General features: G+C 45.4%; 1 protein-coding gene across 1 annotated transcript; it reads left to right on the top strand.

Annotated features, from left to right (window-relative positions):
- The first annotated feature begins 24195 nt into the window (after positions 1 to 24195).
- Positions 24196 to 68903, top strand: LOC138268486 (regulator of G-protein signaling 9-binding protein B-like). Its single transcript, XM_069218197.1, has 3 exons — positions 24196 to 24578; positions 42042 to 42351; positions 66277 to 68903. Exons 1-3 carry the CDS (start codon positions 24483 to 24485, stop codon positions 66633 to 66635), a joined length of 765 nt encoding a protein of 254 aa, XP_069074298.1. The 5' UTR covers positions 24196 to 24482; the 3' UTR covers positions 66636 to 68903.
- The last annotated feature ends 3186 nt before the right edge of the window (positions 68904 to 72089 follow it).

Raw genomic sequence — 72089 nt, 5'->3', positions numbered from 1 at the left:
CTACAATAGTTGGAAATATAGTTAATCTCAGTGCTTAATTTGTAAATAAAAAGGTGCTGGTGCCTGAAGCCCTCCTCTTAAAGACGTGGCTGCTGCAAATAAATGTGCTAACACAGAATACTGAGGCAGCTTAATCCTGAATCCATCTCGGGCCTCTTTAATCCATTTAAAGCCACTCCCTTCCCCTTCAGCTCCATCTTGCAGCTTTCTGCTTTCTCCCATTGTGACACTGTTTTGTTTTTCTCCTCCTCCTTTTCCCCCATATGTCTTTTGCTCCGAGTAAATGCTTGAGGCAGAAAAATAAGTGCTGGTGCTCCGCACCGGAAACAACAAGCACAAATTAAGCACTGGTTAATCTATAGTAGCAGGTTTGTTAAATATTTTTACATTTACAATAGTTACAGCATCTATCTATCTTTTTACTTATATATCTATTGATACACAGAGTATGTAGGAAACATCCAAACTACACAGACATAACACAATGGATGTAGTTATATAAACATTATGAATATGTAATCTACTTTAAAGATAGGTGGGTAGAAGACATTGTTAATGATCATACATTGGGAATGTCTTTCCATATGGGGAGAGGTCAAAGGAGATTATACAATGGTGATTATACAATACATTTCTAAGGGAGATTCAAGAGTGGGTAAACGTGGTGCTTGACCAACAGTTCAAGCAAAGAGAAGAGACACTTGGATCCAGCGGCCATTTTGGTTTTACAAGGGCGGCAGTTTAGGTGAGGAGTAGAGCAAATGTGTGCCGAAGGGAAATGGACATTATTCAGGAAAGATTCAGTGGGGATTCATCAGATCTCATGGAATGAATTGATATCCACGTTTGAGACACTTTCACAATAGTACCGTCAGTTATCCCTCTCACCATTTAGCCTTTAGAATGGTTTTCCACAATCCAACTTCTTCTTCTTGTAAAAGTGTGAATAAGATGTTGATGGGTTTGAAGGGGGATTTTTATTATTAAGCCAGTTCCCAACTGTGCAAGGTGCAAATCTAAAATCTTGACACCCATGGAACTGATTTTCTCTTAAGGTTAACATCAAATGGACACAACACTCAAACTACTAGGGTATCCTTTACCAGGGTCAAAAATATATTTATATGGCTATATAAAGCGAAAAACTAGCTGTTGTGTAGCAGAGCGCTGTACTAAATCATCAACTTTTGCCAATACAGAAGGCCCCATAGCAATAAGAAGAATCACAGTCCCACTCAGAATTTTTCTGGAAGGATGGAGCAGAAAGACACACTTTGAGCTTTACAGCATAGCCTTCGCAAGTCTGCAGGGAGGCTCATAGTTTGGCCCTGAACTGGAATGTGTTAGTAAGTTAAATGGAGGCTAGAGATCCATGCCAAGGTGACTTCCCAAGCCTGCTGGAAAAAGTTACAGAACTTCTGATGTGAACAATGAAAATCTCTTTGCACTTTGATTGCACCTGAACTTTGAAAAAGCAAAAATAATGCAGACAGCCCAACACTCGGATGGTATTCTCATTTTTGGAGCCTACAAATACGCTTTTTACATCATCAGGATCCGTCCTGATCACACTAACACTAACACACTTTTCTCAGGCGAGCACTGGTATAACAACGTACTTGCTGGAACGGGTAGAGCGAGAACGGAGACGTTACATCCAGGGCCACTGGAATTATGTGGCAGGAGAGGGCCAAGTTATATGGCAAGGTTGAATAAATTATGAGGCAAGAAAAGTCAAAACATGCAGCATAATGAAGCACATTTTGTACTGGTATTACTTCATTATTTCGTAATTTTTAAAGTTGGACACTATATGGACATTGGGTGCCCTCATTAGTACCAGTTAAACACCCAAATATAGCAATAAACAACAGAAATGTGACCTGTTCAGCTGTGAAAAGGGTCTTCTGTTGCACTGCAAAAGATGTTGCTGTACTGGGGCGTGGCCAAGCCGCCAAACATGGCGGACGTGAGCTTCTAGAGCTCCGCACCGCGTCTGGATAATCCGACTCAATTAGGGGCGAGCGGGGGGGCGTGCCGCTCCCCCGAGACTTGAATCGGAGCCGGGGAGGCTTGAAGACCCGAGCGAGCCGGGAGAAGATCCCCGGCACCCTGCAGAGGTGAAGCGACACTGCGGCCCCAAAGGCCGCACCGGAAGTTGGTGCCCTGGGACGCGGCACTCGAGGAGCGGGGAGCTCCCTAAGAATGAATAGAGGCGGCCTTGAGACCGCGCGGGCCGCACCCAGATCCTGAGCCGCGAGTCAGAGCGGCTGCGGGAGGGAGGCGGCACGCGCCAACGGAGCTCTCGTGACCACGCGGACTCCACCTGGAGGCCGGGAATTGGAACGGGCCTGGGGGACTCGAGGACCCGGGCGCGTCGGGGGTGGACCCCCCGGTGCCCTGCAGCGACGAAGTGACACTGCGACCCCGAGTGGTGCCCTGGGCCCTGGGACGTGGCACTCGAGGAGCGGGGAGCTCCCTAAGAAGAAGAAGTCAAAACGGCCTTGCGACCGCGCATGCCGCACCCAGACCCTGAACCACGAGACAAAGCGGCCTGCGGGTGAGAGGTGGCTCGCACCGAAGGAACAGACGTGACCGCGCAGACTACGCTTGGAGGCTAGAAATCAGAACAAGGTGGCCGAGAAGGAGGGGGCGACCGGAGTGGCCTGGGCGCCGTGCCTGGATCGAAACCCCTCCGGGTCGTTCCCCGCTGACCACAGACTGCACGTGAGAGTCAGATGCAAGCCGAGGCAACCAGAGAAGATAAGCGCCCTACAACAATACCACCATATAGCACCCACATCGGAGGACCAAGCCATGAGGCAGACCAAGCCAAAAAGTGAAGTCAAGCAATGCAGCCTTGGTTAAAATTTAGGTCTGAACCCCACCAGAGAACCCCCCCTGGAGACCAGTGAGCCTGACCTGGAAAGAGGAGGCAACTCCCACCTGACAACAAGTAAGAAAAACACCGGGCGGCTTACGCAAGTCCCATATCCGGACTGGGTGTGGATTGAGGAGGTGCCCCTGACCCCACTGTGAACCGGGGAGGATGAGTGACCACTTCCCTTGCAACTAGCCACCGCCTCGAATAAAAGAAGGTTCCCCCCCAGCACCCAGGGATCCAAGTGGAGAGGCAGAGGGAGCACGCCGGAGTGATAGAAAAGCAGGACCTCCTGCAAACCCACAGGAGTCGTTTGACCTCCACTCATATTGACACTAAATGCATCTGCCTTATTGAGAACACACAACAACACAAAACACCAATAGCAAATAATTAGGTGCAAGGTGATCGAGCAGAGAGAACCACCTAACCGGGCTGCTCGTGCTGTCACAAGGGAGCTGTTGTCTACCACTGGACAAGCGGGCCCGGCCGTACACCTCGAGCGTCTGGTGAATTGGGGACTTCACTAAAGATCGCAGTGCAAACTAACAGCCAGGAACGCGCAGAGTCTTACATTGGAGGTGTCACAAGCTGCGATTCTCTGCTTGGTAAGCCACCAGAGGAGAAGCATACCACGGACCAAAGGTGAGCATTGGAGGCATGACTTGGAGCAGAATTGTGCGAACCTGGTGGTGAACTACCTACCCACCCCCCCAACGATCCAGGTGAAACCAAACTAGAACGCGACACATATACAGCAGCCAACAAAACGGTTATCAACGACCTGAGGCCAAGCAGAACTGTCACCCACCCCCCCAAAAAAACTAGACATGGCCGGAACAGGGCGCCTACGCTCGGGAGCAGGAACTGGGAAAACACAAGACTCACTAAACCAAGACAGCCAAAAACTCGATGCAGTACTTGAAGCGGTGGAGCGTATTGGAGACTCACTAGAACGCGCCCGCATGTCATTGGAAGCCAAAATAGATAAAGTGGCGAGCGACCTCGTCCTACTCCACGCGGACCACCGCAAGCTCACAGATAAAACCAAAGAGATTGAGGCCACAGTAAAGAAATAACGCCGCGACTGCCCAATTGAAGACTGGAGTGGAAGACATGCAGGCCAGGGTGACGGCACTAGAACGCTGAGTCGAGGATGCAGAGGGCCGCTCTAGAAGAAACAACATCCGGGTAGTGAATCTACCAGAAGGCATTGAAGACCGAGACCCGGTGACCTACTCGGAGAACTGGCTGCGGGGATTGGTACCGGAAGGCGAACTAACTCCCTTCTTCTCTGTGAAACGCGTGCATCGCATCCCGGCCCGATCAAGACCACCGGGCAGCACTCCGCACCCATTCATCATTCGCCTACTCCACTACGCAGATAGGGACATTATACTGAGAGAGGTGAGAGCCGGCCCGCCTCCCCAAATAGACAACGCGCAGATTTTGCTATTTCCTGACTATACCTTAGCGGTACAAAGAGATAGAGCCTCTTACTTGCCTTTGAAACGCAAGCTACGTTCCCTAGGCCTAACCTACTCTCTGTTATTCCCCGCCAAACTACGTGTTGTGACAGGAGAAAAAACACACTTCTTCTCCACTCCGGACGCAGCATGGGAATGGCTTGAGACATCTGGGCTATCCTCTGGTGGTGCACCAGAATGAGCAGGACCGTCGCCTAGACCCAGGCGCAGCCGCACCAGAAGGGACCGGAGGAGAAACACGACCTGCACTGAATCAACGAAATGCGCTCCAGACCTGGAACAACTAATCCAAGAGAGAAGGGAAACGATCCACACAGCTGCAACGATAAGTGCATCGCCCCTACCTTCGGGATCAGACACAGAACTCTCTCAACCAAATAGTGACCGCCCCCTCACACCGGATCAGCTATTGGAATCAGATCATACGGGAGGGCCCTCTGTGATGCCGGCAACTGCCGGTCGAATTTTTTTAAAGGAACTTAGAACAATGCTTAGAGACCATGTGCAGCAGGAGCCACCAAGCCAACAATATTTGCATAGACGTAATTTGAGAGATGAGATCCAATTGACCTATCCCCTGAACATACACAATGGCCAACAAGCAGCCATATATGCTTCGGGTGACCTGACCCCCGCTCCCGGATGCTAAACCCGGGGGATGAGGAGCCTCCCCCTACGCTCCCCCTATCTTCCTTTTCTCTTATCCGCCACAACCGGACAAGAAAAGGTACACGTCTGAAGCACTCCCCCCGCTTTTTTTTGTGATTTTGGCCTACCCCCAAGCTCCTACCAGTGGAGACATATAATGTACAGGTGTGTGTTAGCACGTTGTCGTTTTTGTTATGTTTGGGCAGTGTCCTGTTGTCTATCTGCTCCAATGGCATTAGTTATGTTTTGGTTCTGCCAGCCGATACTTGCTGATTCCTTTACATTTAGCGGGGAAGGGAAAAATAATGATGAGACCCAACTCGAAGGGACGGGGCAGGGAAATATGTCAGACAATCCAATGTTTCCAGTATGGCCACATACACAACAATCACCTAGAACGTGAGAGGTATTCACACCCCCAAGCGGCGATATGCTATTTACTCCTATCTCAAACGTCACTCGATCCACATAGCACTCCTACAGGAGACACACATAACGAGCCCGAGATCCCCCGACTGCGCCGGCGTTGGAGAGGACAATTATATGCGACAGGACACTCAGCATACGCTAAAGGTCCGCTAATTTGGATTAGGGCTGGTACCCCCTTTAGGGCGGAGGAGCAGGTCGTGGACCCGCAGGGCAGATTTGTGCTAGTTAGGGGAAAACTCGTAGGACATATAGTTGTATTGGGTTCAATATGTGCCCCAAACACAGACCAAACTGCCTTTCTTCACGGTCTTTCTCACCAATTGGTGGGTTGGAGTGTCCTTCCGTGGCTGCTTCGGGGGGACTATAATAGTGTACTCGACGTGGAGCTGGACCGCTCCTACCCCCTGCTGCCTACATCACTGGTGGTAGCGGCCTCAAAGGGCCTGGTAAACTGGATCCAACAATGGAAGCTAGTAGATGTGTGGAGAGAGCGACACAAGACAGACAGGGTTTACTCCTTTTACTCTGCACCACACTCCCTGCACGTACGCCTAGATAGAATACTTTGCACCACGAGATTCGCCCCGGTGGTGGTGAATTCGGAATATCTAGGGCGCACACACTCTGACCACAATCCCCTGATTGCACGACTGTGCTGGGGTTCCCCCCGCTCGGCTATTCCCACATGGAAGTTGAGACTGGAGATGCTGGAAGATGCTGCTTTTCGAGCATCATTAAGCGTTGTAATCCCAGAATTTTTTTAACAAAACAACAGCACGGCCTCGTCGGGTTTGATAGAATGGGACGCATTTAAAGTTTTCATACGAGGGCACTGTCTGGGTACCCAATGCAACCTACACCGCTCTGTTGAACGGGAACTGACCAAAGTAGAGCGGGATCTATTACAACCAGAGAGGGAAGCAATTAACAACCAGCCAGATCATTCGAGACTATCAGTAATACGCGCCGAGCACCTGTCACTACTAGAGCGTCTGCGATGCTTAAATTACACTGCACACTCCGCAAGAACTCATACATCTGCTGATAAGGCAGGCAAGCTCCTAGCCTGGCTGATTCGACAGGACTATGAGAGGAAACCGATATTGGAAATCCTCTCACAAACGGGGGAACTAATATACATGCCCCAGGAGATACAAACTGAGTCCGCGAGACACTACGAGGCACTCTATGCCTCGAGGGCAGCTCTTGGTGGCAACTCCGGCGTAGAATTTCTTGCCGGAGTAGAACTCCCGCACCTAGAGGACGAACAGTCTGAGGCCCTTGAGGCACCCCTTGACCTTGAAGAGATTCGATCTAGTATCCGCGAGCTTGCATCTGGCAAAACACCAGGCCCAGATGGACTCCCAGTTGACTTTTATAAGGCCTTCGCGGTGCAACTGGCGCCCAAATTACTCAAACTTTACGAGACAGCTGAACGAGAAGGCCATCTCTCGGCCACTCAAAGGGAAGCACTACTGGTTTCCCTTCCTAAACCTGGGAGGAACCCGGTAGACATGGGTTCATATAGACCATTGACAATGTTGAACACCGATTATAAAATATTAGCCAAATTACTGGCGACGCGCCTTGTGCCGGCTGTGCCGGGTCTGATACACTCGGACCAAAACGGATTAGTCCCGGCTAGAGACACCTCCCACAACATCAGAAGATTATTCCAAGTTATGCAATATGCGAAACGGGATTGGCCACGAGCGGGCTGCCTCGTTTTAGACCTGGAAAAGGCTTTTGACTCCTTGGAGTGGCCCTATTTGTTCAGAGTCCTTCGACAACTCGGTATAGGTCCATTCTTCTCTCGCCTGACTAAACTACTATACACCAGATCACTTGTCCGAGTGAGGCTGGGGTCTGAGATATCGGAACCGATTAGAGTGTGCAGGGGTACGAGACAGGGTTGCCCCCATTCGCCATTGCTGATCTCACTCGCTATCGAACCCTTGGTAGCGGCCATGCGCAAAGCAGGGTGTAACTGGAGTATTCCGTTAGGAGACGACACTCACATAATCTCACTATATGCCGACGACCTTCTCCTATACTTCCGAGATATCACGCGAGTCCCCCCGAGGCTGGCTCAGTTCTACAGCAATTTGCCCTATCATCTGGCCTGAGAGTCGAGAGTCAATTGGTCTAAATCTTGCCTCTTTCCCTTCGACCCGGGACTCTCTAATCCGGGACTTATTCTTGCCGGAAACCCCGTCCCATGGCAACCCCATACATTCAGATACTTGGGTATCCGAGTATACCACCGTGAGGAAGACATATTTGAGGGCAACCTTGTAAGGGCTGTGTCCTCGGTTAAATCCCAAATGGTCTTCTGGAGGACACTTTGCTGTCAGTGGCAGGCAGGATAGCACTCCTGAAAATGGTAGTCCTGCCCCGACTTCTATACTTCTTCACTAACCTCCCGCACTATATTCTTCCTGGCTTCTTCAGGGCTCTGGAGACAGGATTGAGGGAATTCATTTGGAATGGTGGCCGCTGTAGAGTTGCTTTAAAGAAACTGTACCTACCACCTGATAAGGGCGGACTAGCAGTCCCTAACCTGGAACAATACTACCTAGCGGCTCAACTCCAGTGGATATCCAGATGGCTGGCGGATGTTTAACGTGTAGACACGGCATCAGAGAGCAGACCCTGGTCTCTCCAACAGATACAACATTTATTCCACCCACTCACGCAGACGCGGACCCCACGGCAACTCTTTCTCAGGGTGGCCCACAAATGTTTCCGTCGCTCACTCCGTCTTACACACACGATGGTTCCCTTTGCACCGGCCTTGGCATTATTAGGCACACCAAGAGGCACCAGAGTCACATCAGAATCCGAACTGCGCACATGGCACGAAATAGAAATGTACACACTGGGAGATCTCTATGAAGAATCCCAACTGATCCCCTTTGCCAGGCTTCAGGAGATGGGACTGCCACCAGGTCAATTTTTATTGTACTGCTCCCTGAGAGGGGCAATGAGATCCAAATGGGGAGACATCTCTGTGGCTCCCCCCACTCACTTGCTGATTCAGTACCTACAGGTGTTGGGCCGAGGGCATCACCTGATTAGCTGGCTGGCAGATGCTTTGAGATCCCAGACCGCCCTTGAAAACGAAACACTACGTGTGGCATGGGAAACAGACTCAGGCGATTCGATTGCACTAACGCAATGGAGGTCTGCACTCTCAGGACACCTCAACGTGCCTCGCAATTCCCGATTCCGCTTAATCCAATATTACATAGTGCACAGAGCCTACCTCACGCTAGCTCGCATGAATAGATACTTTGCTCGCCGAGACGCGACTTGCCCCCGATGCCGCAAGATCGGAGCAGATCTGCTGCACATGCTCTGGTCCTGTCCTGCCTTGGGCTCCTACTGGAGAGCAGTGAATGAAAAACTATCTGACTGTATAACACTACGAATACCCTTTACATGGGAAGCTTGTATCCTAGGTTTATTCCCCAGAAGCAAGCAGCACAGAGCAGAAGTATGCTTCGCAGACTTAGGACTCATCGTAGCAAAGCGATTAGTGACCCGCAGATGGAAATCACCAGACCCGCCACCGATACAGGCCTGGAAGCGGTCTCTCGAGGTGTGGGCAGGAGCTGAAGGCACGGCGCTGGCGCGAGAGGAGGTCTTGGGGTTGAGACAGTTTCCATTGTCCGCTAACTGGGAGGGAATGTTGCTGCGGCTGCGTAATGAGGGAATATGCCCATCAGAAGAGGGAGTGGAGTAGTGTGAGTGGACGCCCTCCTGACGAGAAAACGCACTGCACGGGGGAACTGAATATGAAAAGTTGGCCAGATAGACCCCGACACTGGGACTTAAAGTGACAACACCTACTTGGCCTGACGCCCAACCCAGCCCTCCTGTTAATAAGCCGATATGCAACAATGTAACCCCACCCCGACTGGGAAATAGTCATATGAGTATAATCTGTACAAGCATCCATTACCTACAATTGTTAAATGTTAACCTTTTTCCTTTTCCCCTTATATTCAAAGTTAGCATATATATAAAACTCATAACCTCTACCTACCTAACCAAACTGCCCCAATTGAACACTTGTGTTAGAAATAACTTTAAATCAGCAAATGCTGTTACACGACCAGGCTGATGGACATCAGAAACTTTACTGGCTTTTACACCCGCAAACATATAAGGGGCTGACAATGATAAAACCCATCAAACAACAAGTACAACATTGTAAGACAACTGTAGATAACATAATAATTGAAATGTATAACTGACTAACTGCAAATGTATGCTGAATAATATGCTGCAGCAATGCATCTCATATACATCAACAGTTATGTAATGATATAAGAACGCACACCATACTATGTGAAACGGAAACAAATGCAGAAACATGAAGCAATGTAATGATGAAAAATACCAATAAACAGATTTATGAAGAAAAAAAACAGGTGTTGCTGTATTTTTAGAAACTTTTGAACAATTTGAACTATAAACAACACTGTTTTGTAAACATCTGCAGATTATGCAGCAGATGATGGATTACGTGGCAAAAGTGGCACATCTATAACTATGCAAAAATCGCAGCAGCAGCACAATCACATAATTTCAGTGGCCTATCTAGGGGGAATGCATGTTAGATATGCAACAAACTGCCACAGACTGTGAGGCATTTATTTCATTGTTTTGTGTTATTGGCACCCTTGCATCCCGAGGGGCACACATTAGAAATCCACACCATTATGTTTGAGGCTTTATTTAAATCAGTTTTAATACAGTATGCATGTAAAAATGCTATTACAAATATGAGAATGAAACAGTGGTCATAAGTGAGCAGAGTTGTGTTAAAGAAAATCTGCATAGAATTTACGTAGACGACAATTGAAGACTGGACATGTTGATTAATAAATTAACAAAAAGAAAATCAATACCTGTGAGTTACAGATAGAGCCATACATATGGTGCCCTGAATTGTAAGAATAAGCAGCCACACTAAGCAATGACAAGGTACAAATATATAGGGACATATTTAAGATCCCGTAGCGCCACCGGAGCGTAACTTTTCATGATGCTACGGTGACGCTATGCCCTGTGCCGTATTTACAAGGCATAACGCCACCTTCTAAATACAGCCTCTTCACATGCAGCACTTTGTGTGGAAAGGGTGTGCAATGGATGTTGCTGGAGGCGTGCCACAGCAACACACATTGCATTTTGACGCTGCCTCACATTCGCACGTTTTCGTAAACCTGAGGCAGAGCCAAAATCTAACGCCACCCCAGGGGTGGCGTCAGCATGGAGCAACGAGGAGAAATGCTTTCAATTCTCCTCGTTTTTTGCTCTTTCTATGTGTGCTGCATTCTGCACACATAGAAAGAGCAGTTCGCCATGTAAGATTGTTTTTGTGCAGGAAGATGTTCCTTCCTTCACAAAAACAATCCCCCTCTCAACTCAGAAATCCTTGCACTATGGTGCAAGGGTTGATGCGTTGGCACACAGGAGCAAATGTAGCGCAGAGGGAAACAAAGGGGTCCCCGTTTGCTAGAATACTGCGTATTCCCTGCGTTTTGAAAATGAGGGTGCATGACGCTGCCAAATTTGGTGCAGCGCCACGCACTGTCATTTTATATTCAAACTGGCCCATGGTTCTAAATATAGGTTTCATTGAGGCACAAATTACTTCATAAAAACAATAGTAATAAATTTGTGCTGGAGTTTGAGACCATGAAAAGGGAAGAGATCACCTTCAGATTAACAAGAACATAATCTTTTTGGCTGATCAAGCTAACTAAGACTATTTCTGGTGGCAAGTTGTCAAAGAGGGGCTTGAAACATCGTAGATGGGCATTTCCTTAATGCAATATGTTCATCAACAGGAAAAACGGGCTCTGGTGGTTACAGTTATATGAATATGGCTGTACATTTTCATTCATAATCCTCCCTCTTACACTATTTTTAATTATTTTACTTAATGCAATTCTATTCACTTCGTGGGCATGGCATTCCATAACCTTCCAAAGAACCTTGCTGAGAATTTTAGTCCTCACAACTACTGTCATCTTTAAAGGTTTTGAAAGGCAAGGTGGGGCAATATGCTTGCGCCTGATAAAATGTGATAAAAATGCATTGCAAACATTTCTAATGATCAGCAGGCATACAATAAAAATGATAAATACATTCTCACAAACCTTCATTCCTTAACCTCTAAAAAACCTTTTCAAGCAAGACCTTTTAAAGACATTTTCGTCATCATCGGTGTGTAACCCCGTGACGCTTTCTTTAAAGTGGTCAGTCTGTTCATGTATAACTAAGGAGATATTTGGGATAAACATGTAACAATCTGCCCCTACAATTGCACAAACCTCACCCTTGGCAGCCAGGACAAGATCAAGAGCAATTCTGTATTGTTATAGCACAGTTCACCAAGCACCCATCTGGCTAGAGAGTAGCCCTAGAACAATGGCCGAATATTCCAGAATTGCCTCATGGCCAGTTTGAGAAATATCCTGGGACTGTCTTTTAAGCAGACGAGGTGGTTTTATTGCAAACTGTTTGATAGTTCTCTGAACATAAATGGGTCCACAAGATCCAGGCCAGCCTTCAAATAGCCATTGCATGAATCTAGGCAGGGAGTCCTTGGCACTTCACACCAGTGTTTGTGGTAAGCAGGACTCCATAACGGACTTACGAATGGCATTGTAGCATTGACTTCTTCTGATGGATTCAGGTATGGATAGTCACTCTGCAGACATCCTTTGGTCCTGCACATTGGCAGTGCTGTTTGTACCTGAAAATAGAAGCTATTGACACAGCAAATCAGTTGTTTGCGATACTGCAGAGTAAAATCATCATGTAGTTGCAAAACATATAAGCCTGGAGACAATGGAGGGGTGGAAGGAATAATCACTAGCTACCTTATCAATACCTCACGTAGACTCAATTTGGTCTTTTGTGGCTAGGGCAAGGCATTGAGCCACTTTAGCCCTGTTTCAGTACACATCTTAGCTATTTTGTTTTTCAAGGTGTAATTGAACCTATCTCCAGGCCTAAAAGATTCAAGTTGATAAGAACAATGTAAATGTTGTTTGATTCATAAAGGGTTTCACAGTCTCTGAACTACAGATGACATCAAATGGCTAGGTTTGACGCTTCCTATCTGAAGAGAGATCCCAAATCTATAATTATAAAACCTCTAAGCAGCTTTTTTGCTACATTAGTTGCATCAGCTTGGGCAACTTACCAGACCAGAAAGCATGCATACTTGAACCAGAGCATAAACATAAGGACAATAGAGAGACACTTGAATGGAGTCAATCTGAATGTGAATCATGGGGCCCGATGTAAGTAGAGGAAGAACAGGAGATGATTTTAATAACCTTACCAATGTTTTGAGCTGCCAGGTTGCACTGACATGGCAATGCTGTTAGGCTGGGAAGGTTAGCGGAGGGCAAACCAGTAAACACTCACGGCAATGATCATGCTGACCCAGGTTTACTAAGTCTTTTTAATTTTCCTTGTGTCGTGCAAGGTGGCGCAAGGAAAATGCAAAGGCTTCAGTAAGATTTACAAAGCCACGGATGGAACGATTTGTGCCGCCTCGCATGGCTTTGTAAATAAATGTAATACAAACAGGAGCTTGAACTGCGTTATGTTAAATTTCGAGCCAGTAGGCGTTCCATGGGTGGAGCATGGATTTTCTAGTGCATCCACTCATGGATATGATGCAATTCCAGATTTAAAATGGTTTGTGAACCTGGGTTGCATCAAATTGACGCACCTGCCAGAAAATGGCATAACAACAAGAAAACCCTTTTCCCCCTCATTACTTTCTCTTTCAATGTGTGGTAGTCTGCATCACATATTGAAAGAGGTAAATGCCTCTTTTGATTATTTTATGCAAAAAGATATAACTTCCTCCACAAAAACAATCCTGCCCGTAATGCAAGCACCTTTGCAGCAAGGTGAAGGGTCCCTGCGTTGATGCTGGGCAGCACACAGTGTGCAAGCGCTAGAAGGGGGCAAAAATGCACATTATCTTAGTAAAAAAAAGATGCATTTCTGCACTCTCCATTTCATGCATGCAGCGCTGCAACTTTGCTAGCTGCCTTGTGTTGTGTCAAACATTAGTAACCACTCCACCTTTAGGGTCCCTTCACACTCCCTCCGTCCTTTTTACAGCCCTGCTTTAAGCAAGCACTCTTTAAAATATCACCCACATATTCTTATAATTCGACAAGATTGTTCAAAGATGGCATGCACAATTCAGTACTTTGGAATACATAAAGCAGCCCTTTTAGCAGCTTAATCAGGGAGGGCATTTCTCTGGCCACTTTGGGACCTAGTCACAAAAATAAACCTACACATGAGTAAATCTATATATGTAATGCGATTCTCACACTTTTGAGTAAATGTACTACTTTTAGCTATTCACCACTTCTGAATGTAAAGTTACTCAAAAGTGTAAACTTACATAGCCTCACCCCATGAAATAGTGGGAGGAATCAGTAAAAATGTCAAATACACCCATAAAGTTACAACTAGTTGTGACTTTATGAGCATATTCAACATTCCCCGCACTTGGCAGAGACCCCCACTATCGGGGTGGAAATCTCTGAATGGTAAAGGATCGTCAAAGTTTAAAAGTTTATTACACTTTTTTTTTAAATCGATAAAATATTTTAAGCTAAATGTTAATGCTCATTTTGTATATTCATTTTAAATGTAGAATAATGTAATAAGATGATGTTGCATTAATAACTTAATTTTACAATGAAAATGTAATTATTTTGAATATATCACATTTAAAATGAAATTACAAAGTTCAATTAAAAAACCCACCTATGTAAAAATAATATGTTTTTTGTATTTAAAATTAATAAAAGTGGTATATGTAATTATTTAACAGTATTTAATTATTTTCAATAATTTTTATTTTTTATAAATATTAAGGTCACATTATTTTCTACATTTCAAAACTTTTAATAAAATATTGTAATATAAATTAATAATTATGTTTTATTTTTAGATTTTTCTTTAACATTAAATAAAATGTAATTATATTTTTAAACAGTTTAAATAATGTAATATTTTTAACATTAGCTGATGTGGTCTTTTATTTTAACTCCCTATTGCCATTATTTTTATGGAAGGATGTTGTAGTATCTGTGAATGGCAATGGATACTGCTGGACTTAGTAGAGCTCTGAGTCCACTTATGACAGGTTTGGCCCTCTTTGACTGTAGTAAGTATATAAGGGCAGTTTGAGAATAAGAAGGGCTTACTCTATTGTAGGTGGGTGCACATCTCTCCCTAAACACCATCCTTACACTCTTTTGACTGCTCCCTGCACCTACCCCTCTCTTTACTCCTCTTTTAATGCTTAATCTTTTGTAGTAAGTGTTCCCTGTTTTTCCTCCGACCCTCCCACATTTACTAATAAAACATATGTTAATGTGTGCAAAGATCTTTACAGTCCAGGGCAGAGATCTCGACACACAAACGATAGGAAAGGTAGCGGTCAAACAAGGGTATATGAATAGCATTTTGCAGTATGTTACACAATTCCGTTAGTGAATAGGCCCCTTCACCTGAGTGGACTAATGAGCAGCAGATTTTACAATAGCAATTTTATATGGCAACTGAAGAACATAAATTAACCCATTACATGGAAACCATTTAACAGGAACCCCAGTAGAAGCAAAGCCCTCCACATTCAGAGCAGCCCAAACTCTAGGATGAATCCTAAAGCCTACTTTGAATTATTGAATATTGTAAAAGACTTACAGGTAGTCAATGCATGTATGTGAGAGCAAATAATTCAGCAACCTGAGAAGAATAAATATTAAGCAAAGACCAACATTCAGTAATGTCAGACATGGTGCACATGCAATAGCAAGGAGGCAGTCCTGCGATAGCAGCATATGAGGAAAGGAATAATAGTCTATAGGTTTATTTTTATTACTGTGGTACTGAACTAGAGTGCCCAAAGCAAAAACACCTCTCTCATGGCAGTACAGTGTGAAAGGTTTGAATAATTAGGGAGGACTAATGCAGGTGCAAGCATCAACACTCTTTTCACAGACCGAAATGCTTGTTCTGACTTCTTCGACCAGGGCAAAGGTTCAAGAGTGTCTTTCCACACAAAAGCATGCCCAGATGTGCCTCATGAATTAATTTGAAAATTCTTCTCCTCAAATTCTGGGGGTGAATAATTTTGTTGCCCCTGACCATAATTCCATTGGATGCCATTAGTTCACTTTTTTCCCTTCAAAATGAAATGTAGCTTCCCCCCATCCATCACTTTTTGCATAATTTCGTTTGTCCCCTTAAGTGGACAGGAATGCCCAGATGTGGGTCCCATGCTGACTGTGTCATTGGAACCAAGCTATACCCAGCTGATGAGCCCATACCAAGGGTGAAAGAGTCCTGGGTTACTTGTGTTCCAGTTCAGGGAGGACCTGGCTTGGCAGTTCGGGCTGGACTGTTCTCACTGGAGCAGGGTCAAGACTGATTTGCATATTGCTGATCCAAACTAAGGTGGCATGGTGTGGCCCTAAGACATCATAGATAGGCATTTCCTTTACTAATGAGCAGGCAAATATGGCAGCCCTGGTTAGTTACACATTTTCATTTCACAATGTAAAAAGTATCAATGTAGATAGCATTGCATTGTAAGAGATCTCTTTGACATTCTTCGAGGGTTCTCTATTTAGATGTGTGTCGCAAACTTAAACTTTATTTATATTTTCTAGTCCTCAGTCTGTCCGCAGGACAAGGCTAAATTGTGTCTATGTGGCTATGTTTTGTTATTGAGTGATGTCCTTGGCCCAGTTTCTCGGAGAACTGCTCTGCTCCTCTTCAAATCGGAGGCTCCTCTCTTGTTGAAAGAGCTGTGAACTATTGCTACTTCCTCAACCCTATTTCTCATCCCTATACTTAGTTTGATGAGGTGTTTCACCTCTACCCAGGCCCATGTGTCCTCACCAGATCCAATCAAAAAGTTCCTCTTAACCCTTCCCCTCTCTTCCTCCCTCTATACTCCAAGTACCCTTTACCAATATATAGGCAAGGAGCCCAGAAAACAACCTGTTTGTTTCTGTCTGCTTGGGTCCTTCGCTGTTCCGGTCAGGTAAGCCCTGGGAGGCTGGGCCTCTTGGGGTTGTTGCTTCTTTCCCCTGAGTGTGTTTAGCCCTGTTTGGCATTGTGCTGGGTGCCTTGCTGGGGTTTTTGGGGAGAGGACATGGAGGTGCTAGGGGGTCTGCTGTGCTTACCTGTATGCCCTTGGTCCTGCTTCCGCTGCCTGCCATGTGTTGCTTTGTGCTTCGCTTCTCGTGCTTGCTGGGCTTATGCACGCTGTTTTACAGGGGCTATCATTTCTCCATCCCCACATTCCAGTGGCACGGTCTTATGGTGCCCACCCTCTGCTCCCCTGCAGGCTTTTGGGCAGGGGTTTTCCTGCTTCAGCCAGACTGTGTCTGTCTGGCCATTATTTGCTTTTTTATTTCTGTGCTGCCTTACTTCTGGTGTTTCAACACCACAAGGTCAGATTTGCGGCTCCTTGACAACTAGCACGTCGGCATGCTGGCCCATGTTGTTTGCACGCCCTCATGTGTTCGGAGGTCGGCATGGCTGGATTGTGTACACTGTTCCCCCGATCTCCCTGGGTGCGATGCATGGAGTGTTTTTTTCCTATTTTGTGCCTCAGTGGTTGCTTTTACCTTTTCCTGTTAGTTTGTTAAAAAACATAATAAATCCTTATTAAATTTCCTGACCTTTCCCCATGCTGGTTTTTGTTTTTTGCTGTTATACTCAGCTCTCCCTGGCACCTACCATGGGTCTTTCAGAGTATCGTTTCAACTGCTTTTGTCCTCTCTCTGTGATGCTTTTTCGAGGTCTAAGGACTCTGGGGGTATGAGTTATTCTCCCTCCTCACCCACCTCTTCAGTCTCCTCCTTGCAGGTGACCTCTCCTTCCTCTTCCTCTTCCTCTTTCTCTTCCTTTTCCTGGCCTTCTCCTAACTATGATGAACATGCTGACTCGTCTGTGACAGAGACGCTGCCTCGCTCCAAATTTCTTCAAAAGGCAGATCTTTTGGTTCTGTTTCGCTATTTGGGTGACAATCTGAGTAGTCCTATAGACCATGATGTTCCTGGGCCTTGTTCTGGTGTTTTTCAACAGTTCCATTTCTGTCATCCTACTTCTTTGGCTGTTAACAAGGAGGTCTTCTTTTGTGGGAATGGAAGGACCTGGATAAGGCGGACCTCCCTCGGTTTTTGACCCCCCTTTATCCTCTGGCGTGGGGTGATATTGAATTTCCCTCCTCCTTGAAGATTGATTCCCTTCTTTCTCATTTGGCTGGTTGTCCGTCCAATTTGTCTGAGGAAGTTCCCATTTCTGAATTTTTGTGGACTGTAGGGTGGAGGCCTCCTTGTAGATGTCCTTTTCAAGTCCGAACTTGCAACTCTGGGCTGCTATTTATGCAGTATATGCCTCTCAATATTTGGTCAAGGACTCCATTCTCTTACTCTGGCCTTACAGGAGGGCGTTGATACTGTTTCCTTGTTCTTGCAGATGGGGACACAGGCAAAGTTTCTTGCGGATGTGTCCTGTGATGTTTTAAAGGCTTCTGTCATGGCTTCTTCTGTTTCAACCCATCGCAGGAAGGAGTGCTAAGGACTGGAGCTACACGTTGCCTGAAGATCTTTTTGAGGAGATGCAACAAGCCTTGGCAGCTGCAAGAGATGCGGTGCAAGGGGTACTGTCCTGTGTGAGAAGGCAACGGCTTACCTCCACCAAAGTTGGATACTGGCAGAGAGGACCAAGAGGACTACTTTTGACCACCACCTGTGATGCAGGATCCACACAGCTCAAGATGAGGGGAGATCCACGCAGCCGGTCGTTGTTGCAGCAAGTGCCTGCGGATGCAGGGGAGTGTCTCCTTCACTCCAAGGGAGATTCCTTCTTTCTTCTAGTGCAAATGAAGACACACCACCCTCAGTGGATGCACAGTTGGTGGAAATGTTGCAGTTGCTGGCAGGAGCCCTGGAAACAATGTTGCAGATTAGTTCTTCTTCTTGGAGGCAGATGGTCGGGTCCTGGAGGTTCCAGTCACAGTTTTAGAGGCCAGAAGTTGAAGTGGAGGTTGCAGAGGAGTTCTGTTGGAATCTTGCAAGCTGAATCTGAGGAACAACCCAAGAGAGAGACCCTAAATAGCCCTAAAAGGGGGATTGGTCACGTAGACAAGTAAGCACTTATCAGGCCTGGCCACTCAGATGCTCCCAGAGTTCCCTGTCAACCTTGGAAACAAGATGGCAGAACCCAGGCACCCTCTTGAGGAGCTCTGTGCACCACCCCTTGGGTGGTTATGGACAGGGGAGTGGTCACTCCCCATTCCATTGTCCAGTTTCATGCCAGAGCAGGGACTGGGGGTCCCTGAACCGGTGTGGACTGGTTTATGGATGAAGGGTACCAAATGTGCCCTTCAAAGCACACCAGTGGCTTGGGGAGGCTATCCCGCCCAAGCCAGTCACACCTATTTCCAGAGGGAGAGGGTGCTACCTCCCTCTCCCAAAGGAAATCCTTTGTTCTGCCCTCCTGGGCTTGATCGGATCGAGCAGCAGGAGGGCAGAAACCTGTCTGAGGGGTGGCAGCAGCTTGGGCTGCTGGAAAACCCTGTAAGACTGGTGGTAGCAATGCTGGGGGTCCTCTAAGGAGCCCCCAGAGTGCTTGGAATCATACTTCCAATACTTGCAACAGTATTGGGGTATGATTCCAACATGTTTGATGCCAAACATGCCCAGGTTTGGAGTTACCATTACGTAGGTGGACATAGGTAGTGACCTATGTCCAGTACACACGTAAAATGGTGTCCTTGCACTCACGAAGTCCAGGAAAAAGGAACTGGAGTTTGTTGGGGCACCTCTGCTAGTGCGGGGGTGCACTCACACACAGGTACCTGCACCCTGCCCTCTGGGCTGAGAGGGCAGCCATAGGGGTGACTTACAGTGACCTGGTGCAGTGACCTGTAGTGAAAACGGATGCATGCACCCATTTCATGCAGACTGCAATGGCAGGCCTGCAGAACCTTTTGCATGAGCTACTTATGGGTGGCAGAATAACTGCTGCAGGTCATAGGGATCCCCTGGTACCCCAATGCCCTGAGTACCAGGGTACCATGTACTAGGGACTTACATGGGGGGGACCAGTATGCCAAAGGTGTGAGGAAAAAGGTACAGTTATCAAAATTTACAGGAGAGAGCATAACTGCTGGGGTCCTGGTTAGCAGGACCCCAGTGGACACAGTCAAACAAACTGACAACAGGCAGAAAATGGGGGCAACCATGCCAAGAAAGAGGGCACTTTCCTACAACAGATATGGAAGAAATAGTATATTCATTACAAACCTGTGTTGTCAAGCATGTTGCTGCTCACACCCCAAACATCTCATTGAAGAGAAGAAAAAAAACAGAAACAGTCCAGGGTCACCTCTAACAGAAAGTGTCATGCTGAGCATTTATAAAATTCCTTGAAAACACATTACGATTTGATCACTGGTTGTGAATAAGCCAGACAATGGGAAAGTGAGCCAACGGGGAACATAGCTGAAACTAAAAGAGGAAAATACCCCATCCATCTCAACATTCAGCACATGTATTAATGCATTGAAACATGGTGTTCTGGGGTATGCAAAAATTTGTCAATCATTTCACTTAAACTATCCTCGGGTATGTGATCAAGTATCTCATCCTACAGAATGTAAGGATGTTACAAGTCACTGGAGAGTTCCATACTATGTCAGCCCTCTCTAGAGCCCCTATCTCCTTTCCCGGGATAGCCTGTTTTATGACTTTGTTGTTGTGCTGGTGATCTTGGGGCAGTCAGCACATGTCCCATTGTTGACTGTGCCCCTATACCTGGCTGAGAGGATGCCACTAGAGATGAGTATAGGGTCAAGAGCTGAATGGTAAGGAAGCTCTGCCCTACTGCAGACCTGTAAATTGAAGCTGACTTGCTGTTGGTGGTCAGACTCTGCTTTCAGGTTCCTCTGCCAGCAGGAGGCACAGCAAGCGGGAAAATACCTGTTCCAACTGGGTGAAATGCAGGGGTGATGTTGTGTCGCAGGACTTCCTACTCTTGTGAGTGGGGGGGTTACCTCTCAAACATGGAAGGTGATGATGATACAGAACCCACGGCCTCCTCTGTCATGGAAAAGACAGAAGGAGTTTGGTGGGATGGTATGTTCATGAGTGTGGCTTAAAGAAAAAAATGGGTGGGGACCAAATTTTGGAGAAATTGGTAAGTTAAAATCTAATAAACTAGAGAAGCCCAACCCCGGTAAATGGCTGTGGTACAGGGGAGGTGCAAAGTATGTGGAATCCTCTGTTGTTGAAAGCAGACAAGAAAAACAGAGAGGAATGCTCATGACTGTGCCGCAAGGAGGGGAAACTAAATACGTCCTTCAGCTGAAGGGAAAGTTTGACACTACCCCCTCCCCGCCGTCAGGTTGAGGTGGGGCGGAAGGGGTGCTCCTACACTTAATGAGCAGCAGTGATGACAGAAGGTACTGTGATATTGCTATTGGCTGGAGAGAAAGCAATAGGCAACTGCTGACGTCAGAACTCACCTTTAATAACAAAATTACAGCTGAACATTCATTAAGGGGGTCATTCCGACTCCTGCCGGCGGCGGTAACCGCACGCCCGGCGGGAGCCGCCGAATGACCGCGGCGGCCATTCTGGCTTTCCCGCTGGGCTGGCGGGCGACCGCCAGAAGGCCGCCCGCCGGCCCAGCGGGAAAGCGCCTTCAACGAGGAAGCCGGCTCCGAATGGAGCCGGCGGAGTTGAAGGCGTGCGACGGGTGCAGTGGCACCCGTCGCAATTTTCAGTGTCTGCTAGGCAGACACTGAAAATCAATGTGGGACCCTGTTAGGGGGCCCCTGCAGTGCCCATGCGCTTGGCATGGGCACTGCAGGGGCCACCAGGGGCCCCACGACACCCGTTACCGCCATCCTGTTCCTGGCGGTGAAGACCGCCAGGAACAGGATGGCGGTAAGGGGGTCGGAATCCCCATGGCGGCGCTGCAAGCAGCGCCGCCGTGGAGGATTCCCTGGGGCAGCGGGAAACCGGCGGGACACCGCTGGTTTCCCGTTTCTGACCGCGGCGGTACCCATGGAAGCACCGCCAGCCTGTTGGCGGTGCTTCCGCGGTCGTTGGCCCTGGCGGTCGGTGACCGCCAGAGTCAGAATGACCCCCTAAGAGTTTATAATATCATAATTGCGAGAGGCCAGTTCTTTAGGGACTTTGGGACTGAAGGGCAGTTAGGCAATCCTTCTCACAGATATTGGCATTGTCCTTGGAACCACAGGAGCCTAGTCATGCAGCGATACTACAATGTGTCTCCATTTTGGACTTTACATTTCCCCGGGTTAGCACAGTCAAACACTGAAGGATTACTTTTGGAGGCTGGTCTGTTTTAGGATGCTTAGTTCATCTCGCACATGAATCATTGACAATACCTGGTGCAATAAGTGTTGTTCTTTAAGAAAAAGACTGCATTTACATTAAGGAAATATTTTTAGTACTTCGTGATATTTTAGGGCACATATCACTCTTCTGGTCATTTCTGGTTACTCCATAACTAGCATTGAGCCTCTCATGACCTTCACAAATTTAAAGCAACAATGTACTTGGAATGGTAAGTGTGAATACTATACCCAAAGTGCAAATTGAGTTATTGCAACAAAGTCACACATATAAGATATCTTAATTCCTTTTGTAGGTGGAGCAGGCTTACGACCCTTGCAGTAGCTTTGCGGACTGCTTGACTCCATTGCCTTGACACTGTCTTTGCCAGCAAAGGCCTTTCTTTTCTTCCTTGCGTGGTTAGAGGAATCAGCGGTTGCAGTTCTGGAGGATGGTGATCTACAATGTGCCAACGATGCACATGGGCCTTCATGGCCAGTCTGAGCACTGCTCTCAGGGGGGTCCATCAGTGCAACAGTAAAGCCTGATAGCCCTTATGCTGGTGTCAAAGTCACTTACAGATATCACATTGCATTAAGCGCTGGTTTTGAAGTTCCCGCATGCATTCACAGGTACAGCGAGAAGTGTGGATGTTCAATAGCCTGCATGCCAGGGTGGATGTTGCTCACAGATCTTCACAAGCACAGCATTGTAGGTGGAGGAACACTGGCCCTCCTTCTAGAGTCACTCTCAGGGAGTTTTATGTACAGTGACAGTTCTAGACTTACGCGGTCCCATACGATGGGTCGATGCTGCTCACAGAAGCACTGTAGGCTGGGTTGGGCAGCAGTCACAGGCCTCTAATCTTGGTCCTTCTGAACATCACAGGGCAATGCACTCACTGTATTCAGACTCTGATCTAAGCAAATGCATGTTCTGCAGACACTAGACAGTTTATCTTCTTCACTTCAATGTTCTGCGGCAGTGAATTATTTTGTTTACCTGCCACTAAACACTAGACACGTCATGGTCTGGTGGCTTGTATGTCAGAATATAGAGTACAAAAATAGCGTCTATAAACTGGATATTCCAGAAGAACGCCAGTCTGGTAATAAGAATAGTGGTTGAAGTGGGGGCCAGCCAGCACTCATTTTTTTGGGAACCAGAATTTATTTTTCCTCATCAGACTTTGACCCGGAGCAAGAGAGAGAAAAACACAAAAGGAAGAGAAAGTTGGAAAAAAGCGTGACAAAGAAACGGGGATAAAAAAGAACCAGCAAGCATGAGAGAAAAGAAGAACAGTGTGTTTGGTGATGGATTAAAAAGTTACCGGTTGCAGTCAAAACTATGCAGCTGTGGTAATCACATATTTGTTGACATTAGATAGCGCCGGCTGTGGGCTTCTGAGCAACAATTTGGGCCCCAACACTTTTTCTACCATAAATAAAGCACTGTGCATGAACAGTAGTCACCTGTGTTAAAATGAATACACCTCTGTAAGCCTAAAAGCAAATGACAAACACGTCTAGAGTACATGTAATGGGATTTGTCAGACGAGTTTCCTGCTCAAGAGATCGCAACGGATCACGCACAGTCAGAACTCGTGCAGCAGGATGTCATCTGGACAGTGCGACTGGGACTTTTGACCCTGCAGCCACCTATTAGAATAAGGAAGAGCTGCTGTTGAAGTTTCTATCATAACTACAATACTTCTCTTGGGTAAATTATAAACTTGCTTTATTTCGCTAGTTTACGGTCATAATAGAAATAGATGAATGGAATCCACCGTGCCTCTGGCCCTGCCACTGTAGTACATAATAAAAGAACATTCGTTAGTTCAGTGCTTAATTTGTGCCGGTGGTTTCCGGTGCGGAGGCACCGGCACCTATTTTAGAGAGCCGGCACTAATGTTGTTGCCTCAAGCATGTACTGCGAACAAAATCCTTATATGGGAAAGAGGAGGAAGAGAAAGACGAAGAAGCGTCACAAAGGAAGAAAACAGAAAGCTGCAAGAGTGATCTGAAGGGGCAGGAATTGGCTGTAAATGGATTCAAGAGGCCCGGGACGGCGTTAGGAGTACGGTGCCTCAGTATTCCTACCTCGCAAATTTAATGGCAGCAGCCGTGTGTTTCAGAGGAGAGCTTAGGGCACGGGCACGTTTTTATGTACAAATTACGCACTGCTTCGGTGTAAAATGCTCCTCCGAGAAGAGCTTTTGAACTGCATGGATCAGAGCGCTGGATAATTAGATTAAATCGTTTTCTCCACCCTGAGGTTCTGTACTAATCTCTTGGATTAACAGAAGATGTTCACTGTGGGAGCTCTCTTCGCCTCTGTAGTTGTGTTTTTAAATTCTCGTGCTATTTCTTGCACACAGACGGAATATGCTATGTGAGATGTGACAAACAACCTGCATTTTGCATGGCTTTGCTGTCCAGCGCAGAGGAAGAGGAGCCGGGGCTGGACATCCCACCGACGTCCTTTGACATCGAAAAGTGAGGGGGATGCTTGGAGCTTAGAGGCGGACGTGTAACCGGCGCGGGGCGCACGTCTCTGCTCCGCGGACCCCAGAAGGCAACGACGCGGATCGCGATGCCCTTACAAAATGTCCGCGTGGCCAACGAGGGGAGTGTGAACTCCCTGAAAACGCGAGGGGAGTGCAAGGCTCTGGTGGAGGCGCTCAACAAGGTGATTGTCATCTCTGTTCCGACCTTTTGCCCTGACCCCTCCCGCTTTCTGCACCTTATTTATTGTCGTCTATCAGCACCCCCAACAACCTCACCCGTCCCATTTTCCCATAAAAAGATAGACGGTTTGAGGACAAGGACAGAGAGCAGTGCTTTTTTTTTTTTTTTTTTGCAAATATACCATGGCCCTTGAGGCGAGAAAGTCCTTTGACTGCTGTTACAGTAGTAAAATACAGCATTTATCACGGCTCTGGGTCCCGGTGCCACTGCACCTGCTGCACCAGTGGCAACTACGATCCTGCCGTAAAGTCTAGAAGCATTTAATTCCACTGCATCTCTTTCCACCTGCCGGCCGAGAGGCATCCGCCTCCTGCATAGACGCCAGAAATGAGCTAGAAACGAGCCCTGTCTGTAGATCCTGTTTGTAGCCAGACCGCGTTCCTTTCTGTGGAAACTCTTACCCTGCGGCATTTTCGAGGCTGTGTTTTTCATTTTGGTGGGAATAAAATGTGTGTAGCCTCCCTATTCACCATGACCTGACATTTAAACAATGTCCCGGTGCTTACAAACTTCATATTTTGAAGACGGTTGAGGCGGAAAAAATCCCAGCTGCTCATCCAGCCATACAGGAGTGAGATTGGTTGCGTTCAAAGAGCTTCTAGTCACCTCAGCAGTCATGCGAATAGTATTTTCACTAATAAAACAATATTATTCTTATTACAGTGCTATATATTTTTGAAAAATAAGGTGCAAGTTATAGTTTTGTCTGCGATAATGAACAATGTACTAGATGGATACATCACACTGGGAAGCAGATATGGGACCTGATACCAAAAACCACATTTCAGAACTCCATGACAAGATTTTATTTTTTAATATGCCATGCCAAGTCTCAATGTGCCATGCCACAGAAAAAAGGAAAACAGATTTTAAAGGTAAAATCTCTATGTGAAGGCACAATATTTTGCATTGGGCAAGAATAGAATGACAAAAGTATCGAAATCTCCATTGTATATGGTTAAAATGGCAGAGGTAGATAAAACACACACACAAACACCGACACACTCTCTCTCTCTCTCTCACTCACTCTCTTTTCTCTCTGGCCCTTGTCTGTTTCGGACATCTTCTCGAGGCACCAGCAGCAGTCCATAAGCGCTCTTTGCAGCATCTTTGGCACCACGAACCAGGGAACCTGCCCTGACCCACAGTGGCTCCCTCTCCTAGCACACAGGGGTTACCGAATGCAGCACTTCCACTATAGAGCTGTGTTCAGTACATCGTTTATATAATAAACTCATACTGTTTTGGAAGTACAGCTCTGATGCAATGCTGTGTCTAGATATTAGAAGTTATCTCCTGAATGGGCAACACAAATAAGGATATTGTCTACCATGCTCTTAGTCTTGGACAGAGAGTACTGATTATATGTCGTGCAGATGCCAACTAAACAAGCAACTCATTTTATATTTTCCTAATATAAAACCAAGCTGATAAAAGTGTGTAAAAGGTCCTGTCACAGTGCCCTTTCCTCAGGATCTGCACGCTGCTGAACAAAAGGCCCATCTCCCAGCGTCACCAACTCAGAAAGCTATTATAGCACAGAGTTATGATGAAGCCAGGCGGGGAAAGGGAATTAGGGTAGGGAACTGCAGGGAGAGGGATCTGAAAAGAAAAGGTTAGAACAAATATGCATATACTCATTCATAACAGTATAACTCACCAATAGACTCTTGAATAAAGGCGTCTCCGTGGTATCAGATTGAGACCCTTTGTGAATTGGGCGTAGCCCCTTCTTTGAATCATGGAATAAAATCAAACTGCAACCTCTGAACCTAGAGATGGCAAGAGTCTTGGACTATGGACATACTCTGAATGTCAATCATGTAATCACTATACATTCATAAACGTAAACATTTGATCTCAGCCTAGGAATTCTCAAAGACTTAAATATGTATCTCACATATTCTCAAAGACTTAAATATATATCTCACATATTACGCTTCTCAAAAAACAATGAGACTATAACTTGCTTATCTCCGAAACGTTTTCACATTGACTACCTAGGCCTGAAAGTTTTACTCATTGAACTTGAAGCGCTTTGTTCGTTGGATAGAAGCGCCTTGCTTGTTATACATGAATCGCTTTGTTCAATATGCCAGAGAGCGCCTTCACTTGCTTTGTCTGAAGCGCTACGCTCGTTATGCTGAGGGGTGCTTTACTCATGTAGCCTGAAAAGCTTTGATTACCGTGCCAAGGGCGCTTTACTCATGTGGACTGAAGCGCTTTGATTGCCGTGCCAAAGGCGCTTTACTCATGTGGACTGAAGCGATTTGATTGCCGTGCCAAGGGCGCTTTACTCATGTGGACTGAAGCGCTTTGATTACCGTGCCAAGGGCGCTTTACTCATGTGGACTGAAGCGCTTTGATTGCCGTGCCAAGGACACTTTACTCATGTGGACTGAAGAGCTTTGATTGCCGTGCCAAGGGTGCATTACTCATGTGGACTGAAGCGCTTTCATTGCCCTGCCAAGGGTGCTTTACAAGTGGGGCCTGAAGCGCTTTGCTCGTTGTGTTAAGGAGCGCTTTACTCATGTGATCCGAAGAGCTTTGATGGTCGCGCCAAGGCTGCTTTACTCTTTGAACTGAAAGCGCTTTGCTCGTTGTGCTTAGGGGCGCTTTACTCTTTGAACTGAAAATGCTTTGCTCGTTGTGCTAAGGGGCGCTTTACTTCGGGAAGCAACAACCCCCTTCAAGATTGGGCTCATCAAGACCTTACCGCTACGAGTACGACCTACTCGTATCTGAATTCACCATTGAAACAAAGATACTGCGATTTACTGTCAAGCTGCCATGTAGGAAATCTGCTCTTCTTCAGAGGAACCCCCACGAGGTCTGAGTGCATCGAAGTATTCAAAATAGTGAGCAATGTGCTTGGGTGTGGCTGGGCTTTATAGGCCTGCCACACCCCATGATGGCCGCTGCCTCTAGAAACTTGGGAATTGTAGTCCAATCCTAAAATAGCACTGATAAGTGCATCTTGCCCACCAATGTCCTAACCCTGCAGCTACATGAGCTTTACCACAGGGCAGGCGACGCTGATGACCACTTTTAGAACAAGAGGGGATGACAAGTGGTGCGCATGAAGCACTGCAAATATGCACAGCGGAGTTTCAGGCGGGACCTGGACCGCGCACACCCTTATTCCTGATAGGTCCTCACTAAAAAAGCCATGCTAAAAGCAAAGCAGCTAAAACAGTGTAAATGTAAAATATAAAATGAAGCTAAAAACACGGGAACCAGCTTGGGCCCATAAGGTCCCCATGACAATTCTTAGCTCGTTGTTTTTATCCTTACTCCATTTTCTTAAGTAAGAGCATAATATCCCCCTTGTCTCCATAACTCTGATAACCTCAGTTAGCTGCCAGACACCTCTACTATATATGTCAAAAACTTCATTGTTCACCAAGTCCCTTGAATCCCTTTCATGAGTTCTTGAAACTTATGAACCATATCTGCAGCATTTTAATATTTTGCTCCTGTTGCAGTGTCTTGAGTTTGCTATAGACTTGTCAAGAAGCTAGGATGCCTAATATTCTGATAGGGTATCCCATCCGTTTAGGAGTGTTTCTTTAATTTATGATACAGAACCATATTAAACGGATCTCTATGTATTACATTAACTAGCATCTCAGTGATCTGCTCTATGTATGTTTAATCCAGTGCCTGAGAATGTGCAGAAGAAAGGTGCAGCACTACGGAACTTACGTTCCTGACCTCTGCAGTGTACACCCAGGTGTTCATTAGGAGTCTGGCGGTCCTAGGACCGCCAGACTCATGGTGGCGGTCTGAACGGCACCAAAGCAGCGGTCTGGCCTCCACATTATGACCCTGGCAGAACCACCACGGTCTGACTGCGGGCACCGCCAGGTTGCCACCGGTCGACAGCCTGGCCGTGCCAGCGGTCTTAATCCGCCAGGGCAGTGCTGCAAGCAGCGCTGCCCTGGGATTATGACTCCCCTCTCTGCCAGCTTTTGCATGGCGGTCCCAACGCCATGCAAAAGCTGTCGGAGACAGGATGCCAGGGGCCCCCTGGGGGCTCTTGCACTGCCCATGCACTTGGCATGGGCAGTGCAGACCCCCCCATAGAGAGTTCCATCATGCTTTTCACTGCCAGAATCACGAGCCAGCGTCAATGTTGTGGTGAGTTTCCCACTGGTCCAGTAGGAAACTCATAATAGGGCCAGCAGATGGAAAACCAGAGTGGGGGGTTTCCGACCCAAAGAGTTTGGCGGGCGGCCTTTGCTGCCTGCCAAACTCTTAGTGAGGGCCCCAGTGTCTGTTAATTTAAACTAATTCAACAAGCAGCCTATGCCTAATGTGCTGCTATCTCTACCTCACGCTGCAATCATTCAGGTCTGGTCCAACACCACTGATGTAATGTTTTCCCTCTGTACGGACAACACAACCCATTTCATGGACTGTTGGCAGACAGCAGCAGCAAATCCTCATCAATTGCACCTCAAAAAGAACCCTCAAAATTCAGTCCGATATGACCCCGAGTTAGCACATCTGCACCTACACAAGGCCTAGGAAGAGCCATTGTACTAATACCCCACAGTGCTACGTCTGCCTACTTCACTCTCATTTGAGGCCCTTTCTCATACCACCTTGCAGACCATTGAGACTGATAGCCCCTCTGCCCTCGGGGACATCAGAAATGTGATCCCTCACAGGAATAAGAACCTCACAACAGCTGGCATCTCTGAGGTCTCTCGGTAATATGCTTCCTTACAGTGGATCACCACAGATGAGGAGCAGCTACCCAGATCTCAGTGTACCCCCCAAAAAACTCCAGGTTAAAGGACTGACTCCATTTACCCATTAAAAGGAGGGTGATATTATAGAGTGAAGAGGCGCCCCAAATCTCCCAATCCAGAAACTCAGGTGAATTATGCTACGGTGCTCTGCACTGGGGTCTCACCCCCTAACCACCCCTAGAGGTTAAGCTACTTAACCAATGTTATGTAGAATGTGAAGGCACACGTAAAAAACAAACAAGATTCACAATCACAATATAAAGTGTCCCATTGGTATATTTTCAAATTCTAAGTAATGGCTTATAAGTATAGTGTTTAGATTTTACAATAAAGTCCAGATCCAATCTCAAATTGAAATCAGCTGTCCAAATTATATATTCCTTCGATGTGTGTTTCAACTATTTAGTTCATAGTTCCAAACTTTTTTCAGTCCATCATAATTCAAAAATTCCGATTTTATAAAAGTTCCACGAAATCACTCATATATCTTTATATCGAAGTTCTCAAAAGTTCCTTGTTTATCCGTTCCTAATAATTCTCTTACTAATCCGTCATATTTAGTTTAGCCATCTCTCTTACTTGTCCATATGTCCGTCAACACGTGTTTCATCCAGGGAGTATCCCTGGACTTCTTCAGGACCTCCGAAAGTAATATATTCAAGAGTAATAAAACCTAAATCGAACTGAACAATACATTCCATATTAGAATATTAACATTGCAACAATCGATCAACAATCAATAGTGGGAAATGTACACATCTCGTAGTAAAAACTAATAAATACTCACAAATTAAAATATCTACCTTTGATTTAGCTGTAGTTTAAATAATTTAACTGTCAAATCACAAGATTACAAGCAGAATACGTTCAATTCAATGTATTTGAAACAGCCATTTCCTGACCCTCTCTTCATATAATTCAATTCCATCGTTTGTAACCTTCCTAACTGAAAATTTAATTGACCTTAGAGTAATTTATTCAGTACCATGAAATACCTTTTCATGCAAATCTATATCGTCTGCAACACATCATTTCCTTATATCTCAATTTCAAACACATCAGTTGTACTTAGACATCGTTTGTAACCTTCCTAACTAAAAATTTCATTGACCTTTAAATAATTTATTCAGTACCTTGAAATACTTTTTCATGCAAATCTAATTTGAAAATATACCAATGGGACACTTTATACTGTGATTGTGAATCTTGTTTGTTTTTTACGTGTGCCTTCACATTCTACATGACTGACTCTATTTACACTACGAATATCCAGGGGTGGCTCCTCCGCTAAGGCGGAAGAGTGCCACCCCCCAGTTTAAGCAGAAGTGGAGGGAAAAATAAAACCATAATAACAAAGTGTTATTATAGTTTTATTTTTCTGTCTGCCAGGTGTGGGCGGGGTTGGCCTGGTGGAGGAGTGGTTGGTGCACCATAAGTATGCATGTCTGTTTGGCCAGCCATGTTCGGCTGGCCAAACTGACAGGCACACTTTGCATTTCGCCACCTAGCTGTATTGAACAGCTGGGAGGAAAAAGTGCACATGGTGCCACTCCCTCTGTGAGCGCTGAAGCAGGGCACTCACACCAATCATGGCACTGCTGTCATGCTGATGACAGCAGTGTCGTGATTGGAGGGAAGTCTGGAAGCCTGTTTGCTCCTGGGAAGAGGACAGAGGAGACAAACCTGTCTCCGCCCATAGGAAAGAGGTAAGTTGTTTTTTTCTTTTTCTTTTTTTTTATTTCCCCCTAACCTTCTCATCCCCCACCCTGCCACCCCGTTCAGTGGCAGCCGCGGCTGCGAATATCAACAAAGAACTTGGGGCCTCTTGAACAAGGAAGTAGCACTTCAGACAGCAATGAGTCCCAGAAAGGTAATCAACACATTCCAACCTCCAGAATAGCTTTGTTTAACAGGAATTCTCCAGTAGGATCTGCAAAATTCTGATGAACTGATGTCAGCAAGGGGTGAGCTGAATACGAAAGTAGTCACCTATTTGGTTGTCCCTTGGCACATATATCAAGTACACATAATCTAATTAACTTCTGTTCCTTGCATTCATTACTGTGGGAATTGTTTTCTATTTGCAATAATAGTTCAGTCAGGGTTCGGAAGCTATCACTGTGAAAGCAGAAGAATCCATATTGCTAAAACATCCTTAAGCCATGGATGTGGCTGTTATGCGGGCAGTTCACTCGCTAGTTGATATTGTAACTAAACATATGTCAACCTGTATGTCTGGCCTCTAGCATGGATATCAAGTGGTATACAAAGAGGGTGTGTAAAGCAGCAGTTCAAGAAAGGGTGCTTGTCCTTGCGTCTTCACATAGGAAAATGTGTGGTTCTGTAAGTACTCCATATTTCTTGCCAATATATTTAATTCTACTTCTTCAGATCCCAAATGATTGACTTATTGGATACTACAGTGCAGATCAAAAGACAAAATAATAAATTGACATACAGAACTTGATGGATAATACAACAAATTGTCAAGTCCGTCTTCTCTCTCCTGAACTTTAACTCAGCTAATTATTTGCTTCTAAACTCCTGCTTGAAGATAGTCACATACATTTATCACAATCTATGTGGGAAAGAAATTTAATTTGTTACTGAGTTGACTTACAAACATTTTATCCACAGAAGTCAGATCAGTACCTCAGACTGTTCATTTAAAGGTTAATGTCAGTACTTCGGTCTAGCTTGATAGCACAGCTGAATGGTGACCTATTGTTGACAATTCTTTAAAATATACACAGAGTCAACTTTGGCTCAATCCAGAAGAGTAATTCTATCCAGCCTCATACTATTGGCTGTTTCGTGTATTATTCTGCATTCTAAGAAGTGCTTACTTTGCAATGTATGAGAGACAATTTTATCTCAAAAGCCATCAAACATTAAATTATTTATCATACATGCATACTGTTGTAAATTAAATGACTCACTTAAATGTTATTTAAATAAATATATGTATAATTATTAAGAAGTAATGTACTTCTCCCTTTCCAAAGTTAATTCCCTTAGTCATGGTTCGTCCCTTTCTTTTCTCCTCACCCACCATCCTTATGGAATCTACGGGTGTCTAACTTAGAATATTGACAGATGAACTGTCAGTGTGTGATGATTTGACTTGGAGGTGTCAAGAGAAGAAAAAACTTCAACCCATTACCAGTGTGTATCATAAATCTTAATTTTAACACATACTGTACAAACATTTTTGCAGGCTTTTTTAATGTTTAATCGGGACTCAAAATGAAACCAGGCTTTGCCAATGCTTACTTATAGGACACCTAATGCTGGAGGTGAGATCTTGTCTGAGCATTTGTGTAGATGTTGGAAAAGAGGCCTGGAAAGTTACATTGATTAGCCTAGAAAACCCGAGTTGGAAAAATTGTCAAAAGTGGGCTAGAATGTGGGTGCTAGAACTGACTATAAAGGCAGCAAGCACATCACTGCTGCATACACAGACTGTGGCTGTATTTATGTGTCTCATTTGAGTTGTCAACTCCAAATAAAGTCCAGTGTATTTGATTTTCAGAAATGGAGCACAACAAGTTTCCTTTGGTACCTAAGAGATTTCATTTTAAGAATTAATTTTAAATGTTATTGCGAAAAACTGAAATCTAGTAAGATGTGGCTTTTATCTGCAGCATCTTCAAGATTTACCTAAACACAGTTATTGAGTCACATAACTAATATTTGCTGGATCAAATTAAGAAAGATAAGTTTGTCCATAAACGTTTTAAGGCTGAAAATTGCTAGACATACACCTGCCAGGGGTTCCACAAAAGGATACCTAGCAAGCCTAAATTAATTTACTACTGTGGAACTGAATACCCACATCATAAAGTTACTTTTAAAGAGTTGTTTGTCAGGCAAGTTTTAGATGTCCTCAAAATCGTGGATTTCTGAGCATCCACAAACTTCCCTATGGCCCTTTCCCTTCCTGGAAACCGTGAGCGATTTGCTCCTGCAAAGGACTGGAGTAAATACCCTTCCAACATGCGAAGAGGTTCATAACATCCCCATAATCCATAGAGGTATCTTTACCTAATGCATAATTGTACTCCACATACAATACTGCATTTGAGAAATAGTAATGTGTGAAAATGACAGTAGCATGCCTGGATAACTGTTACTGGTTAACCTTTCCAGATGCCAAACTGGCAAAGTTTGAAATTGCAAAGAGCAGTACATTTGCATCCATTCGCATGAGTAATTCTAAAAAAGCGGATGCACTACTGTAGGAAGTTGGCTCTGTATGTGCTATTTCAAAGTAAGGAATAGCATGCACAGAGTCCAAGGGTTCCCCTTAGAGGTAAAATAGTGGTAAAAATAGATAATACTAATGCTCTATTTTGTGGTAGTGTGGTCGAGCAATAGGCTTATCCAAGGAGTAGTGTTAAGCATTTGTTGTACATACACATAGACAATAAATGAGGTACACACACTCAGAGACAAATCCAGCCAATAGGTTTTTATATAGAAAAATATATTTTCTTAGTTTATTTTAAGAACCACAGGTTCAAATTCTACATGTAATATCTCATTCGAAAGGTATTGCAGGTAAGTACGTTAGGAACTTCAAATCATCAAAATTGCATGTATACTTTTCAAGTTATTCACAAATAGCTGTTTTAAAAGTGGACACAGTGCAATTTTCACAGTTCCTAGGGGAGGTAAGTTTTTGTTAGTTTTACCAGGTAAGTAAGACACTTACAGGGTTCAGTTCTTGGTCCAAGGTAGCCCACCGTTGGGGGTTCAGAGCAACCCCAAAGTCACCACACCAGCAGCTCAGGGCCGGTCAGGTGCAGAGTTCAAAGTGGTGCCCAAAACGCATAGGCTAGAATGGAGAGAAGGGGGTGCCCCGGTTCCGGTCTGCTTGCAGGTAAGTACCCGCGTCTTCGGAGGGCAGACCAGGGGGGTTTTGTAGGGCACCGGGGGGGACACAAGTCCACACAGAAATTTCACCCTCAGCAGCGCGGGGGCGGCCGGGTGCAGTGTCGAAACAAGCGTCGGGTTCGCAATGTTAGTCTATGAGAGATCTCGGGATCTCTTCAGCGCTGCAGGCAGGCAAGGGGGGGGTTCCTCGGGGAAACCTCCACTTGGGCAAGGGAGAGGGACTCCTGGGGGTCACTTCTCCAGTGAAAGTCCGGTCCTTCAGGTCCTGGGGGCTGCGGGTGCAGGGTCTCTCCCAGGCGTCGGGACTTTAGGTTCAAAGAGTCGCGGTCAGGGGAAGCCTCGGGATTCCCTCTGCAGGCGGCGCTGTGGGGGCTCAGGGGGGACAGGTTTTGGTACTCACAGTATCAGAGTAGTCCTGGGGTCCCTCCTGAGGTGTTGGATCGCCACCAGCCGAGTCGGGGTCGCCGGGTGCAGTGTTGCAAGTCTCACGCTTCTTGCGGGGAGCTTGCAGGGTTCTTTAAAGCTGCTGGAAACAAAGTTGCAGCTTTTCTTGGAGCAGGTCCGCTGTCCTCGGGAGTTTCTTGTCTTTTCGAAGCAGGGGCAGTCCTCAGAGGATGTCGAGGTCGCTGGTCCCTTCGGAAGGCGTCGCTGGAGCAGGATCTTTGGAAGGCAGGAGACAGGCCGGTGAGTTTCTGGAGCCAAGGCAGTTGTCGTCTTCTGGTCTTCCGCTGCAGGGGTTTTCAGCTGGGCAGTCCTTCTTCTTGTAGTTGCAGGAATCTAAATTCTTAGGTTCAGGGGAGCCCTTAAATACTAAATTTAAGGGCGTGTTTAGGTCTGGGGGGTTAGTAGCCAATGGCTACTAGCCCTGAGGGTGGGTACACCCTCTTTGTGCCTCCTCCCAAGGGGAGGGGGTCACAATCCTAACCCTATTGGGGGAATCCTCCATCTGCAAGATGGAGGATTTCTAAAAGTTAGAGTCACTTCAGCTCAGGACACCTTAGGGGCTGTCCTGACTGGCCAGTGACTCCTCCTTGTTGCTTTCTTTGTTCCCTCCAGCCTTGCCGCCAAAAGTGGGGGCCGTGGCCGGAGGGGGCGGGCAACTCCACTAAGCTGGAGTGCCCTGCTGGGCTGTGACAAAGGGGTGGGCCTTTGAGGCTCACCGCCAGGTGTCACAGCTCCTGCCTGGGGGAGGTGTTAGCATCTCCACCCAGTGCAGGCTTTGTTACTGGCCTCAGAGTGACAAAGGCACTCTCCCCATGGGGCCAGCAACATGTCTCTAGTGTGGCAGGCTGCTGGAACCAGTCAGCCTACACAGCTAGTTGGTTAAGTTTCAGGGGGCACCTCTAAGGTGCCCTCTGTGGTGTATTTTACAATAAAATGTACACTGGCATCAGTGTGCATTTATTGTGCTGAGAAGTTTGATACCAAACTTCCCAGTTTTCAGTGTAGCCATTATGGTGCTGTGGAGTTCGTGTAAAACAGACTCCCAGACCATATACTCTTATGGCTACCCTGCACTTACAATGTCTAAGGTTTTGTTTAGACACTGTAGGGGTACAGTGCTCATGCACTGGTACCCTCACCTATGGTATAGTGCACCCTGCCTTAGGGCTGTAAGGCCTGCTAGAGGGGTGTCTTACCTATACTGCATAGGCAGTGAGAGGCTGACATGGCACCCTGAGGGGAGTGCCATGTCGACTTACTCATTTTGTTCTCACTAGCACACACAGGCTTGTAAGCAGTGTGTCTGTGCTGAGTGAGGGGTCTCTAGGGTGGCATAAGACATGCTGCAGCCCTTAGAGACCTTCCTTGGCATCAGGGCCCTTGGTACTAGAAGTACCAGTTACAAGGGACTTATCTGGATGCCAGGGTGGGCCAATTGTGGATACAATGGTACATTTTAGGTGAAGGAACACTGGTGCTGGGGCCTGGTTAGCAGGGTCCCCGCACACTTCTCAGTCAAGTCAGCATCAGTATCAGGCAAAAAGTGGGGGGTAACTGCAACAGGGAGCCATTTCTTTACACAAGCCCCCCCCAGCCTACAGGCCAGGAGACTCAGCCCAAGCTGGGAGAGTCTTCCTAGTCTGTCAGGCGAGGAAGAGTAGGAGAAATAGGCTGGTTAGTTGCAGGGCCTACTCTGCCTTACATCCTTCTGTTCAGGTCATTCCCTTTGGGGAACTGACCCACTTCCACAGTGATAGGACCTAGTCTGAATTGCCTCTTGTCTGCCTCTTCAATGTCTCCACCCATTCTTTCTATTTTGGTCTTAGAGGTATCCACCTCTGCTAATCTTATCTTAGCCAGGGTCATCCCTAGCTTACCCAAAGAGGTTACCCAGAGCTGGAGTAACCCCACCATGACCAACAGGGTCAGGGGGCCTAACTTGCTATTTGGCATGGGGTCTGACCACCATGCCAAGGATAGTGCAGCCACAAAGGCTAACACCCAGCAGAGGCCACTGACAGCTGTCAGTGCCCAGAACCACACCTTTAGCTCTTCACCTAAAAGGGAAGGGGCTAAGTTACAGGCTTCTTTGGGTTCAGGTTGCCTGTCTGCTGTATTGGAGTGGGGGGTTACCACATCTTGTAGTAAACACCCTTCTTCCACTCTTTCTTCTGTTAGCTGAGGAGCCACCCACTCAGGTTTAACAGTTGCCTGACTAGCCAGGACTTCTTGTGGGCCAGGTTGGACTTTATCAGGGCCATTTTTGGAGTTCTCCCCTACTGGAGCAGAATCTCCTTGGCTTGCTGTAACCGTGGCTAAAGGTTGTCCACCCTTCCTACTCTGTTTTCTTTTCTTCTTCTTCTGGGGCCTGCTTGCATTTACTGCAGAGGCAGGACTCCCAGAATCCTTGGGAGAGGACTGGCACTGGACCAGTTCCTCTCTTGAGCTCTGACTAACCTCTGGGTAGTCATTTCCAAGGAGACAATCAAGGGGGAGGTCTGTACTGACTACTACCCTTCTCCAGCTAAGAGTGCCACCCACTTCTATGGGCACTAAAGCCACAGGCCTCTTAGTGACCCTGTCTAGGCTAACTCTTACCCTGGCAGTCTCACCTGGGATGTACTGGTTTGAGAGCACCAGCCTGTCATGCACAATAGTGTGACTGGCACAAGTGTCTCTCAGGGCAGTGGTTGGGATTCCATTCACCAGTAGGTGGTGGAAGTGTCTACTTCCCTCTGGAATCTCCAACTCACCTGTTGGGCCCTGTTTCCAGTTGAAGGCTATGAAGACCTCCTCATCTGAGGAGTCATCTCCCATGGCTACACTGGTTACCCCAGGAATTTTGTTCTGGGGTTTGTTTTTGGGACAAGAAGTGTCCTTGGTGTGGTGCCCAGACTGTTTACAGTTGTGGCACCATGCCTTAGTGGCATCCCAGTTCTTACCCTGGTACCCACCTTTGTTTTGGGTTGTGTCCTGGGGCCCACCCACCTGTTCTGGTTTTTGGGGGCCTACAGAGGACTCTTTTTCTTTGTTTCTAGTGTTACCCACTTTCTCCTGGGGAGTTTTGGTAACCCCTTTCTTTTGGTCACCCCCAGTGGAAGTTTTGGTTACCCTAGTCTTGACCCAGTGGTCTGCCTTCTTTCCCAATTCTTGGGGAGAAATTGGACCTAGGTCTACCAGATACTGATGCAACTTTTCATTGAAGCAGTTACTTAAAATGTGTTCTTTCATAAACAAATTATAAAGCCCAACATAGTCACACACTTCATTTCCAGTTAACCAACCATCTAGTGTTTTTACTGAGTAGTCTACAAAATCAACCCAGGTCTGGCTCGAGGATTTTTGAGCCCCCCTGAATCTAATTCTATACTCCTCAGTGGAGAATCCAAAGCCCTCAATCAGGGTACCCTTCATGAGGTCATAAGATTCTGCATCTTTTCCAGAGAGTGTGAGGAGTCTATCCCTACACTTTCCAGTGAACATTTCCCAAAGGAGAGCACCCCAGTGAGATCTGTTCACTTTTCTGGTTACACAAGCCCTCTCAAAAGCTGTGAACCATTTGGTGATGTCATCACCATCTTCATATTTTGTTACAATCCCTTTGGGGATTTTTAGGATGTCAGGAGAATCTCTGACCCTATTTAAGTTGCTGCCACCATTGATGGGACCTAGGCCCATCTCTTTTCTTTCCCTTTCTATGGCTAGGATCTGTCTTTCCAAAGCCAATCTTTTGGCCATCCTGGCTAACTGGATGTCCTCTTCACTGGGGCTATCCTCAGTGATTTCAGAGGTGTTGGTCTCTCCTGTGAGGGAACCAGCATCTCTGACTATTATTTTTGGAGTCAGGGTTTGAGGGACCCTGTTCTCCCTAGATAGGACTGGTAGGGGGGAATCTTCCTCCAATTCACTATCATCTTCCTCTGAGTTGCCACCCTCAGAGGGGTTGGCCTTTTCAAACTCTGCCAAAAGCTCCTGGAGCTGTACTTTGGTAGGTTTGGGGCCCATTGCTATTTTCTTTAGTTTACAGAGTGACCTTAGCTCTCTCATCTGTAGATGGAGGTAAGGTGTGGTGTCGAGTTCCACCACAGTCACATCTGTGCTAGACATTTTGCTTCTAAAAGTTGGAATACTTTTTAAGAATCTAAAACTGGTTCTAGAATCTAATTCAAACTTTTACAACTTTTACACTCTAAAAGAAATGCTAAACAGGATCTAACACAAGGCCCTAGCAGGTCTTTTAAGAATTTAGAAAACTTTTCAAATTGCAAAAATCAATTTCTAATGACAATTTTGGAATTTGTCGTGTGATCAGGTATTGGCTGAGTAGTCCAGCAAATGCAAAGTCTTGTACCCCACCGCTGATCCACCAATGTAGGAAGTTGGCTCTGTATGTGCTATTTCAAAGTAAGGAATAGCATGCACAGAGTCCAAGGGTTCCCCTTAGAGGTAAAATAGTGGTAAAAATAGATAATACAAATGCTCTATTTTGTGGTAGTGTGGTCGAGCAATAGGCTTATCCAAGGAGTAGTGTTAAGCATTTGTTGTACATACACATAGACAATAAATGAGGTACACACACTCAGAGACAAATCCAGCCAATAGGTTTTTATATAGAAAAATATCTTTTCTTAGTTTATTTTAAGAACCACAGGTTCAAATTCTACATGTAATATCTCATTCGAAAGGTATTGCAGGTAAGTACGTTAGGAACTTCAAATCATCAAAATTGCATGTATACTTTTCAAGTTATTCACAAATAGCTGTTTTAAAAGTGGACACTTAGTGCAATTTTCACAGTTCCTAGGGGAGGTAAGTTTTTGTTAGTTTTACCAGGTAAGTAAGACACTTACAGGGTTCAGTTCTTGGTCCAAGGTAGCCCACCGTTGGGGGTTCAGAGCAACCCCAAAGTCACCACACCAGCAGCTCAGGGCCGGTCAGGTGCAGAGTTCAAAGTGGTGCCCAAAACGCATAGGCTAGAATGGAGAGAAGGGGGTGCCCCGGTTCCGGTCTGCTTGCAGGTAAGTACCCGCGTCTTCGGAGGGCAGACCAGGGGGGTTTTGTAGGGCACCGGGGGGGACACAAGTCCACACAGAAATTTCACCCTCAGCAGCGCGGGGGCGGCCGGGTGCAGTGTCGAAACAAGCGTCGGGTTCGCAATGTTAGTCTATGAGAGATCTCGGGATCTCTTCAGCGCTGCAGGCAGGCAAGGGGGGGTTCCTCGGGGAAACCTCCACTTGGGCAAGGGAGAGGGACTCCTGGGGGTCACTTCTCCAGTGAAAGTCCGGTCCTTCAGGTCCTGGGGGCTGCGGGTGCAGGGTCTCTCCCAGGCGTCGGGACTTTAGGTTCAAAGAGTCGCGGTCAGGGGAAGCCTCGGGATTCCCTCTGCAGGCGGCGCTGTGGGGGCTCAGGGGGGACAGGTTTTGGTACTCACAGTATCAGAGTAGTCCTGGGGTCCCTCCTGAGGTGTTGGATCGCCACCAGCCGAGTCGGGGTCGCCGGGTGCAGTGTTGCAAGTCTCACGCTTCTTGCGGGGAGCTTGCAGGGTTCTTTAAAGCTGCTGGAAACAAAGTTGCAGCTTTTCTTGGAGCAGGTCCGCTGTCCTCGGGAGTTTCTTGTCTTTTCGAAGCAGGGGCAGTCCTCAGAGGATGTCGAGGTCGCTGGTCCCTTCGGAAGGCGTCGCTGGAGCAGGATCTTTGGAAGGCAGGAGACAGGCCGGTGAGTTTCTGGAGCCAAGGCAGTTGTCGTCTTCTGGTCTTCCGCTGCAGGGGTTTTCAGCTGGGCAGTCCTTCTTCTTGTAGTTGCAGGAATCTAAATTCTTAGGTTCAGGGGAGCCCTTAAATACTAAATTTAAGGGCGTGTTTAGGTCTGGGGGGTTAGTAGCCAATGGCTACTAGCCCTGAGGGTGGGTACACCCTCTTTGTGCCTCCTCCCAAGGGGAGGGGGTCACAATCCTAACCCTATTGGGGGAATCCTCCATCTGCAAGATGGAGGATTTCTAAAAGTTAGAGTCACTTCAGCTCAGGACACCTTAGGGGCTGTCCTGACTGGCCAGTGACTCCTCCTTGTTGCTTTCTTTGTTCCCTCCAGCCTTGCCGCCAAAAGTGGGGGCCGTGGCCGGAGGGGGCGGGCAACTCCACTAAGCTGGAGTGCCCTGCTGGGCTGTGACTAAGGGGTGGGCCTTTGAGGCTCACCGCCAGGTGTCACAGCTCCTGCCTGGGGGAGGTGTTAGCATCTCCACCCAGTGCAGGCTTTGTTACTGGCCTCAGAGTGACAAAGGCACTCTCCCCATGGGGCCAGCAACATGTCTCTAGTGTGGCAGGCTGCTGGAACCAGTCAGCCTACACAGCTAGTTGGTTAAGTTTCAGGGGGCACCTCTAAGGTGCCCTCTGTGGTGTATTTTACAATAAAATGTACACTGGCATCAGTGTGCATTTATTGTGCTGAGAAGTTTGATACCAAACTTCCCAGTTTTCAGTGTAGCCATTATGGTGCTGTGGAGTTCGTGTAAAACAGACTCCCAGACCATATACTCTTATGGCTACCCTGCACTTACAATGTCTAAGGTTTTGTTTAGACACTGTAGGGGTACAGTGCTCATGCACTGGTACCCTCACCTATGGTATAGTGCACCCTGCCTTAGGGCTGTAAGGCCTGCTAGAGGGGTGTCTTACCTATACTGCATAGGCAGTGAGAGGCTGACATGGCACCCTGAGGGGAGTGCCATGTCGACTTACTCATTTTGTTCTCACTAGCACACACAGGCTTGTAAGCAGTGTGTCTGTGCTGAGTGAGGGGTCTCTAGGGTGGCATAAGACATGCTGCAGCCCTTAGAGACCTTCCTTGGCATCAGGGCCCTTGGTACTAGAAGTACCAGTTACAAGGGACTTATCTGGATGCCAGGGTGGGCCAATTGTGGATACAATGGTACATTTTAGGTGAAGGAACACTGGTGCTGGGGCCTGGTTAGCAGGGTCCCCGCACACTTCTCAGTCAAGTCAGCATCAGTATCAGGCAAAAAGTGGGGGGTAACTGCAACAGGGAGCCATTTCTTTACAACTACCAATTTGCTAAATGGCACCCAGAGTATTTATCCAGTTACTGCTTTTTCACGTTCAACATGCAATTTTTCGCTTTAGGAACAACAATCTCAAATAGGTTGCAGTAACCAAGTACTACAGATTTTCTCCAAGGTTTACCAACTTCAAAGTAAAATAATGGCATGGTAATCTTACTGAAATGTACTGTCTAAGAGTTTGTTTTTTGTGTTTTTTTTGGTTCCTATGGTGCTCTTTGTGCAATGTGGAAAGGTGGTGGCTTGCTACCGACATCTTGCCGCAACTGTGGGAGGATCCTCAGACAGCTGCAAATTACGAGATGAACTACGGCGAACCCGGGAGAAGGCCCAAGAGGTAGCTGTCAGCAACAGAAACAAACTGACAGCAGCTCTCAAGGACAAACAGCTATCCAAGGAGGATCGTAAAGAGCTGGAAAGGCTGTGGGTTGAGTTCTCTTCATGTGTTGAACTCCTCCACAAAGATATGTGTAAAATATTCGAGGTCGGACAAGTGGCCCCTCTATCCACAGCTAACAATCCACTTATTCAAACTGGAATGACAGGTGAGCTGAGTGTTTCTCGTATGTCCATGACTTGACTATTGATTTGCATAATCTGAGTGCTCAATTTACTTTCTTAAACCTTTCTCTTACAAGACTTTCCAAGGCAATCCAACAACGCATTGTTGAATATCTTACTCACCGTAAGCACAAACATGATGGTAGTTCTATATTTAATAATGGGTGTAGGTGAGTGCAGATCCTAACCCCACTACAGTGGGAGTATACATGGTCAGAAAACCCAAACCTTGCACCCAACCCACACCAGTCAGATTATCCCTAGGTCAAAATAAAAATAAAACACTAAGATAAAGAACTGGGGTTTCAGTGTCACTGAAGAGGATCACCTTCACTCTATTGACTTGAAACTTGTGAACGAACGTATGGCCATGCAAAGCAGAGTTTGGATGTAGGGCCTGGCGTGTGGCCAAGCTCTGAGCCCAACACGCTGTAGGCAGCCAAACCATAGGAAAAACTTTTGTTGTTTTGCTAATAACTTTGACTCTGTTTGACGAATCTTCACAAAAATTTCAAAACTAGTTTGCCACTCACTTCAGCTGTGGCCTGAAAAGTTTTGGGGTGATCCGTCAAGCAGCTTGTCTTTATGTATTGTGACACATCTACTACACTTAGGAATTGTGATGGTGTAACCATGACATTAGTCACAGAGTGTCAGTACAAGGGTCCAGGAATATGGGGGCACATACCTACAAACAAGGTTCCAGCATGATAGATGTCAATGCTGGTCTCATCCCAAGCAATTCACTGAGTATGTCAAAAATTAAGAATACATGTATGCTTCACTCTTTATATATGTCAGGATGGCTGTGAAACTGTTCAATATCGTCTGCTGGGAGAACCAGTAAAACACACTGGTGTAAAACAGAGGTACCTAACCTCATTAGTGATTGCCACCAGTCACTTTTGCAGGATTTAGTTCAAATGTAGGCTGTTGTCAGATGTGCCATAGTCCCCAACATTCCTACACAGGACCCCAACACTGACAGCTGAATTACCACACCTTCCTGTCCAATACAAAGTTAATATAGTCACCTTGAGTGGTGGGTACACTGGATGGCAGATGCATGGGCAAGTAGACATGTTATTGCTGCCAATGTGACAGCTTAGTTGTCAATAGGTGATGCACATGTCATGAGAGGGATTCAGTGGCAGGACGAAATCCCTAGGCCAACACAGAAGTTGCACTGTGTACTCCTGAGACACTAGCATATAACACAGTATGTATAGGAGTATACAAAAAGATTTGTATTAAGTATTAAACTGAACAAAAAAATAATAAAACCTACCCTATCCTAAATTAACCTATTCTAACTATACCAACAACTAAAGCTAACTACCCTATGCTAACCTTAACTCACACATTTAACACCACACTGTAAACATTGGCCCCCCACCCCCGTAAGTTACAGGACACATGCAGGACAACATATACTAATACTACACATATACTAACTAAATCTAAACAAATATATATATTTTGTATTTTTAAATATATATATATATATTTTTTTATTAAACACATATATACCCTAACATGACCCACCGCCCACCAATTAACACGTAATAAGTAAATAACCCACCCCCAAAACCACTTATCCTAACTAAACTACATACCTACGCTAACCTAACACTATCCCCCTAAAACCCACAATCAAACATAACTTAAAAGCAGAAGGGAGGGGACAGAACTTGGAGGTGGCAGTTCAGATTCACTCAGATTTTGCCTTTCTTCAGTTTTTTATGCACTTCAGCCTCTTGGTGTTGTCATCCACCTCCTTCTGCAGACTGTCCAAATGTTTCAGGACCAGGGAAACGTCCCTCTTCAGATCCTGCAGCATTTGCGTGTCCATGGCATTAGGTGCTGTGGTCTGTTGCACTGTAGTATTTGAAGTTGTTGCAGCGGAGGTAGTGGGAGTGGTGCTAGATGTGCCCCCCTGCACTGCTGAGGAGAGGAGACGTGTTTGTGGTGCCTTCTTAGCCACTGTGGGGACCCCTTGTGGGATTACCCGCAATTCCCCCGTTGCCCTCTCAGCACAGTAGGAGCGAGCCAATAAACTGAAGTCAGATTCCACTGCCAGGATATGGCGGTACGTCACTGCCCTCTTTTGGAATGCGGGTAGCACATCATTACTCATGTTGACAGCTGTGAAATAGAGACAGGCAACCATCAGTGTTAGCATTGTGTGGAGTCTGTACAGATTAGTAGCTTACACTGCTACATCTAATTACACATACACTCAAACTCACATTCCAGAAAAGACAATGACCCTGATAAATGTAACTATAATGCTACCGTAGCATCATTTTATTGCCATCAAGGCGACGCAAAATGCGAAAATGAACCAGACACATGGAAGTATGCATCACTTTTGCATTATAAACAATAATGCAAAGGCAGTGCAAACTTGACATACATCATGCCCAAACTTCCTCATCATCTGTGTCTATTCACAACCATACATCACCAGGAACTTGGATATGTTAATAGGAGGATGGGATGCTGTTGGTAACCATAAGGGATCAGAGCTGATAGGTACACATGCAAGCCTGATCAATATGACTGGCACCTACACTGTGAGCATCACATCTACCTACAAATTGTGTATTCGACTGCCCCTGAGCCTAAGGGGGGATGGCCATGCAATCCATCATCTCAACTGTCCTGGTCATCCACCAAGGCATGCCCAATCATACATGGAGTCAAGGAGTGGACCAAATCTTAGGAGGGCTGACAACTAGAAAGCTGGTATCCACAGGACTATCACATCTACATTCATGTGTCCAGGTGTAGACACCTATCAAGACCTGATCTGCCAGTACTATTCCTTACACACCCATTTCCATGCCAGCACACTTTTGGCCTTGACCTGCATGTAAGCCAATTACATTCCACATAAGGGCAACATGCATGGAGTGCAAAAGACGGAGCGCCATGCTGGGGGACAATTGCCAGCCTAGTCCTCAATCTTCATGACAATACAGGGATCCACCAAATTGGGTTTAATATGGTACATCCCTGTGTTGTGAGAATGATGGAGTGCGCCACTACCAATATTCTCACAGCGTTGCACTCTGTCATTCATAGTCACATTTGGCCCTACATGTGGCTTGCCATCACATTGTGTACACGATGCTGGCTATTGTGCACTACATGCCTCTCAAGATGTGACCTTCTGGTGGTGCATGGGAACCCTTTCAAAGGGCCATAATGTCAGCATCCAGCCTACTTTAATATCTGATCATTGGACAGCTTATAACATCGGCATTGTATTCAACACACAGGACTCACTCACACAAAACCCTGGATTACTTCACAGGACACATATTAACACACTTACTGGATGCACCGGGGTCCTGAAATGGCTCCACTTCACAGATTGTGTAGGAGGCAGGTCCACCTGTAAGACATGAATTGAAAACCATGCTTAGTGTCATATCACAGTCACTGCAAGTGGACAACAAGTTTCAGTGTGAAATAGTTGAGAGGAGTGAGCTAGTTATCCTAGTGGAAAAGAGTGCAACAGACACACCACTACGATCACACAATGACACAGACACTCAGGTGAGTAAGAGCCACAAATCTGAACACTGACACTGGGCCAGAAACTCATGTAGTGCTACACCCTGCAACAACCATATGTGGGCCATCTATATAAGACGGAACAACATGGTATAAGGAGGAGTTGTGTAAAAAAACAGGGCACTACCCTGGTGCTTTGCAAGACATATGACTCAGGTACTCAAGCCCATCCTGAAGAGCACCCAGAGGTGCTTTGTGATAGACATGCAGTTCAATTTTAAGTCTGCAATGATCATGCGTTGATTAGTCCATGACTGATGTAGCAAAGTTGTCTAATAGTATCAAATTCCCCATATACATTACCACCAAAGGCGGGTAAGCCCCCTTTGCTAACATAAAGGTAGGGGCTGTGGCATTTGCATTGAATGATGACAAAGTTGCGCTATACATGCATTGCCCAACTTTGTTGACACAATCCAGGGAAAATATGGTAGGCTGGCGGTGCCTTGGCATTTCATACATGACACTATGCCGGGGCACAGGTGTCGCCATGTCCTCTGAAATGTGTGCCTACGTGATGATTGTGCAGGACTCACCAGACATTTGACCTACATTGGTATCATGGTTTCACATGTGAACTCCAGGCTTAGACTGGTGCAGATACACTTCATTCTGGTTGCATACAACCTGTCCACAAGCATTGCATGCAGCACCCAAATCATCTGCTACTGCCATTCAAGAGCAATGAACAGTAAATAGTATGCCAATGCAAGAATCACTAGCAGGTATGCCGATCTCGACACCTAGGTGATCAAGCAGATCCTGCTCCCTGGCCACCAGATCTGCCCAGCGATGCTTGAGCTCGTGCTCATTCCTGCACTCCTGTACACTCTCTTCAAGTGGTGGAGCACCTTGCCCCACCGCAGCTGCCTAGCCTCCATCCATTATCCCATGATGACCCGGCCACCCATCCCTAGCATCATGGGAAGGTAGTGGCATACCAGCCACACAAATCCACCTAACTTTTCCTCTGACATCCTTGTCAGCCTCCCCTGCCAGACATGTTGTAAATGGTCAAAGTTGACCCCAAATACCAAGACAAAAAGGAAAAATAAATGGAAACTTAACACCATTAATCCTAACTATTCCAAATGCTAAACTACCCAGAATAGACACCCCACAGTACAAATACAAATGTAGACAATAAACACACAGAATTACAACAATTGGGACAAAATGCACACAATTAATGACAGGACATGACAGGAAGGACACCACAAACTGAAATCAACATCCAAGACACAATCACCAGCTCCAAAACACAACCACACAGTCAGAAAGGCACAGAATGTAAAGAGAAAGTGAAACTACACCCACTGTGCCATGCTTGTAGACAGGATTTCCTATTACATCACTTCCTGTCCCCGTGCGTCACTTTTGTCAGTTATGCGTGTATTTATTTGACGCATTTGACATTTGCGTACTTTTTTTTAGATGCATAATGTACATGCGTCGTTTATATGAACACATGAAGGTTATGCATCGATTTCCCTGAAGGCAGCATTGAGAGGTGTGCGAAGGTGGAATTCACACTAAGGTCCCATGTGTCATTTACTTTACGTTTGCAGATGTTTTAGACGCATTTGCATTATATTTTTTTGCTCAATTCCTGATTGCGTGTTTTTTTGCAATGTCCTTAGATGCACTCTGAATCAACATACATATGATATGGGCTGTGCTGCAGTGTGGCATTTTGGGTATGGCCACATGTGGTAGTCCATGCAACAATGTGACAAGGGTGTGATTGGTCTGTTCCACCAGTATGTGTGTTACAGACACAAGAGCATGCAAATTGTTGCACGTTGTGCATATTTATGCATGTGTGACAACAGTGCATTCTCATATGTTTGACATTCTATTCACTTCAATAGTTTTGATTTGTGATTATGTATTGTGTTTTTGTCTGTGATGTGTGATGTTGTCATACAGAGCATAATATTTTAAGCTACATACACAGGTCAGGCGTTGTTGATGATGGGTGAACCATTGCTACCTAGGAATTATTACCCGACAACTGTCTCCATATGTAGATTTTGAGTTTATGGAGACTTGGGTGAAGCATGCATATTTGTCTGACGTGTACATATTTGATACATAGTGCGTAAGACACACTCTGTCTACATTCCACCCAGAATATGTTTTGATCACAAAAGTTTGATTGAACTTGTTGCAATTACCAATTGTTGTTGGTTTTGTGTGGTGGACCTGCAGCCCTAGCTGCGTATGGTCTCATCCATGCTGATGTGCATTCCACCAACGTGTCCGTTCAATGTGTGAGATCATGTGTACCCCGTGTCAGGATTGTTCCCCATGGCAGTGGCAGGACAGATTAACATGGATATACTGCGCAGGCCCAACTTCTGCCATTGGTTGTAATTCCTGGGCAAATCATGATGACCATTGTTAATAATGATGCCCCCCTTGTCACATATGTTCCCTGAAGCCATTGTAACTCTCACACTGAGTTGTGACTTTCCAACATGACTTAATTTCTATTTATTTACATTAACTACCTCATGTGTGGGCCACTTGCATACATCCTATTTAGACATGATGTAGTTGTGTCTGATGACCTATTGACTTATAAGTTGGCAAAATATGTAGTGGTCCATAGATTGTGTCCTTCAGTTGTCACATACCAGTGATGAGGCTGTCAGTGATGTCTGTGATGGTGGTAGTACAATCTTACACATCACATATGATGTTGCAACAGTACTTGTCAGATTCCTATTTGTAAAATGATCCCTGGCCTTTGACTCACATTCCTATGCTGTGTGTAGTGGAGATTGAAAAGACCAAAGCAGGATTGATTGCATTAGTGAAGTGTTTATTTACAAAATTGGCAAGGTGAATTCAGTGGTTCTTAAGAGTAAAAGTTATCAACTATGTGCTGTCTTCGGCATACCCCTGCAGCTGTGTTGTACTGTCCCCCCTCCATATCGTCACCACCATCCTCCTCCTCCTCAGGCAGGTCTTCTACCTGGTGATACATTGGAACATTCATCTTCACACATATGTTGTGCAGGACAGAAAATGTCAGGTTGATTTTTCACACAATGGGTGGGGCATATAGAAGGTTGCCTCCTGTGAGGACCAGGCACCTGAATCTTGTTTTCAGTATGCCAAATGTGCTTTCCACGATATTGTGTGTCTTACGGTGTCCCTCATTGTATTCACGCTCTGCTGCTGTGCTTGGGTTTGCAAATGTGCTCATCATCCATGGCTGCAGGCCATAACCCCAATTCCCTGCAAAAGATTAAGAGGTGTAAGTTGTTGTTTAGGCTTGCAACAGGTTTGTCATGTTGCATGGCAGTTGTTATTTTGATTTGGTTGTGTCTCACACATTTTTGTGGTGTGGTGTGGTGTGAGTTCCGGGCCTTGTGCAAAGTGTTCTTAGCACTGTGTTGTTGAATATGACAATCCTAGGTATTGGCTCAAGGACCTGGGACATATATTTTGGAATCCCAACTGATGCTCAGTATGTATGTACCATGTGTTGTGTGGTGCACCTTTGTATCAGTGTACTATCACTAGAGGGGACATGACACATCCTCACAACGCAATGGGGTCAGATGTGGTGAAAACGTCATAGCCATACTGAACCTGCACCTCTCACCCATGCATCATTTTTGCCCAGGTGGATAAATATGGCGTAAGGAGCTTAGAGTCATTTTTTGGCGGGAACACCTACCTTGCATCTCATTGACGCAAGGTGGTTTCACGCATTCAAAAAATGAAGTTAACTCCAATATTTTGACACTAGACGGGTCTACTGTCAAAGTATGAATATAGAATTAAGTTTGCGCTGAGTTAGCATTAAAAAAATGACACTAATTCAGCGCAAAGCAAGTATAAATCTGGGCCTACGTTTTTCAAGTTCCGCCCATCGTAATTATAATGCCCCCTTCCCCTGCCACACCTTAACCCCCAATTTATGGGTTCCCGGAATAATTGTTTTCCAATTAGACCACTGATCAGGAATATTCGCCTGACGTATTTTGCGCTAAGCCTTCGATAGCAGGAGGAATGGCGTATTTCTGAGCCTGGTCTGGGCGTCAAACCTACTTGGGAAGTGACGCATTCCTGCGTTATTGTGGCATCGCAAACATACACGATCCTGCACTCAGAACGGCCTGACTATTTTTCCTTCATGGACGGCGAGGTCTGGATGGCATGAGGAAGAAAAGATGCAAATAAGGAAGAAGAAACACCTGATTACAAGTAGCATCAACAAATGCGGGTGAAGGCTGCCATCTGGTGGAGTGCAGGAAGAACGTCAATGACAATAAGCATGACAATAAGCGTGAAAGCCATTGAAAAATAAAATTGAAAGCAAACATTCAACGGAGAATTTTTTTAGTTTTGTTCAGAGAATTAACAAGTAAATGTATCATAATTCTTTTTTTTAAGATATAAAAAGGGAGCATTTTTAACAAAATATTTTGATTTCTCTTGTTATATTTTTTAAGATTGTAAATGAGCTATAGAGGTCATGCCTGCTCTACCTCTATTTTTAAATAATCTTCGAAAATCATTGCTGGTATACGAAGAATGGAAAGGAGGATTTGTGGCTTACGTGGATACTGTAGAAGGGGATATTTTCGCAGCCTCAAGGAAACTAGCTATGCTAAACCGCGGTTTACTTATAGAGGGAAGTCAAGCGTTAAAACAGCCGCCCCCGCAAGCAGACAATTAGTTGGATACGAATTCTAGAAAGCAAGGTAATGAAGTGGTAGAAAGATTCAAATTTATGGGCAAGTCTCAACAGGAGAGAATCATGTTATAGCTTTAAGACACTTGCAGGTGCCTGCAACTAAAATATAACGAGGAGATAAGCTTGGCCCGTATTTATACTTTTTTAGCGCCGCATTTGCGTCACTTTTTGACGCAAAAGCGGCGCAAACTTGCAAAATACAATTGTATTTTGTAAGTTTGCGCCGTTTTTGCGTCAAAAAGCGGCGCAAATGCGGCGCTAAAAAAGTATAAATACGGGCAAGATATCAACAAGAAGGTGATTTACAATTCAAAGTCTATATGTTCACGAACAGCCATTGAACACTTGGATGTAAGGCTTCAGAAAGCTTTTGAAATAATACGAAGGAAGGAGATTACCTCTCAAGGTACAAGAATGTGTGCTTGGAAGCAACTATGCCTATTAATAGTGTAACACGTAAGGCTATAATGAACATAAAGGTGAGAATTTTTTTTCAAAGAATATCAAACCAGGAATGAAAGGATAAGTTAAAACTACAAATGCCTTAGATGTTGTATCAAGGGAAATGTAGAGGCAGAGGAAAACTGTCCCACCATTGCGGAAGTGATGTAAAAAGTTAGTGCCATTATGCTTGCAAGTGCAACGGAAGACAGGCTGAGAGGTCAGGAGATAGGCAATGAGGTAGTGAAAACCTTGAGAACTGGTTTTACAGATTAGTGAAGTCCTAGAAAAAGGAAAGATACGCCGCTTTGTGTTGTAATAATTGAGGGTAAGGAAGTGAAAGTACTAGCCTATTCAGAGGCAAGTTACGCTGTCTTTGGGGGTACAGGGTTGCTATTACCCATTTTCAGTGTACTAAAATTGAAACCACCAGACACAAAATTGGCTTTGTATGGCACCCAAACATGGAAATGAGAAATACTGAAGTATTCATTGAGGTGCTAAGATTATTGAAAGGGTTTGAGCATGCAATAATTTGGAAGTAGGGCCTGTTCCTAAAGGCCCAAAGTTAAGAAATGTGCCTCTGTTAATGTGAGAATCTTTGAAAGAAGAACTTGATAAATGTACAAGGAAAATATAATCAAATGCGTAGAGATATCTGATTAGCATCAGTCATAATACGCAAGAACCCCAGCGACAGGTTAATTCTCAGTGTTGATCTAAGGGATCTGAATAAAGAAATTGAGATCCATTGGCATCCTACGCCTAACACTGGTGAAATGCTGACAACATTGAAGGGTGCAGAGGTGACCTCCCCTTTAGATCTGTCAGAGTATCACTTAATATATTTACATCTGACCTCTTTTATAACTTCGAAGAAGCTTTCAGATACAACTGTATGCCATTTGGCCTAGCTTCTGCTGCAGGAGTGTTCTATGGGGCAATGCACAGAATGTTTAAGGAAGTGACTATGTGACACATTTACTTACTTCCTATACTTTATTTTGGCACTTAAGGCCATAAAAGTACATAAAACTAAATCAATAAATACAAACTTTCATAACATTAAACTGGAATAAAAACAGTGAACAAGAGCATTTTGGCACCCAGTGTTCATAAAAAGTGATAGAAAAACAAAAGAAGATAAAATAGGCACAGGCTGAGCACATTAAGGATAAGGAATAACTAAACCCGTCTTATTGCCCTACGGAGAACACTCATCCCTACTTTTAAGTCTTCATTAAAAACGCACGTATCTAAATGCAGCTCGTGATTAAAGTGTATGTTATCTAGAAGTATATCCCTACCACCTCTCAAGCAGCCTCTTGTCTAGATTCTAACCCTGCCCAATTTACTGGTTAGAACACCCACTAGGTTGCAGTAGTTTTTAGCCCTTGTCATCTCTTGATCACCACCTTGCCGAAGTTCTAGCCCTATCCTGGTTCTCCCTGTATGGCAAAGGTAAAGAGAAAATCAGGACATTAATCAAGCTTGTGAACCTCAAGCTAGAATCTTAGCTCGCTTGTACCAAACACTGAGAAGAAAGCGACTCACTGAATACCCAACAGGCTCTTCTGTGTTAGTTCTAAATAGGCAAATCATCACCTGGTAGTCCCTAGAGATGCGCAAATGGGTCTAAACCAACGCCGCCTTATTTCTTGATAACCTGAGCATACTGTGACAATACGATTCACTGTCTCAGTAGCAGATTCGCAGATTGGACGTAAGGCGAACGTGCCTCCTTCATGCCATGAGCTTCAGAACGCATTCACAGGCAGGGAGCCATATCTAAATTGCATGTAAAGGCTTTTAGCCAAAGGGGGTTGGGGGAGGGGGTTACAGTATCCAAAAAAGCTTTAAACATTGGCTATGGCTTGACCCCAAGGAACTTTTCAGTTAGGTGGCCATGACTAGCCCTGCCTTGTTGGTTCGCCAGGATATGACACCAAACATCTGACTTCACAGCCTGTTGGTCCGCTTTACGGATTCGATCAGGGGGCTCCCAAAGTGCATCCAGCATCAATCTCTGCCTCAAGGTATGTATAAACCTCAACCAGGGTACTTTTAGGGCACAATACATTCTTTTCAAATCATTTAAAATGTCTCTAAAAGCAACCAATTTAGGGGTAGACCAGATACAAAACCGGTAAAGAAGGGGTTTCAGCTGAACAAGATCGATCACCCCATTAACGCCTAAGTGGTAGCGCAGGGGGATGAGTGGTGTTCTTACTGGAAATGTCGCTATAGCTCTATAAAAATTGTTTTCAGATACCGCTAAACTCTATGTATTAACATACCCCCAAATATCCTTGGCGCCATATACCTCAAGAACAGGTGAAATTGGTCAAGTAGAGGACTCTCTAAAAAGTCGCAAAATTGCATTAGACCTGTGCAACAGCATCAGGAAACTTTTTAGGATTTGAGGGTCCCTCTTAAACTTATCAGACAGGATGATTCCTAGATAGTCGTAACACAATACTCTGTCAGGACATATTGTCAAGACAACATCTTAGTTTTTGGTGCAAATGAAAAACAACACAATGAGACCCTTCAAGTAGTTTTTTTTTCAAACACAAAATGTCTGACCATAAACTATGAGAAGTGCAAAACTGGGGTGAAAGAAGATGATTACCTTGAACATAAATTAAACAAGAATTGCATTTCCCACAAATGTAGTGAATGCCATTGAGGAGTCTCACCCTAAAATAAAAATAAATTACGAACATTTTTAGGATTAGCAGAATCTCCTTCCCAGTTTATTGCTATGTTTGCTGACAGAACCAAGATGATGAGTAAATTATTAGAAAAACATTTGCATTGAGCAAGGAATGTTAAAGGGAATTCAAGGGACTTTAAAATGCAGATTGCTTCTGCACTTGTTTTAAAATTGTTTGATACAAAAAGTGTGTTTTATACACTGATGCTAGCGATGCAGGGACACAAATTGCACTAGTACAATTGAAAGCTGGTGTAAACGTCACCATTGCCTATGTTACAAAACATTTGAGAAATGCTGAAAAAATAACCACTGTAACAATGAGAATGAAGCTTTTTTTGAGCCATTAGGGCATGAAAGTAAGAATGGTTGGGGTGTTTGGGATGCAGAATGTACACAACCAATGGTGAATATTTACTTTCAAGGGTGCAGGGAGGGCAACATCCGGGATGTCCATCTGAATGTTAACAATGCATTAATATTGTTTTAGAACAGAATATATTCCTTGAAAGAAGAATGTTACATTGGTTGTCTGTCAAGATTGCTAGTTGAAGATGATAGTTTTATGGCAGCAAGAATACATAAATGCAAATATTTCTCATGATGGATACGTTTGTTAGAAGGCAATACTTCTATGAAAAGTGAAATAGTGCATAGTAGATGGTTGGCCTGCCAAGGGTCATCTGATAAAAGCATTCTTGATTTTACAGATGATCAATAATAATTTAGATAAGGAATTTACATGTTATTACTTTTCAGGGCAGTTACCATCTACTGAGGGATATCACACAAAGGCATGATACAACATTGTGATCAGTATTAGGCAGGCTAAAATAGCCCAAATGTAATTTGGCAAAACAATAGTAGAATACCCATGACACACCATTTCAGAAGAACAAGTAAGTAGGACAGATTCTGAGGAATGGTTTCAGCAAATAAGGAAGGCACAGCAGACTACTGATTATGACCAGTTAGTGTATCTCTTTGGCATTGCCGAGTCCAGGGCTAGATTCATTTGTAAATATGCAAGTCGTATGGGGTAATATCACAAGGTCTCCGATCCTAAATCTATTTGAAATTGTTTTTTTTTTTTTTTGATTATGGTGACTGAGGATACACGTGAGATAGAGACAACATGTGTACAATAAATGGAGGGGGAAGAATGCATGGGTACATTTCTATTTCAACAGATTGTCTCTTTCAAAGAAGAATCATGCAGTATTCAGTTGAGAAGCATTGAAATGCACATTGACTATTAAGATTTCTGCAATTTTTGTGGGAAGCCTAGGCATAAAAGTGCCACCCTTGGCACCCAAACCTTAGATCACATCTGTAATGGAGAGAGGACTGAAGAAGGACTGCTCTGCTGTTCCCAAGACCCAGCAAAGATAGGCTGCACCAAAGACAGGACTGCACCTGCTACACCTCGGCTACCAAATAAAGGACTGTGCCTATGGTGTTCTAGTTGTGGAAAAGTTGTCCTTGAGTCACAGACAAAGAAGGTGACTCCAAGGGTCAGCTAGCTGACTCCCTATTACAGCTATGTGACCTTAAAAGCAAAAGAAACCTACCTTGGTGAGTTGGTAGCCAAGGACACCTGACCACTGCTGACCACTGAAGTGCAGCCTGATTGATCCCTGTCTTTTCCTTCTTTAGAGTGAACCTTTCCTTATCTTCCATCATCTACATTCCTTGTATTTCTAGGTTTAACCTCCTCTCACTCTCATGCCTGCCTGCCCCAATCTCTCTTATTGTATCTCTGCAAATAGCTCACACCTTATGTCATAGATCACAACCAAATCTCTTTCTTTAAAACCTTAACCCTGCAACATAACAATAACCACTGCATTAACCACTAATTTGGGTTCCGGAGTAGCATGTTACTCACTACACAGCGCTCAATGCCTCATCAGAGATAGTAAGCGCTATATAAATGCAATTACAGTTGCAACCATAATGTTACTCCTGCAATCATTAATAAATACTTTGCCTGTAGCACACAATATAACATAATGATGCAGTGGTTAAAAATTGGGTCTCTAGTTGGCAGAGGTATGTAGGGACCACATTCCTAATCAGAGTAAGTCACAACACAATCCAAATTATCCTGAGCTCACCCTCTGGTAGCTTGGCACAGAGCAGGCAGGCTTAACTTAGAAGGCAATGTGTAAAGTATTTGTGCAATAACTCATACAGTAACACAGTGAAAACACCACAAAAGGTACTCCACACCAATTTAGAAAAATAGATAATGTTTATCTAAACAAGATAAGATAAAAATGACAAAAATACAATATGCATAAGCCGAGATATCACTTTTTAAAGGTTTAAATGAGCCTCAATCCTTAAGAATCAGTGGTTATATCCTTGTAACACACACTACCAGGGATGTATAAAAAATGACGCACAGGAGGGCGCAGAGGAGGAAATGCTTTGAAAAATAATGTGCTGTGTCACATTTTTCCGGCCCGGCACAGGCGAGTCATTTATGCATCGATTTCCAGGAGCACAGCCTTGGTTCCTCACTGCGATGCAGAGATATTTTGACACCCAGAGACGATGCGTTGAAAATCCTTGATGCGTTGGTAGAAGAAGAGGGTGCTGGATCAATCCGGTAGGGGATGCATCAATTTTTCCTCTGCGAGGCAGGCGCTGCAGCGATTTCTGCCGGCGTTGTGTCGATTTTCCAACGCACAGGGATTTTCTTCTCTAGGATGAAGTCTTTGTAGCCCTGAGACTTCAGAACAGGGGGCAAGCTCAATCCAAGCCCTTGGAGAGCATTTGTGGGGAAGGTAGAGTCCTTCCAGCAGAGTCAGAGGCCAGCAGGTAGCAAGGCAACACCAAAGCAGTCCAGATGCGTCCTTTGGGCAGCCAGGCAGTCCCTCTGACAGAGTCCAGGTGTAAATCCAGAAGTGTCTGATTTGGTGGGGTCAGAGACCTAGCATATATACCCAAAAGTGCCTTTGAAGTGGGGAAAACTTCAAAGAGTGGTTTTGAAGTACACAAGTTCTCCTTTCAGCCCAGTCATGTCTGCCAGGTTCCCTGTGGGGGGTTATCAGTCTTTTGTGTGGGGGCAGGCCACTGGCCTTTGAAGTGTAAGAGAGAACCTCTCCACCCTCCCTGCCCAGAGAGACCCATTCAGTATGCAGATGAATGCAGATGTGACTGAGTGTCCTTTGTTTATAGCTGTCTGAGTGAAATGCACAAGGGTAGCTGTCAACCAGCACAGACCAGGCGTGGAATGGAGACAGTCTGCAAAGCACAAATGGCAATAAGTGCAAGGAAATGTCCACTTTCTAAAAGTGCCATTTCAAAAATAGTTTTTCACTATCAGGACGTGTAAAACATGTAAATACATGTCCTGTCTTTTACTTACATAGCACACTCCCCTATGGCTTACCTAACCTTAGGGGTGACCTATATGTAGAAAAAGGGGAGTTTAAGGCTTGGCAAGTAGTTTTAAATGCCAAATCGAAGTGGCAGTGAAACTGCACACACAGGCCTTGCAATGACAGGCCTGAGACATGGTTAAGGGGCTACATTTGTGGGTGGCACAATCAGTGCTGCAGGCCCACTAGTACCATTAATTTACAAGCCCTGGGCACATGTAGTGCACTTTACTAGGGACTTACACGTAAATTAAATATGTCAATTGGGTAGGAACCAATGTTACACATGCTTAGAGGAAAGAGCAGATGCACTTTAGCACTGGTCAGCAGTGGTAAAGTACCTAGACTCTTAAAACCAACAAGAATTAGGTCAGAATGAGAGGATAAGGAAGGCAAAAAGTTTGGGGTGACCCTTCAGACAGGGCCATTTTCCACCACAATGCAAATGACAGGATCCACATATTACCAGAGAGTAACTTTGCAGTGACAATTTAATCACAACTATTTGATGTTAAATTACAATCTCGATTTCTCTCAACATCACAGATGGTATGCTGATAAAACACAATGTCCAAAATGCACAGTTCCAAGACGTTAGTGGGTTACTTAGAGTTTGGTTGACAGAGTACTTCAAACTTTTTAGGGTATCCTGTCTGCCAAACTGTTGCCTCACCTGCTCTGTTTAGTGTTGTCCAATCACTCAACTTTTGTCAGAAAACCTTGTGCTGGCTTCAGCAGTGGAAACTTGAGACTGACAGTCTCACAGACATCGGTCCGTTGGTCTAAGTTCCTCGCACAATCCACCTGATACACTTTTTTCCTGTTTGGGAATGGCAGGAAAAGTCTGGCAGTCCTAAAAGAAAAATATAAACATGTACATTTGGTAGCTCTGCTGTGTGCTGTTCAGCCTATTAAAATAGGAGCTTTTGCTTGGTTGAATTAATGTATGTATTCCACAATTAAAGAGTGTCTACTCAAGATGAAAATGTGTGTATTTTTAGAACTGATATGCAATATTTGGATAAGAAATGGTGGAATTTCCAAAATAAATTTTAAATGATATTTGACTAATAACTCATGTGGTGCTGAGGAGGCCTATTACAAATGGTATTAACTTGGTGCCAGAGGCATTGTAACTATGGCTGTTATGTATTTCACATAAAGAGGCATTCCATATTGACAAATTACTTTGTACATTACTGCTAGGCACAGTGCCTGATACATTGAGGTGAACACTGCTGGTAATCTTGCATATAGGGAACACTAATGTCATCGTGTCTATGTGGTCAACAACTCTAATAGTATTAGTAGTTCAGGATGATTTTCATTAAACGTTAGTAACTCTTGTTATTAAATAGGTTAGATACCCCTTGGTTATATTGACAAGCACCAGCAAGAGTGTGCATAAAGGCTCTTTAGCTGCAAAGTAACAAATAGCCACCAGGGTTAGGCTCAATAAACAATGATGATTCCTCGAGGAAGTAAATGTGCCAATACCACTTTCCTTACCACAAACAGCTTATTTCTAGGTTGAAACATAGACTTCATAGCCATCATGTTGAAACATTGCTCACAGTTCAAAGTTTCTTCAATGGTTGTAGTACCGGGATGCATAACTTGACATCAAATGGTTCCCCTTGAAATATTTTCAGCTTGTGGCAGGCTGCAGAAGCCAGTGCTAGGAATTTGAGATATCTCAAGAGTCCACCTGATGGCTGGTGCTGGCCCCATCATGCACTGGTACCAGACATCACACAGATACCACGGCCTGCACCAGACTGCTGCTTGATCCATCAACTTGTCTTTCTGCTCTACTGTTAGAAATGGGTCTCTATTTGGCATTTGATTTACACCCTGTCCAAGTAGAGACCCTCATTTTAGTCAGGGCAAGGGAGATACCCAGCTCAGATAACCTCTGCTCACCCATTTGGTAGCTTGGCATGAGAACTTAGGCTTATCTCAGAAGCAATGTGTAAAGCATTTGCACATAACACACAGTTATACAGTGAAAACACTACAAAAGGACACCACACCAGTTTTTAAGAAATAGCCAATATTTATCCATGTAAAACAAGACCAAAACAAGAAAAATCCAACATACAGTAATAAAGATATGATTTGTGCAAGAATTAACTTAAAAATACAGTTCCTTGAAGTCAATAGCTCCATCTGGGACTATCACAGTATAGTGAACAACAAATCAACAGCTGAGGCCAACCGCAGGGTCGCGGGCCAGCTAAAGTGTCGGGAAGACCTTCAAATAGTACCTTGGAAATTAAGGGCGTTGTGATCCTCGCCAGGAGATCCAGAGTGCGGCATCGCTGGCATCGGCAGGCATTGGCGGGTGTCGGTTCCGGAGGTCGGTGCAGAGGTAGTTGGGCCTTTGAAGCCACACGCGTTGCAGATTGAACTCTGGGCTGTTGACGAAGTCAGGAGCACTAGTGTTGATGACTTCGGGGCTGTGGTGCGAAGCGGGACGATGCAACGTGCGGTGCCCACAGGTCACAGTGCAGGCTGCAGCTCGGTGACGGCACCCTGCGGCATCGGTAAGAGCAGGGCTGACGTGTGAAGTGGGGTGGTGCGATGTGCAGTGTCTCCAGGTCAGGTGCAGGCAGCGGCATCATCATTGCTGAAGCACTGTTGTCAGTAGCCCCAAGGTGGCGGTACAATGTCAGTCTGGCTCCCTGCGGCACCCAAAGATCACGGTGCAGACAGTGGCATCTGTTGGTGATGCTGGAGTCAATGGCATTGGTGTCGGTGGACCGGGGCTGAAGTGGAGGACGGGACTGTGCTTTGGGTACTTCACTAGCGATGTCCCCAGGCCACGGTTCAGGCAGGGCATCGGTTTGAGTGTACAGCGGCGGCGAGGATACCAAGGCTGCAGTGTGAGCAAGGCGATGCAGAGTGAGGGCCCACAGGTCACGTGCAAGCAGCGGCTCGGTGATGCGTCAGGTGAGACCAGGGTTGTGGTGCAAAGCAGGGAACGGCTCCGTGCGACGTCATCAGGTCACGGTGCAGGCAGTGACGTCATTGGAGACAAGCTCTACTTTAAGCCCTTGGAGAAACTTCACAAGCAGGATACACAGCAAAGTCCAGTCTTTGTCCTCTTTAAGGCAGAAGCAGCAACAGCAGGCCAACCAAGCAAAGCACACACAGCAAAGGGACAGGATTCCTCCTCCTGCTCTTCAGCTCTTCTCCTTGGCAGAGGTTCCTTTTGATCCAGAATTGTTCTAAAAGTCTAGGGTTTTGGGTCCGCTACTTATACTCATTTCTGCCTTTGAAGTAGGCAAACTTCAAAGGAAAGTCTCTGTTGAACACAAAATCATCCTTTGCCCAGGCGTGGCCCCAGACACACTCCAGGGTGTCGGAGACTGCATTGAGTGAGAACAGGCACAGCCCTTTCAGGGGCAGGTGTCAGCTACTCCCTCCTCAGGCTATTCTAGGAGACTCATCAGGATGTGCAGGACACACCTCAGCTCCCTTTGTGTCATAGTCTAGAGCGACGTTACTCAAAGTACGGCCCGCGGGCCGCCAGCGGCCCCACGGACCTTCCTTGGCGGCCCGCGGACACGTACAGGAAACGACATATAATAATGGGCGCAGTATATAAACATAGAAGAGGGCCGCGGGAGCATGCGCAATCGTTGCTTCTTTGCGCATGCTCCCGCGACCCTCCTCTATGTTTACCTACGGCGGCCATTATTTATGGCATTTCCGTGAAGATCTTGGAAGCCAAAGCCCCATAAAAGTCAGCGCTTGCAGCTAACTTTTACGGGGCTTTTTCGTCTGATTCCTGTTACCGGTTGCACCTCTGCTGCCTGCCTGCCTGCCTGCCTGCCGTTCTACAATTGTGGCATCTTTACAGTGCTTTATTGAGGCAGGTAAGGCTCTTTGGTTATTTATTTATTTGTTTTTAATGTAGTGTGTGTGTGTTACTGGGGTAGGGGTGAGAGCAGATTGCACTGTGTGTGTGCGCTGTGTGTGTGTTACTGGGGTAGGGGTGAGAGCAGATTGCGCTGTGTGTGTGCGCTGTGTGTGTGTTACTGGGGTAGGGGTGAGAGCAGATGGCGCTGTGTGTGTGCGTTGTGTGTGTGATACTGGGGTAGGGGTGAGAGCAGATGGCGCTGTGTGTGTTACTGGGGTAGGGGTGAGAGCAGATGCCGCTGTGTGCAGATGTCGCTGTGTGTGTATTGCGCTGTGTGTGTTACTGGGGTAGGGGTAAGAGCAGATGGCGCTGTGTGTGATACTGGGGTAGGGGTGAGAGCAGATGGCGCTGTGTGTGTATGGCGCTGTGTGCAGATGGCGCTGTGTGTGTTACTGGGGTAGGGGTGAGAGCAGATGGCGCTGTGTGTGTTACTGGGGTAGGGGTGAGAGCAGATGGCGCTGTGTGTGTGCGCTGTGTGTGTGTTACTGGGGTAGGGGTGAGAGCAGATGGCGCTGTGTGTGTTACTGGGGTAGGGGTGAGAGCAGATGGCGCTGTGTGTGTGCGCTGTGTGTGTGTTACTGGGGTAGGGGTGAGAGCAGATGGCGCTGTGTGTGTATGGCGCTGTGTGTGTTACTGGGGTAGGGGTGAGAGCAGGTGGCGCTGTGTGCAGATGGCGCTGTGTGTGTTTAGCAATGTTTTGAAAAAGGGGGCGGGGTGGTTGTGCCCCCTATAAGCCCCGCCCCCCCACCTCAGTGCGGCCCTCGGCCGCAAACCATACTGCAATTTTGGCCCCCGAGAAAAAGTTTGTGAGTACCCATGGTCTAGAGGGAATTTAAAACAGCCTAACTGTTAGTCTGACCCAGATGTGGATTCCACAGGCAGGCAGAGACACAGAATGGTTCAGCAAGAAAATGCCCACTTTCTAAAAGTGGCATTTTCAAACAGACAATTTAAAAGCCAACTCCACAAAAATATATATTTTTTAATTGTGAGTTCAGAGACCCCAAACTCCATATCTCCATCTGCCCCAATCGGAAATTACACTCAAGAGGAATTTAAATGCTATCCCCATGTTAACTATGAGAGAGATGGGCCTTGCAATAGTGAAACCCCAATTTGGCAGTATTTCAGTATCAGGACATATAAAACACACCAATATATGTCCTGCCTTTCAAATACACGACACCCTGCCCCTGGGGCTTTCTAGGTAGGTACTACCTTAGGGGTGACTTACATGTAGTAAAAGGGAAGGTTTGCGCCTGGAAAGTGGGTACACTTGCCAGGTCGAATTGGCAGTGCAGGACTGCACACACAGACACTGCAGTGGCAGGTCTGAGACATGTTTACAGGGCTACTTGTGGGTGGCACAATCAGTGCTGCAGGCCCACTAGTAGCGTTTGATTTACAGGCCCTGGGCACCTCTGGTGCACATCACTCGATACTTACCAGTAAATCAGATTTGCCAATCAGGGTTCAACCAATCACCAATACAATTTACACAGGGAGCACTTGCACTTTAGCACTGATCATCAGTAGTAAAGTGTGCTGAGACAATAAACCAGCAAAAACAGAGTCTAGCATACCATTAAACAGGCCAGAAGGCAAAAAGACAGGGCACACATGCCAAAAGATGCCAGTTCTAACATACTAACAGTGAATAGTCGTTAATTCTCTATTAAAGTACCTGATTTTGGAGGCACACTGTGGGCAAACTAAGTCAAATATTCTTTGTATGAGATGCATGGCACAGAGTAACTGTCCCTTTCCCGGTCTGATACACAACCAACTTTGCTGTTATTTGAAATTAGCGCTGTCCTAGTACATTGGGACCAACACCATGTTTTGTCTTGATGATGGTCCTGGAGAATTGGACCAAAATGTCGACCTCGGACACGAAGAAGCCCATACCTGAAAGACATCAAAACTTTGCTCCTCTTCATACTGTAGTCATAAGGAAGAGTCTAATAGTGTTTGTTTTGTCTGGCCCTTAGCTCATATGTTTATATATATTGCTATGTGTTATATGTTGAATGTATTCAGGTAGAGCTTTTGGTGCAAGTAGATCATTAATTATTAATAAAGCATGTCACACTAAAATAAGCATTACTGAACCAGAATATACCCCGTCAATATATTTTTGATTGGATCTGGCCCAAGGGACACTCTTTCTTTTTGCTGCTGGTATTTAACTCAAAATCTCGAGGATTTGGGTACCCACTATTTTTGTGTTCACCTTAAAGTTGCAGGCACAGATTGAATCATTTTAAATGTATCCATAGAATGTGCTTTATGACGCCATGTAAGAGGTGATTTGATTCTACAGTAGACACCTCATGTGAAAGATGTTGTCACCCAGAGACAGGCGTTTTGCACCTGGCATAGTTGTGTCCTTTGGTGTAGAAATATTGCAAGGCAGGCTTCGCAGAACTCTTGATCATGACATGGAATGGACTGACACCTCTCTGGGTCCCGACTCCTGTCCAAAAAAACTGAAATCCCTTATGTCAGAATTAGAATAGTTGCGCCTCTTAGGGTGTGCTCTTGTGAGTGCGGGCAACATGAATATTTTAGACCCCAAAATATTACCTTAACACAAGTCCCAAGGGTTGATGAATTGGAGACAGTGTTAAACCTTAATTTCATGAAGCAATGTGTCTCTGAGGTACAAGGAGTTCTCTGAGGGTAGGCGCTTTTCAGCATATCTCAAATGCAGTCATTTAAGTAAGAGCCCACTAAATAATTGAGTTCTAGATCAGCAGAATACATTTAAAGAGTTTATTACAAAAACACAAACGGTGTGGTGCAAAGATCATAATAGAATCATTGTAATGAAGGATCCAGCAAAAAGAGCATTACAGAATAGTGCAAACTCAGAATTAGTTTAAGTCTCAAGTGGGCAGCAAACTCAATAGAGAAACTAGTAGCATGAAAGAAATATCTGGCTCTCCACCAAAATCAAGTGAATATATATATAGTGTTTGTGCATATTGAATCAATAAAAATGTAAAATCATCATGGTGTGGGCAGAAATGTTACATTCTCAGCAAATTAGAGCACAGCTTCATTGAGTGTCATATTGCCTTGGTACACAAGCACTATCCCACTACATGAATATTTATTCTGCCCACTCCATGCTAATGTCATCCAGAGATAGTAGAACAAACTAGTTACATGAACATCAGCAACCTATTATGAAAGTATAGGGTACTGTAAGCTAGTGGAAAGTCCTTGGAAAATAAACATTATTGTGACCAGGCTAGAATGTTTTAATCGAGAATAGCAAGAACAAAGTCAGTGGAAAAATTTAAACATGACTCGGCTTGACTGTGTGCTACAGAATTAAGTGTGATGTGCAGCGGGAGGCATCTGTTTTGAACAAGATGGAATCTAGAACCAAAATGAGGCCTAGTTAACAAGAGAATAGTAAACACACTTCTACAAGACAGGAAACTTGTTTCAATGCAATAGCTCTATATCAGAGGGGACATATAAAATCTAAATCAGTGCTTCCCAAACGTTTTAGAACCCAATTTTTAGAACAAACTTTAGTGACCCACCTAGCTTTAATGATCATGAGGAGGGCGATTTTTTAATTAAACTAAAATATTGTGTGCTAGCGCACTGTCATTTAGAGACAGCACATTTTTGATCCCCAATTCCCACCACAGCCTGATATTTGCCCTCTGTCTTTGAAGCACAGCAAATGTGACAAGATAAACATAGAATTTAAAGGCGTCTTTATTTATTGCTTGGACTTTTGTGGCCAACCAAAGATCATCTTACGACCCTCCAGCGGGTCATGACCCACAGTTTTGGAAACGCTGATGTAGGATGAATCCTCATACTGCACATTGTTAATGTGGACCAAAATAATAAACGCACAAAAACTCTAACACTCTCAAGCAGGACAATGCCCCCCTCATTAGTGGCACTGCTAGGCTAGGTTAGACACACCCCAGTGGATATACTCTGATCACGGCTGTTGCACTTGTTATAATAAAGAGAAGGATAGTTATGTGCTGGGGGCAGGTCCCTCCTCCTTGCATCCAGTTGTAGGCATAGGACCTGGTTTAATGCAACAATAAGGCAGATGTATATACAATACTTCTCCCTGTGAACTCTTGAGCTAAAGACCTTTGGGATCGCCTCCAGGCATATCATGCGAGGAGACAAGATCCTGAAAATACTGGATCTGTTTCTTTCTGTAATTTTAAATTGCCAGGTATTGTACTTCCTCTTAGTAGGCACAAGTGTATTGTTAGCATTCTCACAAAGGGAACATTCATATGTCGATCTGACTTATGTCAATAAAATATCCTTTCTGTAGTACATGCTTACACTATACTCAATTCATTAAGCACTGTTTAATAGCTATACATTGCCTCCATTTGTAGCACATTCAAAATACTCTGTTTGCTACAAATATATTATATGTCATCTGTAGGATACACTGCAAGTTCGGTTGTATATTAGATCAAATATGAATAAACTTTAAAACATGAAGAATGTGTCTACTATTAGGTCTGTCCCCAAAAGATCAAGGTCAGGACGTTTGACCTTCTTTCTCTGCCCAATCCTGGTCCACTCAATTATGTGGCATCTATCGTCCTTCTTGCCAAAATGCAACAAATCACGTATCCAATTTACAATGAAGTCTGAGAGAACAGGACCCTCTGTTAACAGAGGCAGGTCTCTCACCCACACCTGATTCCGTCTTACTGGAATCTCCATCTTAATGCTGCAGGATGGGGCCCTGTTTTCTTTAATGATCACATGAAGGAGATATTTTGAATCCTCTACACTCCTGAAAGACCTTTTTTTTAATACATAGATGGATGTCAGAATTACATTATGAGCTTTATCACACAAAGACAAAAAAGTATCTGTTGAACACAATCACTAAAATACAAACATTTACTTGCGAGACTTATTTGCAATTACAAACTCACATACATAGACATTCAGCAGTAACAAGTACATAATTGAGTTTACGGTGGCACCCTACAGTGTATATCTCTTATTTAATCCTTTTGTAGTTGTGTTGTACATAACATTATAAAAAATAAAAAGACATTTAATGAAGAAATGTACTATAGCTATTGATGCTGTATCTTTTTAAATATCCTATCATCCTGTTTGCAGGACCAACAGCTCATATAGCCTCCAGGGCTCTAAGTGTCCAGAACATCATCTATGATGAAACTGTCAACAGCAAAGAGAACCTAGAGCTGAGTGAACTTGCAGCTGAAATAGAGAAAGTGGACGAAATGATCAACGACATGGAGATGAAGGTCAACGTCCTCAGGTGGACTGTAGAGGCCAGTGGTGGACGGGAAGACGAGTTGTTCAGCAACGGAGCCTCCTCGCTGACCCTGCTCTCCGTGGAGGAGGGTGGTATTCGGGGGTGCTGCCGTGGAGGGCAGTATATCGTGTCCCTTATCCTCTGCGGTGCAGCTCTCGTTGCAGTGACGCTGTCCGTTAGCGTGGTGCATCTCGCATGATATTTCTTCTGAAAGCTAATAGCCAGAAAGTTCCTGCTGTAATTCAAATAAGTGTGTAGAGGCAGCAGATGACACATAGGAATACACTAAGAGAAATAACCTGTTTACATTTGAACATTTTGTTATTTTTAATAGAATGCTCTTCAGCAATAGGTCCAGGTTCAAGAAGTACACTGACACATCAGAGTTTAAAGGTTCACTCATGCCCTGTGCACTGCATCATCCAACCAATTCCCTCACTGTGCAGTGTAAAGAACGAGATTATATTAAAATGCTTATACAATCATCAGAGTGCTAAATACAGTCTAAGCATGCAAGACTCACCAATGCAGCGCCACGCACCCCCAAACAATAAATAATCCCCAATGTTTGCTTTCATATTCTACACATATCAGGAACAGTTTCATACTAAATGTTCAAAGTCCAGTCATCAACAAATTTATGAGTCTTACTCATTCATTTATGAAGCCCCAGAACATGTTTCCTAAGTGTGCTGGGAGAGCAAAGGTATTTGTGCATGTTTTAGCGCTCCCACGTACCTTAGTATTACAGAGGGGGCTTCACCTCCTGTGATACCCATTGTGTGGGTATAAGGTGAGTGGCGGCACAATGAAAAATTGACATATTTTTATCTGCATATGGGTATGGTAACTGGTCACACACAAATGAGAAAATGTCTTTGCCCCATATTGCAGTCATAGGTATATGGGTAAAAAAGGCCTTTGAAGGATGTGTTAGCAGAGCTTATGAGGTGTCACCCAGCTAGTGCGATCCACAGGAAATCTTTGGTTGCGGTCAGACAAGGTTACCTGTATCCCCATGGCATCCCCTTGGTGGGTGAAGTCTGGGACTGAAGTCTGGGGTGCTTGCATGTGTTTGTTCATGAGATTTGCTGGTACTCTTCCAGTCAATATATTATTGGAGTGCTTAGAAGTGCAGGTACTCTCTCTTTCAAACTTGAGAACACAAGCACTCAGTACCGGACAGTACCTGCCCATTTAAAGCACTGAGCTCCATATTACAGGAAGTATGATGGATGTTCATTCAACCATTTTGATTTAACCAGAGGAAGCCAGTGAGGCTGAGCCGAAATTATGAATGCACAGAAAGGTGCTATACATGCCAAATATGTCCCACAATATTATTCTGGGGCGGAAGATTACTGCTCTACCTACAGTATTACAGGAACTGGGGAAAACACTGACTGCGGTTTTGAAATAGTGAATGTTATCTATTAAAAGTGGTGCTGGTGTTTGACATCGCTAAATAACTTACTTAACATTCCTTGACTCTAGGTCAAACATTGTAAAATAAAACAATGAGCACATTTATGTCCAGGTACCTTTGTGTCTTATTCACTCTGGGACAGCTGTAATTATTAACTCCTCCCATTGTCTTTGAAAGTCCTGCACGTAAATCTTTAAAGTGGATTACACACAATTATGAAATAGCTTGACCTCTGGGGACCTCTGGGTACTGCCGAAGCAATTGGATTGTCCTATGGTAACCTGGATGGTAACGTGTTAGCAGGAGTCGCGTTTTCTTCGAGGTTTATGCAGAACAATGAACAGCTTTCACGGTACAATACCCACAAACAGCGCTTAATTTGGAAATAAGTAAATAAATAAATAGGTTGAGAGGTCCAACATTTGTAAGAGCCCACTGCCAGCATTGCGGAATGCTGGGGTTGCCACATACCAACACTACCTAGTCCTGAGTCCACCTGCTGCCTTCTTCTTCCACGACCACACTCTTCCTGATTCTTCATCTCACTCTTGCAGGTTCTGTTTCATCCCTGCTTCCGCTTTTTGTGACTGTTTTCCTATCTTTCTCTTCCCCATCCTTTTTCTCTTTTCAGTCTCCCTCTCTCTTGCTCTGTGTCAATGTCTGATATTAAAAAATATAGTCCAGGTGCCTGTACCTACCACCTGCAACCCCCAGCATGAACCGAATAACAGTAGCGCACATCAGATTGTTATACAATCAAGAGCGGGCTAGGGTAGAAACAGTCAATAGGTTCTTTACTGCCCGCCACCATGGCAACTACTGTACCTCATGATTATTCCCCTTATTCACATGCACCAAGGACGTGTTTTTAGATCTCAAAGCAATGCATAGAGAAAGGAACTCTACGATCATCCACAATAACGTCAGAGGCTCATGTTTTATACCGAGTTTACCATTGTTGTCAGCTTTTAGTTCCCTTCTGCCCCATGCAGCAGATTATCAACTTTGTCCACTGTGATTTGGAAGGAGGATTTATCACATAATAAATTTTGCAGCGTTATTGTAATCTTCCCCACCTTATGCTTGGTCGATATATTTCCCATACTGTGTAATTGTTAATGTTATCAAAGTCTCTTTGTAGCTCAGGAATCTACTTGAGGACCTCAACCTTCGTGCTCGAACTCACACTCCTGTGAGTTTTGTAGCACTAGCAGGATAGCCATGAAACACAGGTCCGCTCTCAGTGACAATATGCCAAAAGTATCCCAGAGGATACCCTCCCTTAGTAGGTAAGTAATATACACAAATTATATGCACACAAACCAAAAACAGGTAAGTAACAGTTAGAAAAGTAGTGCAAACAATGTAGAATCACAATAGAATGCAATAGGTAGAAATAGGCCTAGGGGCAACACAAACCATATACTCCAAAAGTGGAATGCGAACCACGAATGGACCCCAGACCTAGTGTAGGTTGTAGAGGGTCGCTGGGACTGTTAGAAAACACTAAGGGTGTCCAAGATACCCAACCCCAAGACCCTGAAAAGTAGGAGTAAAGTTACCCTACTGCTCCATAAAGACAGTAAAGTCAAGATAGGGGATTCTGCAAGGACAACAACTGTCAGCAAAACACTGAAGACGGATTCCTGGACCTGAGGACCTGTAAAGGAAGGGGACCAAGTCCAAGAGTCACGCAAGTGTCCAGAGGGGCAGGAGCCCACTAAACACCGGATGAAGGTGCAAAAGGGCAGCCTCTGGGTGGAAGAAGCCAAAGATTCTGCAACAACGGAAGATGCCAGGAACTTCTCCTTTGGTCAGAAGATGTCCAATGCTGTGCTGGAGGATGCAGAGTTGTTTCCATGCAGAAAGACCGCAAACAAGCCTTGCTAGCCTCAAGAGTTGCAGTTGAGGATTTTGGGTGCTGCCAAGGCCCAGGAAGGACCAGGAGGTCGCCCCTTGGAGGAGGAGGCAGAGGGGGCACTCAGCAACTCAGAGAGCCCCCGCAAAAGCTGCAGCACCTACAGAAGTACCAGAACAGGCACTTAGAAGATCTGAGGACAATGGTCGACTCAGAGTCACAAAGGAGGGTTCCACGATGTCGGAGCCCAACTCAGTGAGTTGGGCAATGCAGGACAGAGTGCTGGGGACCTGGGCTAGGCTGTATACAAAGGAAGTCTTGGAAAAGTGCACAGAAGCCCGAGCAGCTGCAGTTCACCTAGTACACAGAATTACTGTCTGGCGTGGGGAGGCAAGGACTTACCTCCACCAAATTTGGACAGAAGGGCCACTGGACTGTGGGAGATACTTGGACCTAGCTCCTGTGTTCCAAGGACCACACTCGTCAGGATGAGAGGGGACCCAGAGGACCAGTGATGCAGAAGTTTGGTGCCTGCGTTAGCAGGGGGAAGATTCCGTCGACCCACAGGAGATTTCTTCTTGGCTTCCAGTGCAGGGTGAAGGCAGACAGCCCTTAGAGCATGCACCACCAGGAAACAGTCGAGAAAGCCAGCAGGATGAGGCGCTACAATGTTGCTGGTAGTCTTCTTGCTACTTTGTTGCGGTTTTGCAGGCGTCCTGGAGCAGTCAGCGGTCGATCCTTGGCAGAAGTCGAAGAGGGAAGTGCAGAGGAACTCTGGTGAGCTCTTGCATTCGTTATCTGAGGAATAGCCCAGAGGAGAGACCCTAAATAGCCCACAGAGGAGGATTGGCTACTGAGAAAGGTAAGCACCTATCAGGAGGGGTCTCTGACGTCACCTGCTGGCACTGGCCACTCAGAGCTGTCCATTGTGCCCTCACACCTCTGCATCCAAGATGGCAGAGGTCTGGGACACACTGGAGGAGCTCTGGGCACCTCCCCTGGGAGGTGCTGGTCAGGGGAGTGGTCACTCCCCTTTCCTTTGTCCAGTTTCGCGCCAGAGAAGGGCTGGGGATCCCTGAACCGGTGTAGACTGGCTTATGCAGAGAGGGCACCATCTGTGCCCATCAAAGCATTTCCAGAGGCTGAGGGAGGCTACTCCTCCCCAGCCCTTCACACCTATTTCCAAAGGGAGAGGGTGTAACACCCTGTCTCAGAGGAAATCCTTTGTTCTGCCTTCCTGGGACCAGGCTGCCCAGGCCCCAGGGGGCAGAAACCGGTCTGAGGGGTTGGCAGCAGCAGTAGCTGCAGTGGAGACCCCGGAAAGCAAGTTTGGCAGTACCCGGGTTCTGTGCTAGAGACCCAGGGATGCATGGAATTGTCACCCCAATACCAGAATGGTATTGGGGTGACAATTCCATGATCCTAGACATGTTACATGGCCATGTTCGGAGTTACCATGGTGACGCTACATATAGGTATTGCCCTATATGTAGTGCATGCGTGTAATGGTGTCCCTGCACTCACAAAGTCCGGGGAATTTGCCCTGAACAATGTGGGGGCACCTTGGCTAGTGCCAGGGTGCCCACACACTAAGTAACTTTGCACCTAACCTTCACTAAGTGAGGTTTAGACATTTAGGTGACTTATAAGTTACTTATGTGCAGTGAAAAATGGCTGTGAAATAACGTGGACGTTATTTCACTCAGGCTGCAGTGGCAGTCCTGTGTAAGAATTGTCTGAGCTCCATATGGGTGGCAAAAGGAATGCTGCAGCCCATAGAGATCTCTTGAAACCCCAATACCCTGGGTACCTAGGTACCATATACAAGGGAATTATAAGGGTGTTCCAGTGTGCCAATGAGAATTGGTAAAATTAGTCACTAGCCTGCAGTGACAATTTTGAAAGCAGAGAGAGCATAAACACTGAGGTTCTGGTTAGCAGAGCCTCAGTGATACAGTTAGGCACCACACAGGGAACACATATAGGGCATACATTATGAGCACTGGGGTCCTGACTAGCAGGATCCCAGTGACACATAGGCAAAAACAAACATACATATAGTAAAAATGGGGGTAAAATGCCAGGCAAGATGGTACTTTCCTACAGCAGGCTAGGAAAGACCGTCACTGACCTGCGTTCAGTCCTTTATCTACCAGAGAATTTGGGGGGTTGCCAGAGCTACCCCAGTTACCCCAAAGACCCCACATGGTCTAGGTCTGGTAGGCCGTATTTATAAGAACTGGTGGTAAATGACCTGAGCAAAAGGGTTGTTTGTGTTCCCTGGCCTGAGGGCCATTCTTTAGAACCAAGTAATTGCACCCAGAAGTCATGGACACTTGAAGAGGTGCAGGATGTGCCATACAGATAAT

The sequence above is a fragment of the Pleurodeles waltl genome, chromosome 2_1 (genome assembly GCF_031143425.1).
Source record: "Pleurodeles waltl isolate 20211129_DDA chromosome 2_1, aPleWal1.hap1.20221129, whole genome shotgun sequence".
Classification (NCBI taxonomy): Eukaryota; Metazoa; Chordata; class Amphibia; order Caudata; family Salamandridae; genus Pleurodeles; species Pleurodeles waltl.
The sequence above is the reverse complement of the archived record's forward strand: the minus strand, read 5'-3'. Positions and strand labels throughout refer to the sequence as shown.

Excerpts from the sequence above, each read along its gene's own strand:
- LOC138268486 (XM_069218197.1), top strand. The coding sequence starts at position 24,483 with ATGCCCTTACAAAATGTCCGCGTGGCCAACGAGGGGAGTGTGAACTCC. Across the intron at positions 24,579-42,041 it reads TGGTGGAGGCGCTCAACAAG|GTGGTGGCTTGCTACCGACA; the intron begins GTGATTGTCATC and ends CAATGTGGAAAG. Across the intron at positions 42,352-66,276 it reads TATTCAAACTGGAATGACAG|GACCAACAGCTCATATAGCC; the intron begins GTGAGCTGAGTG and ends TCCTGTTTGCAG.